General features: G+C 39.6%; 3 protein-coding genes across 3 annotated transcripts in view; 2 read left to right on the top strand and 1 right to left on the bottom strand.

Annotated features, from left to right (window-relative positions):
• Positions 1–4,410, bottom strand: part of GJB7 (gap junction protein beta 7) — a 12,483-nt gene extending 8,073 nt beyond the window's left edge. Inside the window, exon 1 of the mRNA XM_044236427.1 lies at positions 4,333–4,410. The gene's annotated coding sequence lies outside the window, so the exon portion shown is untranslated. The remainder of the gene's footprint in view (positions 1–4,332) is intronic.
• Positions 4,411–31,249: 26,839 nt separating this feature from the next.
• On the top strand, positions 31,250–41,558 carry SMIM8 (small integral membrane protein 8). The gene is made up of 3 exons (XM_044236422.1): positions 31,250–31,315; positions 39,246–39,406; positions 41,113–41,558. Exons 2-3 carry the CDS (start codon positions 39,272–39,274, stop codon positions 41,269–41,271), a joined length of 294 nt encoding a protein of 97 aa, XP_044092357.1. The 5' UTR covers positions 31,250–31,315; positions 39,246–39,271; the 3' UTR covers positions 41,272–41,558.
• A 4,689-nt stretch (positions 41,559–46,247) lies between these two features.
• C1H6orf163 (chromosome 1 C6orf163 homolog) lies at positions 46,248–63,669 on the top strand. Its single transcript, XM_044236412.1, has 5 exons — positions 46,248–46,395; positions 50,391–50,485; positions 51,860–51,967; positions 58,013–58,215; positions 63,164–63,669. Exons 1-5 carry the CDS (start codon positions 46,248–46,250, stop codon positions 63,597–63,599), a joined length of 990 nt encoding a protein of 329 aa, XP_044092347.1. The 3' UTR covers positions 63,600–63,669.
• Positions 63,670–66,162: the final 2,493 nt, after the last annotated feature.

Raw genomic sequence — 66,162 nt, 5'->3', positions numbered from 1 at the left:
ATAAAAATTTCGTGAAGTATGCACACACACAGAAAAGAACAGAACAGAAAGGAAAAGAAAAAAAAAGAAAAAAGGAAACAGCAAAATTGAATGTTGACTCTCAGGTGAATTATTCAATCTCAAATTTCTTTGCTCTTTGCCATAGAATGTATCACTCATATAATCGCCAAGGGCCTTAGTTCTTCACACTGATCACACTAAGAATATTGAGCTAAAAGATGAGAGATTAATTTTCATATCACTTTGCTGTCATCTCTAATATCAATATTAGTAGGAAATATCCATCCATTCCTATTTACTCAAATAATTCAAATGTTAAGCTTATAGCAAGGGTTTTTTCATTATTGGCATTAATGTTGATACAACTATTTCATTATTCTATTAAAATTCCCAGATGAAATGTATCTGGGAAGTGGAGACAGAGGGTATGTGGTTGCACATACGCCCATGCTCTGTGGGGATGAGGAGTGGGAATGCTCTAAGAATAATGATTGACAAATTGTTTGGACCCTTCTTTTCATAGCAGAGAGCTGATCCTCAAAATGGAGATTTTGGATAAGAATTGTGTTAAAATGTAAAATTTTAAATGACTATCCCCTGCGTGTTGCATATCCAGGAGTCACAACCAAATGAATATGAGGAAGAAATAAATTTGTACATGTCAGAGTTTACTCTTAGAAGGAATTTGCGTTAGTATAGCTATGAGTAAATAGGTATAAATGAATAAATTCATCTGAAGCACTCGGGATATCACCTGATGCATAACAAATACCAATTTAAATATCATCATCATTATCAAACCAGTGAAAGTTGAAAGACCTCCAAAAGCTCAATAAAAAATCCTCTACCAGCTATACTGAGGTTCTACTAACTGATTTTGTTTAAAGATTTTATTTATTGATTTGGCAGAGAGAGAGAGAGCACAAGCAGGAGGAATGGTAGGCAGGGGGAGAGGGAGAAGCAAGCTCTGTGGAACTCAAAATTAGTTACAATAACCATAGAGTAGGAGCAAGGATAGTTAACATGTCAGACTTTTCTACATCCTAGATTAAATGTCCATTACAGTTATTTGATTCTCATTCCTCCAATTTACCAAGCAACCACTGAGTCATAACTTTCTTGCTGAAAGATTCCCCAAACTGTGCAAGGATATTCTCCTGCTACTACATAGAAGAGCTCCAGTCTCTGGCGAGCCACCTTATAAATCTGGCTCCTCTGGGTTTGGTTAATGAGTCCCTTAGAGCTGACTCACCTTGGGGTGCATCATACACCTGAGTTTTGTAAGCCTTGGGGACTGAGCATCTGCCCACCTGTCCTTCACTTATTGCTAAGTGAGCCTTTGCTATGCCACCAACTCCCCCCACACCGAAGCCTCACTTCCAGTGTGGTTCAGCTATCTGCAAGCACGTGCCTTCTCTGTGCTCTGAATGGGCACAAAAATACTGCCAGGAGCTAGAGTCCTGCTCTGAAAGTGCTATTTTGAAACTTGGGTTTGAGGGGCACTGGATTTCCAATATCCTTGCAGACTGCCAGGGACAAGCCCTGAAAAAGGTATCAGCTTCCACACTCAGCTCCTTTCATGTCTCAGTAATAACAGTACCTGCCCTTGGGTAGTGCTTGAGCATTTCCAAAGTGTCTCACAGCATCTCATGTATCCCCCACCTCCATCCTGTGAAGCAGCTAAGGTCTGTGTGTGGTGATAAAGAAAGAGAAACTCAGAGAAGAAAGGGGTTTGTGCAAGACTCCCCCAAATCAGTAGAAAACCCAGGAGCAGTGGTGCCTGGGTGACTCAGTGGGTTAAGCCTCTGCCTTCGGTTCGGGTCATGGTCTCAGGGTCGTGATCTCAGGGTCCTGGGATCAGGGCCCACATTGGGCTCTCTGCTCAGTGGGGAGCCTGCTTCCCCAGTCTCTCTCTGCCTGCCTCTCTGCCTGCTTGTGATCTCTCTCTCTGTCAAATAAATAGACAAAATCTTTTTAAAAAATTAAAAAAGAAAGAAAGAAATCCCAGGAGCAGAACACAGATCCTGAATGACTGATCTCCAGCTCCCTGAAGCATGCTGGGTTTTCTGGTTCTTTAATAACTCTGTGCTACCCTGTACACAAATTATTTAACCTCTGAAGAATACTTTGTTCTCAAGGGCCTCTTTCCACCATGTGCCGACACTTGCAAATTCCATAAAACCCCCTGTTTTAATACAAGCCATTTTCATTTTTAGCAATAACCTGTCTGGAAAATCCCTAAAACAAGGTGTTTCTCAGTCCACATCTGTGACCCTGAGGGGTTGTCATTAGATTCTCAAGGGTTTATGGGAAGTTTACGTGTGTATATTTTGTCTTTATGGTCTTAAACAAACAGACCAATGCTGGATGACTAGCTCAAACCTGAGGACTGCCACAGGCTTTCAGTACTCATAATTATCAGCATTTGGCAAACTACACAGCCTTCAGGCCAAATCCAATTGACCACCTGTTTTGTAAATAAAGTTTTATTGGGATGCAGCCATGTCCATTCATTTACTATTGTCTATAGTTGTTTTCATGCTAAAATAGCAGAGTTGACCTGTTGCAACAGAGATAGTAAAGTCCTCAAAGCCTAAACTATTAACTATCTGTCCTTTGCAGAGGCTATTTGCAGATCTTTGAAACTTCTATTGTTCTTGAAATCATATTGGAACCAAGTTGCAGAACTTTAATTATCTGGGCTTCCAAAAAACAACATAAGATGCATTCGGCTCAACAGAAAGCTACCAAAAGGGAACGCCTGAGTGGCTCAGGCTGTTAAGCATCTGCCTTGGACTCAGGTCATGAACCCAGGGTCCTGGGATTGAGCCCCTTGTCCAGCTCCCTGCTCAGCAAGGAGCCTGTGTCTTCCTCTGCCTGGAGCTCCCCTTGCTTATGTTTTCTCTCTCTCTCTCTCTCTCTCTCTCTCTCTGTGACAAATAAAAAAAAAAGGAAAGAAAGCTATATGAAGGCTATTGAGAGTGCAGCGTGAATGAATGAAGCTTGCTGGCAGTTTGAATGGAGACAAGTGGTGGGAGAAAAAGCCATAACCTGACCCACAGTGCAACAGATAGGACCACCTTCAAAGAATCTGGGCTTCTGGGGGCCCCTGGGTGGCTCAGTAGGTTAAAGCCTCTGCCTTCAGCTCAGATCACAATTCCAGGGTCCTGGGATTGAGCCCTGCACAGGGCTCTCTGCTCAGCAGGGAGCCTGCTTTCCCCTCTCTCTCTACCTCTCTGCCTACTTGTGATCTCTCTCTTTGTCAAATAAATAAATAAAATCTTAAAAAAAAAGAATCTGGGATTCTGCTGTCAGTATCTTATTCTCTTAATAAGTAGTATTTAATTTCAGCCAAACCATATCTTTTGTCCACTAAACTTTAATTTTTAATTTTATTGGTTTTGTGATGTTTGATTTTTCTTTTGTAAATACAGATCATAAGAGCTATAAGTCTAAGGATTAACCTGTGATTATAAAATTACTTCACATCTAATTTTAGGTTTCATACATATAAATAATGGTATACTAAAAAAAATAAATTGTCAACATTAAAGGTTCATGAACAATACTGAGTAGAACAGTACTCACATGGGCCAACACACACACAGCTATATATCTGTGTATATATATATATATATATATATATACTGCTTCCCTGGTATTTTAATTTCCTGTCAGAATAAAGGCATTGCCATTTTTATTTTTTATTTTTAAAATAATTTCTAAAGATTTATTTATTTATTAGAGAGTGTGCGTGAGCGAGGGTTGGGGGTAGAAGGAGAAGGAGAGAGATTCCCAAGGGTACTCCCCACTGAGCACAGAGCCCAGATGCAGGGCTTGATCCCAGGACCCTGAGATCATGACCTGAGCAGAAATCAAGATTCGGATGCTTAACTGACTGAGCCACACAGGGGTTCCCAAGGCACTGCCATTTTTTAGAGGTCCCCCTCTTAGGAACAGAGCAAAGTTTGTCCTCAAGCCACACAGAAGGGGCCACGAGAGGTCCTGTGCTGTTCCTCTATGCCCTCAAGTCCCACTCATTCACATGAGTGGATGTGTTCAAGCCAGGTGTTCCGACTTGGCCACAGCCGCCAAAGCCCTCAGATCCATCACACATTCCACATGGGCAATTTTTCTTAGAGGTAGCTTATCCCAAAGGGGCATCTGTGATGCAGCACAAAACTGGATAGCAGGACATCTAGCTTGTAATAATTAGGATTACTTCTCTCAGCAAAACTTTTTGGAAAGAGGTAATGACTTCCTGATTACAAGAAATGCCATCTTTCCATTAAATAAACAAACCCTAATGTAAGAGAAATAAGCTTAACTTACCTCTTGACACAGATGTGGAGATTAAGAAGAGAGCCAGTCGGTTGGTTGCTCATTTGATTAAAAAAATCATGAACTGATTTTATTATTTCCCAGAGAGGAAGCTATTGCTTTAAGCTCAGGCAAATGGAGTCTAGCAGTTTCCAAGGTAGCATAAGCCAAACAGGTGTAACCTGATCATTTGTTTTGGCTCATAACTTAGATGAGAACTCTTGGGTCTCTGCTGTTTACAATATATGTTAAAAGAGAATTGAAACTGGAAAAACTAACACAAGGCCATTCACGTACACACAGTTCATTGAATATCTCTTTTTATAAAACCTTGTAATCATCTACACAAAGAAACTGGAACAATGAGAGTGTTTCATCTCTTTAAACGATTTTCCAAGATTATTTATCAGAACATATCTATCAAAGACAATAGGCAAAAGAACAATTTAAGTCAATATATCTTTGATGAACTTACTTTGACTTCATATCATATATACTATTCTTAGAAATTCAGAAAGTGGGCACCTGGGTGGCTCAGTGGGTTAAAGCCTCTGCCTTCAGCTCAGGTCACAATTCCAGGGTCCTGGAATTGAGCCCCGCACAGGGCTCTCTGCTCAGCAGGGAGCCTGCTTCCTCCTCTCTGACTGCCTCTCTGCCTACTTGTGATCTCTCTCTCTGTCAAATAAATAAATAAAATCTTAAAAAAAAAAAGAAATTCAGAAAGTAAGGAGACATAGTAAAAATCACTCTCACAAAACCAGGAAGCATCAATAATAGACATTTTGTATGTACAGAACAGATGTGAAAGGGAGGGGGAGAGGGAGAAGCAGGAAGGGGGAGAAGAGAGAAAGAGAAAGTACTTTATCTTTTTATTCTTAGGTATGAAATCAGCTAAAATTAAAGATATGTGGAAATAGAAATGAAATCATTTTCCTCTTAGAATAAGAATAGCTTACAAATAGAATTTCACAGTTGGAAATGAATTTGAGGTCATGAAATTTAATGCCTTCATTTTAAAGATGAGAAAACAGAACCACAGAGAGCAGCCTGCCTCAGATCCCAGAGCCAGGATAGAGTTTTTGTACTGAAACTCTTTCTGCCTGGAGCAGTTGGATTGAGGTAGTTGGTTTTGAGGGCAACCTTCATGCAGGCCATACTGAATCCTTGAGCATTAATGATTCAGAGGAACCCAGCCTTCCAATAATAATAGCACTAACCCAAACAAAGGTAAGATTTAACAGTTTACTAGACAAAGGTTCCTGTCCTCAAGGATCTTGCAGCACCTTACACAGAAGCCAGAGGAGGGAGAAATTGCCAGGGGCAGGGTCAATCAGAAAATGCTCCGTAGAAGAGGTAGGCATGGGATGAATCTTTCTTTATGTAATGAGAGACAGGAACATGGGTGTGTTCTGGACAAAATGTCTCTGTTGAGCCCTACACCTTCTCAGTCACACTCAAGGACTCTTGCTATGCTTTTGACAAAGATTGAATTCTTCCAACACCATTTTTCAGAAGAAACAGGCATAATAAAAACTATAAAAAGAGTGCTGTATTATAGTAGAAATAACAGCATCTACAAGTCAGAAAGCTAAGGGTGGGGAGAAATAAGAGAAAGGCAGAACTAGAAAAAGAATGGGATGGATTCTGCAAACCTTGTTATCCTCCCCTTCTTTAAGATTTGGATTTCGATAGCTCTGGCCCCTGTAAAATGTCAGCAAGAGCAGAGTCCAGAGCAAAGGCTGGACATGCCAGAGCCTTCAAATGTCCAGTGTGTCCCCCGGGCTAAGGATGGAGACTCAGGAAGACTTATCTTGGTGATCACTCATTAAGAAAGGCCACAAAGGGGGGGTGGGAGGTTGGGGTACCAAGTGGTGGGTATTATAGAGGGCACAGCTTGCATGGAGCACTGGGTGTGGTGAAAAAATAATGAATACTGTTTTTCTGAAAATAAATAAATTGGGAAAAAAAAAAAAGGCCACAAAGTTGAGTTGAGTGCAGACACCATGTGAGGAGAACATGACCACGGTTCTGAGAGTTACAGTCACAGCTGGCTGCTGCAATGGCAAAATAAACACTACTATGCACACAGATCACTGTGCTCTGAACTTAACCTTTGTTGTGTCTCAGCATGTCTCTTCCAAGGAAGGGTGGGGGTCTTTTCGGCTCAGTTTAGATGCAGTTCGAGCACCGTGTTTTGTTCTAGTCTGAGTAGGACCTTTGACAAACTCAAGTAGGTCTAGAAGTCCGACCGGGGTGGAGAGGGTGTCTCTAAACATGCATAAAAAGGTTTGGAGCAACTGGAGGTGCTTGGCCTGGATAGGCAAGGTCCAAGGGAGTTACTTATCAGAATACGATGCTAATTCTGTCAATTTCAATGTTTATGTATTTTGCAATAATAGAGATCCCATAGACTCTGAGTTCAGACAAACCAGGGTTGGAATCTTAAACCTATTTCCCACTCATTTTGTGGCTCTGCCTAAGATGCTTGAGTTCCCTGAGCCTCCATTTCCTCATCTGCCAAATAGAAAGGCATTCCCTACTTCAACATTCTTACGATAGTTAAATGAAATAATAACTGCTCGATAAACGGTAGCCACAACTGAAAGGAGCACTGACCTTGGATTGTAAAATTTCCCGTTAAAAAAAGTGGGGACACCAGAAATGAGAGACACACGCATGGACTTGATAAACCACAAAAGTTACCTTTTGTGTTGGGGGGAACTTGCCTGCACATTTCAGAGCAATTGCCTTTCAGTACCATTTGTGATCACAAGACACCTACATGAAGAAAGTTATACCAGGAGCTTGTAGGAGATTTGTAGCATTTGGGACAACTCCAGGGACACATTAAATATTCCTTAATAATGATCGATGTTTATGATGTCCAGTGCTTTTGAGGTTTCATGTTCTAGTAAGAATGATTTGGGGGGGTGCGCCTGGGTGGCTCAGTGGGTTAAAGCCTCTGCCTTCAGCTCAGGTCATGATCCCAGGGTTCTGAGATCGAGCCCCACATCGGGCTCTCTGCTCAGCGGGAAGCCTGCTTCCCTTACTCTCTCTCTGTCTGCCTCTCTGCCTACTTGTGATCTCTGTCTGTCAATTAAATAAATAAAACCTTAAAAAAAAAAAAGAGTGATTTGAGGCTCTCTGCCTTCCTTTATGTCTTCTGGTGCCATAAGTGATTCATTGCTCTTCTTTTTTTTTTTTTTTTTAATTTTTATTTATTTATTTGACAGAAATCACAAGTAGATGGAGAGGCAGGCAGAGAGAGAGAGAGAGGGAAGCAGGCTCCCTGCTGAGCAGAGAGCCCGATGCGGGACTCGATCCCAGGACCCTGAGATCATGACCTGAGCCGAAGGCAGCAGCTTAACCCACTGAGCCACCCAGGCGCCCAGGGATTTGTTGCTCTTCTGACTGATATAGGAAAGGATCAAAGGAAAATGTTTCATGGGTACAGAATACCTGAAGGATCCAGGAATGGTCCCATTTTAGCACCATTTCTATATCTAAAATGAGTTTTTAACATTTTTAGAGTGAAAATGTGAGCACTGTCTTCTTGGCTTTAACCTCTCTTAAGTTAGCTCTTTCTGGACCCAGTACATGATGAGCTTGCCCCATATTACGGCTGCCAGCAGAACCACTGTCCTGGGCCCCATCCAGATACCATGTCTCTTTCTGGGTCATTGAAAAGGCTCACATTATAAAAAATAGTACTTAAAGCATGAAATATTTTCTACCCATTTTTCCATGTCCAAGAAATGCTTGCGATATTGTTGTGCCAAGAAAAAGAAACTCACGGGTTATCTATCATGAGTGTAACCACAACTCTTTCAAAATTTGTAGGGCTCAAAGTTGATAAATGCATGTGCCTCTAGCTCTAGTTAATTCTTCTTGCTGTTAAGTCAAGAGATAAAAGGCCAGATTTTACTTATGAGCATTTTGTGCACCTTTACTTAAGAAAACAAGTGCACAGTATTGGAAAATATTTAGATTCAACTAATTTGTTCACAATATACATAACAGTTATTACACCTATGTGACAGATAAGTCTAAATTTTTATCCCTCTTCCCTTATTATTTGAATCTGCTTTGAAAGAAATAGTATCAGTGGTTTTTTGTGTGTATAGATGTTATTGCAGATATTGGAGATTAAACAACATATTTTATCTGTTCTCCACCAACTTTTGCCAAATAAACAGTTCTTAATTTAATCACTTGCATGCCTTCTCCAATAATATTATTTAATACTTAAATTAAATTTTATTTTCTTATTTATTTGACAGTGAGAGAGAGGTGGAGCAGCAGTAGCAAGAGAAGGAGAAGCAGGCTCCTTGCTGAGCAGAGAGCCCAACATGGGGTTCCATTCCAGGACCTGAGCTGAAGGCAGGCTCTTAACTGACTGAGCCACCCAGGGGCCCCTTTAATAGTTAAATTCTAGCTGGAGACATAAATATAGACATCAAAATCCCATTTTGTTTGGAAAATATATATAAATCTGTAAAAGTAGCCTGGAGATTAATAATGTGAAACATACATTCATATATGAGTAAGGATCTCCTATTCCAGAATAGTTGGAATGGACTGGACTCATCACAGCTATAACTTCCTTATGTGCTTGGGAATTGTTGGCTCTGATTATCTAGCAATAATGTGAAATTATTGGGTAACAGTGTCCAACATATAATGGACCTGTAATTAATCTGAAATTCATGTTTAAAAACGGATCACAATATGTTAAAAGTAGTAGCATTATTTCTTCAGGCTATTTGTTAGTCCAATGGGGCAGAAGGGCAAAAGTATTAATACTTGCACACGTAATTAGAGAAAATGAAATAATTAGGTCAAATGCATCCTCCAATGTTTGACTACACTAAAAAAAAAAATAAGGTGCCTGCTTGGCTCACTGGGTTAAAGCCTCTGCCTTCGGCTCAGGTCATGATCCCAGGGTCCTGGGATTGAGCCCCACATTGGGCTTTCCGCTCAGTGGGGAGCCTACTTCCTCCTCTCTCTCTCTCTGCCTCTCTGTCTACTTGTGATCTCTGTCTGTCAGATAAATAAATAAAATCTTAAAAAAATAATAAGAAAGTACCTTAGACATCTCTTTTTGTAATTCAGATGAAAAGCGCACACTTCAAATCCCACTCGGGGTTTAAGGTCTATGGATTGCGTCACTGTGTATATTGCCATATCAGCTCAGCAGACAGTGTTCTCTAAACATGGACTTAACATACCCATCTGTTCTTTTAAGCTTTAATGCCCAAGTATGCTTGTATTTTGCTTCTTATGGTGTAATAAACAAGGCTAACTTTGCACACAGCCTTCGTATGGTTTTATGTAAAACTAAGACAATGGCACCCAGAACCAACACTTTGAAGCCACAACCTGAAATCCAGACACTTCAACAACTTTAGCTTATTGGAAAAGTGGAGAAGTAAACCCAGTGTATATAATAGTCTTCCATTAGATTTGAGATATAGAGGAAGGATTAAAGACTATTCCAGTAGGTTTTGGGGGGTATGGGAAATAGAGGGAGGCAAGGCTTTACTCACTCTAGTCTTCTGTAAGGACAATGTATTTCAGAATACTCTCACCACTCTTTGTCCTCTCAAAACTTTGAGAGTGAGAAAGAAGAGGGGTGGGAGCACTATGTTTGACTAGACATTTAGAGAGAGAGAGAGAAGGAATATAGAGAACAATTATTGTTCTCTTACTTCTTCCCTCAGAAAGTCCTACTGAAATGAGACAGGGGACATTTTTTGATGTGGTGTTGAATCTCCTTAAGACCATTTGTATGAACTTATATAAAGGGAAAGGACTGAGCCTTCTTTTCTTTGTCTATGATTATTTCAGGGTCCACACTGACGTATAAATAGCATACATTGTTATATTAGTTTCAGGTGCACAATGTAATAACTCTATACATTACTCAGTGCTCATCATGGTAAGTGTACTCTTAGTTCCCTTTATCTAGTTCACCCATCCTTCTACTCACCTCCCCTCTGGCAACTGCCTGTTTGTTCTCTGTATTTAAGAGTCTTAGTGTTTTTGTCTCTTTTCTCTTTGTTCGTTTGTTTCTTAAGTTCCACAAATGAGTGAAATCATGTAATATTTGTGTTCTCTGATTAACTTATTTCATTTAGCATTATACCTTCTAGGTTCACCCATGTTGTTGCAAATGGTAAGATTTCATTCTTTTTTATGGTTGAGTAATATTCCATTATATATATAATGGAATTATTAATATATAATAGAATTATTCATATATATATATATATATATATATAATCTCTTCTTTATACACCTATTAGTGGATACTTGGGTTCCTTCCATGTCTTGGCTATTGTAAATAATGTTGCAGTAAACATAGAGGGGCATATCTTTTCAAATTGGGGTTCTCATCTTCTTTGGGTAAATACCCAGTATTGGAATTACTGGATCATATGGTAATTCTGTTTTTAATTTCTTGAAGAACCACCATACTGTTTTCAAAGTGGCTGTATCAGTTTGCATTCCCAGCAACAGTCCCCTAAGTTTCTTTTTTCCCAGAGTCCACATTCTAAATGTGCTACCCTGTGAGGAGTAATTAAATAAACACTATTTAAATACATGGTAGGTTTACACAGAAGTTAATAAAATGCCTCCTCACCAGCATACCCCCCCTCCAAGGCCCTGGAAATGGACCCAGTAGTGTTTTCATAAGCACATGTTTCTATAAAATTTAAGATATTTTAACTGATAAGATATTTAAGATTTAACTAATTTAAGATATTTTAACTGGTAAGATAATCAATTAAGACTTCTGTCTCCCTCTACTACAACATCACCTGCATTTCTTCCTCTATCAGAGTTTGGAATGGCTGTGGTTGTTTTGAGGATCCAGCTAAGGAACGTTGTTTTAGGCTTCGTTTTGGTTTAGTGAAATATATCTGTGTGGTTCACAGGCACTCTTGTTTAGAGGTAAGTTATTTTAAAGTGTTCTGGTGTAGGGATGGCTTTCAAGAATCATCCTATTGCCCATTGTGCCCACTCACCCATTGCTAAAAGCAAAGGTGCAGAAATTGCAATCTCTTTGCAATTTGAATGTGTCTAGTGAAACCCAGTACCAGAAGGATTTGAGTTATGGAGGAGAAATGAAGTTTGAAATATATCAAGGCAGATTTTGGTCTGGAAGATTCTTCTAAATATGAAGAAACTTCATGGAAGCTTTTGTCCAAATTGGCAATAATCTCCAATTTATATGCTATTAGTAGAAAGTAATTTTCTAAATTATCAGTAATAATAAACAAATTTTGAACAACTATGCTAGAGGAATGTTTGGATTGTCTCTGTGTAGTCTCTGGAGAAAATTTAACAGTTATTATCAGAGAGAGGCAACAGAAGAGTATGCAGACAATAAAGCTTCCTTAAGGAACTCAGACTAATGGAAGACAGAGACATTCCCAAGTTTACACACATGATTACAGTGTAATAAGACAGGATAAGCACTGAGTCAATGATGTCCCTTACTCCTAATGTACAGGCAGAGGTAAGGACTTATAAATTTTGTGGGACAGTTCAACTGAATCTTGAATGCAGGGCTATTTTTTTTTTTAAGATTTTATTTTATTATTTATTTGACAGACAGAGATCACAAGTAGGCAGAGAGGCAGACAGAGAGAGAGGAGGAAGCAGGCTCCCTGCTGAGCAGAGATGCAGGGCTATTTCTTCTGTTTATTTATTTTTCTTATAAAGACTCCAGAGAAGAGGTGACCATGGACAAGGGGAGGAGACAAAAGGTATTTGTCCAACTTTGTCACCAAAATTAAAGGTTCTGATCAATTCAAAGCAAGGGAATGCAGGTACTGAGAGTCAAAGACAGAATCAAAAGGAATAGAAGGGGACTCCTTCTTTCAACTATGGCAGATTACTTTGTAGCAAATCACAGATCTGATTGAGAATAGCTAGAAACCTGTACACAATACAAAAACAAAACAGACAAAATTGTTTGAGAGCATCAGAGAGGCACCTGTAACCACGACTTAAGGAGCCCAGAAATAGACAAGGCTTTTAAAAGGCTGAGACTCAACTCTGAATCAAGTCAATTCCTTATTAGATGAAGATACTATCCTATTTTAACTGTCTCAGAAGCTTAAAAAAAACCTTTCTGGAGGAAAATAGCATTATCTAGAACTTCTACAGTACTAAATACACAATTTCAGGTATTTAGTTAAAAATTACCAGGCATACGAAATTCATGTGAGAAAAGCAAGAACACAAAGCAGACCCACAGGTATTCAGGGATTGGTGTTGTTAGATATAGATTTTAAAATAACTATAATTAATATTTTCAAGAAAGTGGACAAGATGAATTTCATCAGAGAACAAAAATATATCAAAAATCAATTAAAATTTTTACTTAATATTCAACATCCAAAATTAAAAATGGATTAGAAGACTTTAACAACAAATTAGCTATTTTGGGAAAAACCTCAGTCTTTTCTCCTGTGTCTCCTTCACTGTCTAACACACATTTCTAACAACAGAGGTGTGGTTTTCTCCACAAAGCAGTTATTTGCGACACCAGCTGCGTGCCCTACAATGCAGTTAAATGCTGACATTTCATACCTGGGGATAGTGTCAGATCCTACAGGTTAAAGATTCAGTCCCATGAGACTGCTCTCATCTGGCCTCAGGTGCCATTCTCAAGTCCAGGTCGTCACCTATGCTTCTGACTAGCTCGGGTCTCACAAACTCCTCCTTGGATTTGATTAATTTGCTAGAGTGGCTCCCAGAACTCGGAATAATTTACTTATGTTTACTAGTTTATTAAAGGATGTGATAAAGGATACAGATGAAGAGATACATAGGGCGAGATCTGAGATCTGAGAGGGTCCCAAGCACTGGAGCTTCTGTTCATGTGGAGGTAGAGTACGTCACTCTCCTCGTATGTGGATGTGTTCACCAACCTGGAAGCTCCCAAACCCTGTACTAGGGATTTTTAGGGAGGCTTCCTCATATGGACATGATTAATTATTAACTTCATGTCTAAGCTTTTCCCCTCTCTGAAGAGCTGAAATTTTCAAGCTACGAATCACAGCTTGATCTCTGTGGAGATCAGCCCCATTCAGGAGCTCACCCAGCATCACCTCTTTAGGAAAAAAACTCTTCCTAGTGTCTTATAACTTAGAAATTTACAAGGGTTTTAGGTGATCTGTGCCAGGAACTTGGGGCAGAGATATATAACACACACACACACACACACACACATATATATATACAGATATATCTGTATATATATGCATATAATATATTATTATTACCTAATGTTAGCTAAAGAGAGTCTTAGCAATCTGAAAACCAAGTCAGTAAAAAACATCCAGACTGAAGACTGAAGCACAGAGACAAAAGAATGAGATATTTGGATGTGGTACATATTATGGATGTGGTGCATATAATGCAGCCATCAAAAAAAAAAAAAAAAGTTTTTAACATATGAGTTTTAGAGTCCCAAAAGGAGAAGAGAGAGAAAATGGGAAGAAGTGATATTTAATTACTGATCAGGAATCTTCTAAACCATATGAAAATTATCAAGACACTAATTCAAGAACTTTTATGAATCCCAAGCAGGATTAAATACAAAGAAAAACATACTTAGTCATATCATAGTAAGAGTACTGAAACCCAAAGGCAAAGAGAAGATCTTAAGAAGAACCAGATAAAAAGATGCATTCCTTTCAAAGAATAAGTAAGACTGACTGCTGATCAATTAACATTAATAATGGACTCCAGAAAACAATGACATACATTAGTGCTGAAGGAAGTGACAATGTAACACTCTAAACCCAGTGGAAATAATCTTATAAGAAACACATCTCCATCTCCTTTTCTCAAAGGAAAAACAAAGATACTGAAATAACTCTGAGATGATTTGTAGTGTGTCCGTTTGCCTAGGTTGAACTACATTTTCCAGAATTCTCTCTCTTGTATGTTCCTGATTAAGGTGTGCTACTAGGGAGATACTTGGGAGATTTGCAAGGAAAAAGGGAAGCAGCAGCTACTGTAGCTGATGCACATTGTCGCTGATATGCTGATTCACCCTACTGTTGTGAAGTAGCAGCTGGACTCGCAATCAGTTCACCTTCTCCAGGATCATCCTGACTTGGGCCAGGTATGTGTTTATCTCTTCAACTGAGGGCTGAAGCTTCTGCAGGATGCCCCTGACACCAAAGTCGGAGGCAACAAGAACAAAGGTTTCAGTGATCCTTGTGGGTTTCCCACTCATGCTTGTGAGTTCCGGGCTGCTTCATGATTTTCCCTTCCTGACTGCCTACACTCTGGACTTCAAACTCCAACATCAGAGAAAGAGATAACAGCCTTACAGAGTCTGCTTAACCAGCTCCCCCAATTCCCTGAAAGTCCAGACAGACTCATACATATACAGCCCTTAACTTTGTACAGTGATAGTACTGCAGCACAATGGAGAAAGAATGGTCTTTCAATAAATAGTTCTGGTCAATTAGAAATCCATTTCGAAAAAAAAAACCCACATCTTATTTATACCTCATACAATATACAAATGTAACTGTAGAGTTGTAGATCTTAAAAAAGAAAGAGAAAATAATAAAGACTCTAGGATTCTAGAAGGTAATAAAGAAAAATATTTTCATGGCCTTGATGTAGGAAAAAATTTCTTAACATGATATAAAAAACACTAATCAGAAGGGTTAGTAAAGTGTGGAGGCCAAGAAAAAGAAGACTGTACCCACCTCGAGTCTAGCCCTGACATAAGTACAGCCGTCTTGACAAAGCAAAAGCTGGCACCTTGCACCCCCTCTCCACCCACTCCCCTCTCCTCGATAATACATGGGAACAAATAGTTAACTTGCAGAAATCACAATCCTGCAAGACAGGAGTCTCCCTCGGTGTACAAATGTCCTAGAGATTTACAACAAAGAAAGGTAAATTTCCTCTAAACCTAAATCTCACTAACAAGGACGATTGATAGGAGGAATGGGACATTCCACCAGGAAACTCCCAACTGTCTTCATGTTAGTGCCTCATTAGAGGGAAAAAACGGCCTTTGCTTGATAATAACCAGGCCTCCAATATCCTGGCAGTCTTCTTTACCCTGATAGCCCTTCTGAATACCCCCTTTGTCCTCACCCACTGCCAAGTCCACCCCTACTCTGCCTTTAAAAACTCTGACTGTAATCTGGTTCGGGGTCCAAGTCTTTACTCTGCTGTGTTGGGTATACTTGGGCCCAAGCTTAAGCTTCCTGAATAAACCCTCATGTGATTGCATCCGTGCTTGGCTCTTTGGTGGTCTCTCAGATGCAAAAACTCGGGCATAACAAAGTGACTTTCAACTTTTCAAGAAACTGATAAATTTAATTTCATTAAAATTAAGAATACCACTAAGAGAAAAAAAAAATCACGTGTTGGGAGAAGATATTTGCAATACATCCAAAAAGAGACTCCTATCCAGTATCTTTATAGAACTTGTGAAAATTAATAAATACAAATTAGAAAGTCCAATAGAAAAACAGGCAAAAGAACAGGTGTTTTTGCAAGAGGATGCCCAAATGAAAAACAAGCATATAAATGGACAGCAATAGGCAACAAGCAAACAAGCAAAGACACCTAAACTTGTAGTTTATCCAAAAATTGTCTTAAAATGGATTGTAGAGATAAATGTGAAACATATTACTATAAAACTTTTAGAAGGGAACACAAGAGAAACTTCACAAACTAGGGATAGGCCAGACTTCTTAGAAATGAGACCAAAAGCTCTGGCAAGAAACAAAACAAAAAGAAAGAAAGAAAAAAGAGGAAAGGGAAGAGAAGAGAAGAGAAGAAGAGGAGAAGAAAAAGAATGAAAAATGGATAAATTGTACTTCATCAAAGTTCAAAACTTCTGCTTTGCAAAAGATCCGTTAAAAAGATAGACAAGCCATTGATTGGGAGCTAATATTTACATATATGGCAAAGGACTTGTATCCAGAACAAATAAAGAATTCTCTAAACTCAACAATAAAAAAGCAATCCAATGAGAAAATGGGAAAAGACATGAACAGATACTTCATCAAAGACAATATTTGAATGGCAAATAAACATATGAGAAAATGTTCAACAATGCTGACCATTAGGTCAATGCAAATTAAAAGCACAATGAAATATCACTACAGAGCTATATATGGATAAAATGTAAAATATAGATAATACCAAAAACTGATGAAGTTGTGAAGATATTGGCTCTCTCATATGTTGATGGTGAGAATGCAAAATGTTACAGCCACTCTGAAAATCAGTCTGACAGTTTTTTATAAAAATTAAACATACACTTCCTGTAAGACTCAGCAATCACACTCCTGGAAATTAATCCTAGAAAAAAAATGAGCTTTTATGTTCACACAATAACCTGCACATGAATGTTTATAGCAGCTTTATTTGTAATAGCCAAAACCTTTAAGCAACAGTATAAGTGGATCTTTAGGACATGATGCTTAGTGGGAAAAAAGCCAATATCAAAAGATTACATACTGTACGACATTATTTATATGACACTCTTGAAATAACAAATTTATAGAGATCTAGAACAGATAAATGGTTGCCAGTCATTAGGGAAGCAGAAGGAGGATGTGACTGTGAAAGTAAAGCACTGTGGAGATCCTTTGTGGTGATGCAACAGTTTTTTTTTTTGTTTGTTTTGTTTTTTTGGCTGTACTAATTTATTTTTTATTTCAGTTTTTTTTCAGTGTTGCAAAATTAATGGTTTATGCACCACACCCAGTGCCACAGTTTTGAATCTTGATTTTGGTGGTGGTTATAGGTACCTATACATATAACAAAATGTCAGATAATTATACACAATGACATACAAAAAGAATGAATGCATTCAAAAACTGGTGAAGTTTGATCAATATCTGTTGTCTAGTTAACTGTATTATGTTGATCTTTTCCTGGACTTGATACAACACTATGGTTGTAGAAGATGTTGTCATTGTTGGGGGAAGCTGGGTGATGGATATGTAGGATCTCTCTGTACTATTCTTGCAATTCCTTGTGAGTCTATCAGTTTTTTTAAGTTTAAAAATTGGCATATGAAAAGAGATTAGTCATCAAGGAAATACAAGTTAAATCATAATGAGCTACCTCTACGTACTCACCATTATAGCTAATACTAAAAAGGCTGACCATATCAACTATTGGTTGTAATGGGTAGCAAGTGAAACTCTCATACATTGCTGGTAAGAGTATAAATTGGTACACTCACTTTGGGAAACTATTAAATCTGTTAAAAGTGAACATACACCCACTGAGGACTCTGCAATTCCAACTCCAACTGTATATTTATGTGCATCAAAATACAGTGTTCGTAACAGGACTGACCATAACAGTCTTAAACTGGAAATGCCCAAATGCCCATCAAGATAAAAATAAGTAAATAAGCTGTGATATATTCATATTGTCAACCTCCTTACATTGACCACCAGAAAAACATGTTGATTTAGCAAAGCTCACGGAGTCTCATTGTAAATGAACTGATGTGAGTTCACTCTTTGGTGAGTCGGAAACTGCATAAAATTAAGTTGTTGCACAAAGGAGACTTTACTTGCAACAAATAAGGAGATCAGAGGGAATAACTTCCAAAGCTGTGACTCCTTGGGCAAAAGTGGATGGATTCCTTTTATTTAGGGCTTAGAGGAATGTTTAGATAGGGAAGACTGGTCTTCTTCTTTTTTTTTAAATTTTTTATTTTTTCAGCGTAACAGTATTCATTATTTTTGCACTACACCCAGTGCTCCATGCAATCCGTGCCCTCTCCAATACCCACCACCTGGATCCCCCAACCTCCCATCCCCTGCCCCTTCAAGGCCCTCAGATTGTTTTTCAGAGTCCATAGTCTCTCATGGTTCACCTCCCCTTCCAGTTTCCCTCAACTCCCTTCTCCTCTCCATCTCCCCTTGTCCTCCATGCTATTTGTTATGCTCCACAAATAAGTGAAACCATATGATAATTGACTCTCTCTGCTTGACTTATTTCACTCAGCATAATCTCTTCCAGTCCTGTCCACGTTGCTACAAAAGTTGGGTATTCATCCTTTCTGATGGAGGCATAATACTCCATAGTGTATATGGACCACATCTCCCTTATCCATTTCTCTGTTGAAGGGCATCTTGGTTCTTTCCACAGTTTAGCGACTGTGGCCATTGCTGCTATAAACATTGGGATACAGATGGCCCTTCTTTTCACTACATCTGTATCTTTAGGGTAAATACCCAGTAGTGCAATGGCAGGGTCATCGGGAAGCTCTATTTTTAATTTCTTGAGGAATCTCCACACTGTTCTCCAAAGAGGCTGCACCAACTTGCATTCCCACCAACAGTGTAAGAAGGTTCCCCTTTCTCCACATCCCCTCCAACACATGCTGTTTTCTGTCTTGCTAATTTTGGCCATTCTAACTGGTGTAAGGTGCTATCTCAATGTGGTTTTAATTTGAATCTCCCTGAGGGCTAGTGATGATGAACATTTTTTCATGTGTCTGATAGCCATTTGTATGTCTTCACTGGAGAAGTGTCTCTTCATATCTTCTGCCCATTTTTTGATATGATTGTCTGTTTTGTGTGTGTTGAGTTTCAGGAGTTCTTTATAGATCCTGGAAATCAACCTTTTCTACTGTCATTTGCAAATATCTTCTCCCATTCCGTGGGTTGCCTCTTTGTTTTTTTGACTGTTTCCTTTGCTGTGCAGAAGCTTTTGATCTTGATGAAGTCCCAAAAGTTCATCTTCGCTTTTGTTTCCTTTGCCTTTGGAGACATATCTTGAAAGAAGTTGCTGTGGCTGATATCAAAGGTCTTCTTAAGTAGAGGGGGACAAAAGGTTGCTTGTGTGCCTTTGGGAAACATGCCTATATACATATTGTATGTTATGTGAATGGAGATGAGGTTCCTCCTAGGGTGAAGATTTTAGTATTACAATGAGGTGAAGGTCGTCATTGGCCATTTTAGTGGTCACTCCATGGTCCATCTGCACAGGTGCGAGTCAGGGGTTTAGCTCAAATGGGCTTGGCTGGTCTGGGCTGGCTGGAGATCTTGTCAGGACAGTCGCTATTGCTATGGGTGGTTTTGCTTTCCATTTGCCTGAGTTAAGATAAGCTGGAAACAAGACCTTAAGGAAAAATGTGGGGAAAAGATGGGTGAGTACAAGCAGGTGGGCACTAAAGATCAAGTCTTAGGGTCTAGCTGGTGACATTAGTACTGTCTCCAAAAGAGCACATCAAGGAAGAGTATTTGTAGGTTTGGGGATTCTGAACTCAGGTTTGTGGCAGGTCTTTCATGGTAGGGGAACTCTTTGGGACTGGGTGAAGTTCATGACACAATATTTCAGAATTGTGGTCATAGCAAATTATGAAGATGAGTTTAACGAAGAAAAACTATTGTCCTGATAAGTGAGTTGTTTACCCAGACAGGAAAACTATTTCCTTAATGAATGGGTTTACAAAGTCATCCTGGTGTAAACACTGAAATATTTGATGGATCTGCTATTGTATCTCCTTTGTCATGAATTCCCTGGGGATTAAAGGCAGTAATTTGACACAGGTGATCTCAGCCATCAGTCTCGTCAGTTAAGCTTAGGTTGGTGCAAGTAATCTCAATTCTTAAGATAGTGAAAAACTCTACAGCAATGGAAATGAGTAACTGACAAATGCATCAATATGAATAAATTTTAAAACCTAAAGTTTAAATGAATATGGTGATAGAAATCAAAATAGCAGTTAAAGGAGGGGAGAGATAGTAACTGAGAGGAGGGAGGGGTAATGGGATTTTGGGGTGCTGGTGATAGTTGAGTTTCTATTTTGCATTGTTGAAGGGGTTCACTCTGAAAATCCATTAATTTGTACACTTAGGACTTATATGCTTTTCTGTTTATGTTATGCTTCAATTAAACAAAATGATTACTTAAAAAATAGAGGTGAGCTAAGAAAAGGCCAAAATTCTGGCAATAGTTTTGATCTTAAATGATTGAAATTAAAAATAAATGCAACATGGGACGCCTGGGTGGCTCAGCTGGTTAAGTCTCTGCCTTCAGCTCAGGTCCTGATTTCAGGGTCCTAGGATTGAGCCCTGCATCGGGCTCTCTGCTCAGCAGGGAGCCTGCTTCCTCCTCTCTCTCTTCCTACTGTTCTGCCTACTTGTGATCTCTCTCTTTCTCTGTCAAATAAAGAAATAAAATCTTTTAAAAAATAATAAATGCAACAACAATATTAAAGAAAATTTGAACAAAAGGAAGTAATTCCTCAAAATCACAAAATCCTGTTATCCTGTTTGCCTTGATTCACCCAGTTTCCATTATTCTGTGACTGTCGTTTTGCCTCACTCCATCAGGCATTTATGGGTTAATGCAGAGCGTTGTTTCCTTGCCTGCTTTTTCAAACTGTATTGATCAAAACTTGCCTCTTGCAAAAACAAGAACAAACATAAAGTATGTTTATGAGGCATGGTTGGAAGACCTTCTTAGCTGCTTGGAGTGAGAGGTAGAGGTTTATTGATCTAAAACAACAAGAGAGTGAGCATCTTGCTCAGAAGAGAAACCCCCAACTCCTGTTAACATAGGAGACACCCGTCTTCTGGAGATTTTAGTCTTTTTATTGTGGGTTTTTAATGACTGCTATCATTAAGGAAGAAAAGCACTTAGCTTGTCAGCAGGTTACCTTAATTCAGCACATCTGCAGCTTTACTGTGAATACAAACACTTAACTGTAATACACAAATAACCCTGCCTTGTGCATCATCTGTTGTAGAACAACTTCCAAGTGACTTGAGGAAAATGCCCAAGTGTTTTAGAAAGAAAGAAGAAACAGGAAAAGAAAAAAGAGAGAGAGAGAATCAAGGAAAACAGAAGACAAGGGAATCTTTATTACTTGTTTGAATTTAAAGAGACCTTTTGTTGTTTATGGCATTGCAAAACATCCTATAAAACTATTACAAAAAAGGACTTTATTATATTTTATGCATCTAGAAGAGGTCTTCAACTACAACCTCCATTTTGACCTCAGTCTGTCTTTTCTAAGTGATTAAGCTCTTTCCAGCTCATCTCTTAGCTCAGGCAAAAGACCCAGTGGGCCTTATTTTCCTGAGGGAAAATAAAACTACCCCCTCACGCAATGACTGCTCAGAGACAGCAAGACCCCGCCCATGACAGTGATCCAGCTGACCTTCACTGCCCACTCACCTTTGTCCCACATTTTTCTCATATAAACCTGGAAGTATTTTCAGCACTTTGGAGACAGTCTTAGAAACACTAGTCTGCTCTTTCTTACTGAAATCCATTCTTTTCTTGTTTCACTACTGTAGGGACCTACTCAGCCGGAGCGACTCCATCTTTGTTAAACAGCCATTTTGTTGTTCATGCAGTAAAACTTAAACTGACCCTGCCGCCCCCACCCCCACCCCAGGGAACTTACTTAAAAGCAAGTCTGGTGGGGGCGCCTGGGTGGCTCAGTGGGTTAGGCCTCTGCCTTCGGCTCAGGTCATGATCTCAGCATCCTGGGATCGAGCCCCGCATCAGGCTCTCTGCTCAGTGGGGAGCCTGCTTCCCTCTCTCTCTGCTTGCCTCTCTGCCTACTTGTGATCGCTCTGTCAAATAAATAAATAAATAAATCTTAAAAAAAAAAAAAAAAAAAAAAAAGAAGCAAGTCTGGGAAACCAGTAAAATATGGTCGACCAGTCCCTGATAACAGAGCCCAAATACAAGGACGGGTCAAGTCAGGTAGAGATAACAGATCCTAGAATGCAAGGACAAGTCAGGTCAGGTGAAGACAAACTCATTGGCCAGGCTCAACCACATGGCCTTTGCCCTATAAAAGCTAGTCCGTGAAGCTGGGGGTTGTCCCTCTCTCTGAAAGAGACGGCCATGGCTTGTCGGTTTGATTCTCGATGCTTGGAGCAAAATAAAGATTTGCTTGACCTTCGCTTTGTATCAGTCTTGCTCCTTTGATCACGGACCCCATCAACTACCACTCATCTCTCTGCCTTTGGATTTTGTGTGGGACCCTGGGAGCCAGGTGCTCTTGTAGCCTGGCTACACATCCAACTAACTCAATTATTTGCTTTATGTTCTAAAAGGATGGGGGTAAAAATAATTAGAAGAGAGTCTTTAAATTTCCTAAAGTCTCTGTATTTTTCAAGTCTTAGGAAGCACCTTCTCATGATAAGTATTATTGTACCCAAATGAAATTGTCCTTTTTCACTGATCATAATCCATACAGACCTATGATAAATACAAACTAGACTTAAATCTCCATCATCTGAAACAGTTATTCTTTATGCTTTTCTGAAGTCTGATCAATTGGGTCAGATATTTAAATCTTCATAGGAATTTCCTTTTTTTTTTTTTTTAGATTTTATTTATTTATTTGACAGACAGAGATCACAAGTAGGCAGAGAAGCAGGCAGAGAGAGGGAGAAGAAGGCTCCCCGCTGAGCAGAAAGCCCAATGTGGGGCTCGATCCCAGGATCCTGAGATCATGACCCAAGCTGAAGGCAGAAGCTTTAACCCACTGAGCCACCCAGGCACCCCTTCAGAGGAATTTCTTAAGTTAGAATATCATGCATCCCTGTCCCCAAAGTAGAAACTAATGCAGGCAGGCTGGGCCAGAGGACACAGGGGCAGAGAGAGGGCATAGGATCAGTCAAGGTAGTCCTTGGCTTCATTCAGGAGAGAAAGCGAATGTGAGCTGGAGAAAGTGGAAGAACAGTTTGTTGGCGTAGGGCGAGTGATGGAGAATAGCAAACAGAGTGTTGGGGAGACTCAGCAAGGAAAAAAGAATAAGGTTCATCATTGCTTGGGGTTAGGGGTTTATAATGGAAAGGGATCTAGGGTATGTGTTCCTTCAGTAACCCAAAGTAGGGTGTGATCAAAGGCAAGTGTCAAGTGAACAATAGGTATTATTCCATACATTACCCAAGGTAAGGGGTATTGATGCTGGCATGAGCTGAGATTTGCTCAAAGCTGATGTCCTGCAACATGCTTGGAATCCAGCTCTTCTTAGGTGTTACTAGGTGTCTGGGGCCTAGTACAGAATTCAGAGAATGATTAACTTTCTGGCTTCCCTCTGGAGGTGACAATGTACATTCTTTGGCTTATTCAGAGGCAAATATTGAACATGAGTATATAGGATCTCACAGAAAAACAGCAGAGATGGAGCCTTTCTAAAATGGAATTCCTTCAGCTTCCCTACCTCAAAACCATCCAATTAAAAACAATTGTGTATTATTTGGCAAGAGAAGAAGGAAAGCGACCCATCATGTACATCAGTAGTTCTCTTGGTGAGGTCCAAGGAGGGGGGCAGCAGCAGCCCCCTCAATTTGGAATTGAGTTTCTCAGGCCCCACCTCAGACCTATTTTATGAGACACTCTGGGGTTGGGATTCTGTAATCTATGTTTCCTAAACCCTCCAGGTGATTCTGATGCATGCATACTCAAGTTCGAGAACCCTTGATGTAGGATAATGCTGACGGTATATGAATGTCACACCAACTGACAAGCCTTCAGAAACACTAAGGAATCCTATAGGTGTATCTATTAGGCACTGGGAAATCTAAGAGGTTGTCAACTTGGGAACACCTGAGTGGCTCAGTCCTTAAGCGGCCGACTGATCAGGTCTCAATCACAGGGTTGAGAGTTCAAGCCCTGTGTTGGGCCCAGTGTGGAGCCTACATTTAAAAAAGAGAAAAGAGTTTGTAAATTTAGTGTGTGGCATTTTACATGCACATTAATATTGTTTTATTTCAAAGGCATGGTGTCACAAACAGCAGTTTCTAATACAACCCAAACGTCCACAAATTTCTCTAGTATTTGGATAAAAATAAGTCACTTGAACATTGACACTGCCCTGTCACTGACTTATTTGCAAGGTTTAGGACCAAGGCCCTCCCTACCCAGGGCGTGGCTTCCCTCTTTTCTGGAAATTGGGTTTGTGCAAGGGAGGAAGAGAGAGAAGGGTAGTTTGAGGGGTTGTGTTTTTATTCAATGATGGGATCATGTTGGCAAAGGAATAAAAGCCTGATGGAGAGGGGCAAAATGACAGTCACAGAATAAAATATAAATATTTTCTTCTAAAGTGCCTTGGGATCCTCTCATGTACCTTTGGCACCAGGCCACCTATGTCTTCCATTCTTTTTTTAAAGATTTTTATGTATTTATTTGAGAGAGAGAGAGAGAGAGCTTGAGAAGCGGGAGGGTCAGAGGGAGAAACAGACTCCCTCCCCACAGAGAGCAGGGAGCCTGATGTGGAACTCGATCCTGGGAGTCCAGGATCATGACCTGAGCTGAAGGCAGCCACTCAACTCTGGCTTCCAGACGGAGCCAGCCAGGCGCCCTATGTCTTCCATTCTGGCTGCCTCATTTCATAAGTTTCATTAGCCATGATAGGAAGAAATTATCTCTTTACCACCATATGAGAATATGGCAGCAGCACCGCTCAGCAAAAAAAGCTCTGTTCTATGGTCCCTGCTGGCTGCTGTTTTCCAGGAGCATGCTCCTTGCCCCAGCTGAGCATAACCTGACCTGGAAAGCTGGTCTACTTGTTGAGTGGACATCTGCTGATTTTGTCCTCCTAGCACCTCTATCCCATTCCAGCCCCAAGGCAACTGCTTCTCCACTGCTGTGATAACATGACTTGACTCAGGCCTGGCCAGCCAGGGCACCCCTTCCTCCTGTCCACAGCAATTTGTCCTGAAAAATGGCACATGATCCAAAAGTCATGAAGTCAGAGCCCTCTTACAAGATTTGATATATGAAGGATTAGAAACTCTCCCTTTCTAATTGAATGTACTTTAACATGGTAGGTGCCTAAAACTGCCAGCAGTTATGTACCCAATATATGGAATAAGTGTATCTAAGAGGTGAGACCAGGAAGCCCTGTTGATGTGTTCGGATGTCCCATAACTCAATGTTCCCAAAACTAGTTCTCTCCTTGTATTTATCATTACATGACATAATACAGATCCTTTTGCACTTGAGCTAATGATTTGCAACTGAAATAACAGCTGTATGCTGAGTGTCCCAAGATATTATATCCAAAAAATGCTCCCTTCTGCTACCTTGTCTCCAGAGGGTCAGATCTTGTTTCTTATTGGCCATGGAACAAGAAACCCTGCTCTTTCCATTTCTTCTCTATGAGCTGATGCACAAATCTTATTTTTCCCACTTAACCAGGAAAGACAGTCTCCTTACTTATCACCTCCTACACATAGACACCAGAGTTTTTAGATGGGGGGGGGAAGGGTTTGCTGACTCCTTGTGCTCAGTCTTTGCAGGGGCTCAAGATTATCCTGCTAGACTTCCAGATTATAAAATAAACAAAATAATGTAGCCTCTTAACCTTATCTGAGAATCTGAAAAGGGGAGTCTTTCTTCTGGATAGGTATGATTTTTCTCCAAGAGTCAGCTTCCAGGAAGGTAATTTGTACACCTCAAGCATGGATCTGAGCTGTGGTTGTCATGTCTCCTCTGATTAACCTTATGGAATAAGGAGAGAGGCAAAGGGCAAGGACAGGAAAAGGCATCCCAGCAGGAAATGTTGAGCAGAAGAGTGACATGATTAGACTTGTATTTTAGAAAGGACAATAGTTTGGAGGGGAGTTTGGCTGATGGCAAAGAAGCCTGTGCGTTAATCTGTTCTCTTCTTAATCATCTCAGCTCCCTTAGCTTCCAAATTATTCCTATCCTCTTCTTCCTCACACCATTCTGACCATCCTTTCTCAAACCCTTTCCTGATCTCTTCTTGGTCTGTTCACTCCCTCACTGTTGTGTTCCCAGGGTCTTGTGGCCCATTGTTCTTTCCCTGCCTCCTCTTCTCACATGCTCACATCCACTCTCATGGTTTTGCCATGATTCTTTTTTTTTTTTAAGATTTTATTTATTTATTTGACAGAGATCACAAGTAAGCAGAGAGGCAGGCAGAGAGAGAGAGGAGGAAGCAGGCTCCCTGCTGAGCAGAGAGCCCGATGCGGGACTCGATCCCAGGACCCTGAGATCATGACCTGAGCCGAAGGCAGCGGCTTAACCCACTGAGCCACCCAGGCGCCCTGCCATGATTCTTAAAACTTTATATCCCCCTGAACTTCAGACGCATATACCCAGACTCTGTATCAGCCAGTCATTGGTCACAGGCAACTGACCCCTGAAGGACTGGATGACACGGTTTCCTGAAGCCATGAGAATGCCCAGCAAAGGGGCAGCTGGGGGCAGTCATCAGCAGATCTTCCACGTTGCCCCAAAGAGGAGACATTCTGGGCAGAGCACCATTGTATTCACATAGGTTTCTTTTCCCCCTCACCTCCTACCCCTTCTACCCCAACCCAAAACTATCACTGGTCTCACCAGTTTTGCTCGCTAGTATCACCAAAATCCATCCCATATTCTCTATATTTCCTATTACTGTCCTAATCCAGGCCTTCATTCCCTCTCTCCTGGAATACTGCACTGGCTTTTTACTGAGTTCTGTGCCCTTTAACCCATCTTGTTCTCAGAGAAATCTATGTGAAATATCATTGGATCACCTAGCTCCAGGTTTAAATGGTTTCAGTAACTTCCCATGACCTTCAGAATACCGTACCAGTCCCTCATCACAGATGTGAGCCCTCCTGGACTGGCCCCTATCTGTTTTTCCAATCTTATTTCTTCCCATTTTCCATTTGATTATTCACTCTCTGGTGAATATGTAACACACCCCATCACACTGCATGGCTTCATGCTTTGAAGACTGTGTTCATTCTCTTTCCCCTGCCCTGACACATCCTTTCTAGCATTCTTGCCTTAGTTAATGCTTCTGATTCTGTCAGCTCAGCCTTCAGCGCTTGCAGGCCAAGTTACATTCCATTTTCTGTGCTTCCAAAGAAACGTGTGCACATTGTTACATTATCACTCATCACATTATGTTAATCTATTGATCTGTTGAGATGATCTGTTTTTATATTTGTCTCCTTCACAAATCTTTAAGATCCTCAAGGGCAGAGAATAGATCTTAATACTTGAATTCCCAATGTCCAGTATAATAGTGGTCACACTGAATGCACAAAGGCACTAAACTGAATGCACAGTTCACTAAACTGAACCTAACTGCACTGGTAATGAACTCCTGCTTCTTTCACTCAATTAAAAAAATGCAATAAAAAGGTTTTAAATTTTTATTTATTTAATGTATTTATTTTTAAAGATTTTTAAATTTATTTTATTTGACAGAGACTGCAGGTAGGCAGAGAGGCAGCAGAGAGAGAGAGAGAGGAAGCAGGCTCCCTGCTGAGCAGAAAGCCTGATGCAGGGCTCGATCCCAGGAACCTGGGATCATGACCTGAGCCAAAGGCAGAGGCTTTAACCCACTGAGCCACCCAGGCGCCCCTTTACTTTTTATTTTTTAAGCTGCTTTGAGATTATGAGACTTTAGAAAAATTAATATAGAATAAATCATTATTTTTTCTAGTGTTTGGAAATGTGACAAAATTAAGTATAAGATGACCTGACATGGAAAGTGCCAAAGACAGTTTTGCTAAAAAAATATTATCTAGAAGGAAAACAATAAATAAATATCAGTTCCTCATTCTCATTTTTAAACTCATTTATGTTTCCTACTATGTGATAGATTTCATTTCCTTCTATAACAGATATTCCTGTGATGGTAGACCACAGTATAGCTTTTACAAATAGCAAACATTTGGACTTCTTGCAGTTTCCACTGAAACTGGATTACTCCTGAAGCTCCCAAGCAAATCGAATGCTCTTTGATTTCAAGGAATTTGCAGTGGATGGCATTGTTTCAATTATCCATTGCCACATTGTATCAGTTACCCATTATAAAGTTACACAACAACCAACACATCTATTTAAGCTCAGCTGATCTCCACAGGCTTGTCTGGTCTTGGTAGGTAGCTTTGCTGATCTTGGCTGGGCTTGCTCACTTGTGTGGGGGCTAGTTGATGAATGGCCGTCCTAGGATGGCCTCAGTAGGAATGATGAGGATGACTTGGTTTAGTTCAATGTGTTTTTCATCTCTGGTGGGTTAGTTGGGGCATATTCACCAGTTCAGGCGCCTTTTCAGCCTCTGCTGGTGTCATATTTGTTAATATCGTATTAACCAAAATAAGATACAAGACCAACCCCAGAATCAGAGTGGGAGTGGACACAGAAGTGAATGGGAGGGTATGGAGGAGCAGAGAATTGGGATTATTCTTGTATTATACCACAAATGCTTAATTTTTTTTTCCAGCATGTCAGCTAATAATTCATTCAATGGAGTCAGATATTCCATGGACCACATTAATTATGTCACCAACTTTGGCTTGGCTTAATGCTAAGGAAAAGAAGCCAGCATTTATTTTATAAAAACAATAGCAACAGTAAAACAAATGCTGCTTTTGATAAAACACCAACAAATTAATGTATGATTTCTTCATTAAATATTTTAAGCCAACTATTATTTCAAGTCTGGAAAGAAAAGAACCAGCACATCAGAGATTCCTTTGACAAGGCTCCCAGACCACCAGTATTGTCCCTGGGACACATTTGATGAACTCCTGATGAAAGTATATATATTTTGAAAATTTGAGTGCAGTTTCACACAGATGAACTTTTGTTTTGTGCAGCTAATCCCATCAAATATAAAATCTCTAATCCTAGCAAATGCCAAATCTCCTGTTAAACATTAAATATTGAAGGATCTATTTAAAATGATTATAAAAGCTGATTTCAGACCGGCCTCATTCTTCAAAGTAATTTCTTAAAAGCATGATAAAATGGAAAGAACTTGTGTTTATTCACAACCCTTGTATCGTTTTCATATCCATGACATTGGCAAGGCCATTAGGCTTTTCTCTACTGTCTTTACCTCTTTTTAGTTTATGCTCTTTTTTACGGTTCATATTTTTTCACCTATCACAATTCGTGACAGTAAAGGTACTTTTGTTTCCATAGCGATACTTGGTATTTTACTGATTAGGGAGGAGAACCCCAAGGGATAAGGAGAAAATACGGGTATGCCGATAATGTAGCACAAGAACATTTTGTGACACTCTGTTGTTCTGTGGCTACTACACAAATAGCTTTTTGTTTTCTTTGCGAGAGTTCTGAACATCATCTGGAAGTTTGGTATTGTGTTTGGTATATAGATCCTTTGCCTGATTTTGTGGGTGACTTCCCCTTTGCCCCAGCTTTACTGAGATATAAATGACATATAACATTGTGCAAGTTTGAGGAGTCCAATGTCTTAGATTTAACACACATATGTATTGCAAATGATAACCACCAGAGCATCAACTAGTTATTATTTTTTGGTGATATTTAAGAATACTCTTTTAGCAACTTTCAGGTATGAAATACAGTATTATTAACTGTAATCACTATGCTGTGCTTTAGATCTTCAGAAATTACTCACCTTCTAACTGGAAGTTTGTAATCTTTGACCAATATCTTCCCTTTTCTCCTATGCCCTCAATTCCTGGTAACTGGCATTCTAGTCACTATTTCTACAAATTTGTCTTTTTAGATTCTGCATGTACTTGATATATAGTATTTGTCTTTCTCTGTCTGACTGACTATGCTTGAGGACTTAGCATAATTTCCTCAAGATCCATCCATGTTGTCACAAACAGCAAGATGTCTTTCTTAGGGCTGAATCATTATCTATTATACATATATACCACATTTTCTTTATCCATTTACCCACTGACAGACACTTAGGCTGTTTCCATATTTTGGCTATTATAAAAATGCTGCAAATGAACATTACAGGGTGCAGATCGCTTTTTGAGATAGGTATTTCATTTAGTTTGGATATATGTCCAGAAGTGGAATTGCTGGATCATATGGTATTTCTATTATTAGATTTTTGAGAAATCTCTATACTGTTTTCCATACTGGCTTCACCAATTTATATTCTCACCAACAGTGCAGAAGCATTCCCTTTTGTTCACATCCTTGTCAACATGTACCTCTAGCCATTCTAACAGGTGTGAGGTGATCTCATTGTGATTTTGATCTGCACTTCCTCAATAATTAGTGACAATTAGCACCTTTTCATGTCACAAACAGCTTTTTAGTTATAACTGAGTTTGTCAGAAAATTGTCTAGTAATACCAGATGCTGATGATCTTCTGGAAATTAAACCTCAAGTCAAATACAAAGTTAATTTGGCTTGAATGAACGAGTTTTAAATTCAAAATTCATTTACCCAAACTTTACACAAATTCATGTCCAAATCTGGGCACCCGCTATTCTATTTGGTTTGTTTTATCATTTTTAAAAATTATTATCATTTTTTAAAGTAGGTTCCAGGCCCAGTGTGGAGCCCAACATGGGGCTTGAACTAGGATCCTGAGATCGATACTTGGGCTGCGATCAAGAATCAGGCCCTCAACCAACTGAACCACCTGGGGACCCCTATTTTGTTTTTTTTAATGCAACTGGCATACCAAGAAACTTTAACATCAAGAAAGTATGTACAAACCAGCAACCCTATCTATTTTTATCACAACCATGGCTACACACACCTTGCATCTTGGAATGTCAAGACACTAAGAGAATGACAGAGTATTAACTGTATATTTGAACCACTGTGCTTCTAAAATCCAGGCTGGAGGATAGCCTTCTTTCCCGCCTCAGAATGCTTTCCCCTTCCATTAAATACATTTTTATTTCTAGATGTTGTCTCCTTGTATTCCTACAAAACACAGACACACGAAAATCGAACCCTGGGAGGCTGAAAACTAAAAGTAAAGGGAGAAACTAAAAAACGCCTCTTGCAAGCTCCCAACAGCTGAACCCGTGGGCGGCGCCACCACCTGGGAGCTAGAGGAGCGGTCAGAGGCCTGAGTCCAGCGACGCACGCGCCCCTGCGTTTGCAGCCTCCACGCTGTAGGGGCCGCTGTGGCAATGAACCTGATGGGCGCTCTGGGCGGCCTGTCCTGCACACGGAGAGGAGGCGGAGCTGAGAGGACGCGCTGGGTGGGTGACCTCGCAGCAGGTGAGGGGTGGCGGGTGATGGGCTGCGGCGGGGGAACAGGGTGCCCTTTCCCGTACCCCCACTGTCTAGTCCCTGGCGTTGGCGAGGGGGCCGTCCTGTGGGCCTCGCTTCCAGGTGCGTCGGGCCTGACGGCTTTCTCTCCAGCACCCCGAACCGTCGCCACTCTGTGGGCGCCCTGAACCGTCTTTGGGATCCCTGACCTCATAGAGCCCATTTCCCGGCCCTCACGTAAGATCCCGGCGCTGGTCCTGGGCAGCCTCACGTCAGGCACCCTCCCACTTCCTGGCCAGTTTCTTGGTGTCCCCGCTCACCAGACTGCTATTTAGAGGGAAGAGGTGTTGTGATTGTTTTCACCTGAAGTCCCTCGTTCCTTCAGTCACGTGTTCCCCCTTGCAGTTCCCCACCGCAGTGTCTGGAACTTCATAGAGTGCAGTTTCTTTTTTTTCTGGAGGCTTCAAATGCATCTGTTTTTGAGTAATAGCCAGCTGTAGTGTAGATACCACCATATGGGGAGGGAAGTAGTGTGCACTACTACCTCCGATTGTGACAGCCATTGGGAAAACCCTTCTCCCTTTCTCAGGTACAGTAAATTCAAGAGATGGAAAGACATTTTTTTAAACTTTTTTTTTTAAACATCAAAACAACAAATACAGAATCCATTAAAAAAATTTAAATGATTATAATTTTATGTTTTGTAATTCTGGTGATAACTTACAGAGTACGTTGTGGGTGAAGTGGAGTAGGGGTGGGCTGGAAATCGAGAGACTTGGGTTATCTCACTCTCATTGGCAAAGACGGTCTCTTTGGGTCTAGGTTTCTGTGTTTAAAAAAGGGAATTGGACTAGGTGGTAAGCATGACAATAGCTGTCATTTATTGAACATCTGTTACATCCTTTAAAGAAGTGTTACTTCACTTAATCTACACAGCTGTTCTATGCAATAGATAACATTACCCTTTCAGGTGGAAACTGAAGCCTGCAGAGGTTGTCACCTCTTCCAAGACCTCCAGCTTACACATAGCAAGATTGGAAGGAATTTGAGGCTATGCCGAATCCCCTGAAAGCACAAAGCCGTCTGATTCTATCCCAAACTTGCTTATTCTAATTTAAATTCTTTTTGAAATGCTCTGACCCTGACTGCAAATAATTTTCTTAAATATTAAGATAGTGTGGTATGTGAAACTAAAATAACAAGTGTATTTTATATCTCCACTAAAATATTTTGTCTATTTTAGAATTCTCTAAATCTTAAAAAAGGGGGGGCTTTGATCATTGCTAAGGTTCGTTCTCACTAACATTCTATAATTCTGATGGTTTTGTTTTGACATCTTCTGTTGAGATGCTGATTTCAAAAATGAACATCTGAAGATGAATTTTTTCCCTAAAGTAACTCACAGTCTTTTTATCTTGGTCTAATTTCCATGTACAACATAATATAGTCATACCAGTGAATTGTTCAATATCAGTTGCCAAATACACTCTGATCATCTGCCTGAGCAAAAAATTTAGTAAGGGAGGGAAAATCATCCAAAAATGGCCAGTTCTGACTGTCTAAGACTATGTTGTACAGGCTCACACGTTGTGCATTAGTTCCAGGAGGGCACCATTCTCACTCACACTTTGCGGCGTAAATGACACTCATGAAGCTGTGTGAGGCGGCATCCTTTCTCTCGGCTGCTTTCTTTTCCAATCACGTATTTCCTTCACAAGAGGATGAGCAGAAGAAAAAGATGAACTTTTTACCAGGGAGGGACATATGAAGTAAATGCAGCTGAATTTAGATCCTTTTTATTTATGGGTAGGTATGAAAAATCTTACTCTGTTTTTTAAAAAACATATAAACGACAGTTTCCTATCATTTGTCAGTAGGGGAACAAGAAATGAGTGATGGAAAAAATGAAGAAATACAAGTAGGGGCTCCTGGATAGATTGCACCCGCCAGGGGTGGCCCTTAGATACCTAATTTATTGAGTATTTTGCAGGTGGGCCCACACACAGGCTAATCACCAAATTGCTTCACCAGCAGCAGTGCAATGCCAGGTTTCGGTCATCCCTGCCAGACTGTGTGTCTTTTTAACACAATAAATGACTTTTTTTTCCCCTAGCTTAAAAGTAAACCTGTCTTGAAAGCAAGTGTAAGTCGAGATTGGTATCATATGCAAACAAGTTTAAGTGCTTGCTACTTAACAGTGGTAAACAAAGAGTGAGGGGAGAAGTTGGACAAAGTAATGGGAGGACCGGAAGTTCTGAGGGAAGTGTGCTAGATGTTAAATAGATGTTTTTGTCTAAGGTACAGTGCATTTGAGTGGTGATGTCAGATTATTGCTCTGCTTTGAATTTATGATTAGTTCTGCAGCTTTTAAAAGTGGAATTTACATTAGCTCTGCACTTGAAAATAGCTTTACTTCTAGATTAAAAGTTTACTTTTGATGTAGATATTTGTTTTCCCCAAAAGTTTTGACAGTGAACACATCTGTGAACAAACAACTAAGTTTTTGCACTCTATGTACTTTACTTAGACAACCAACACAAGTTGAATTTCTGCTCCAGCCATATATCTGTAGCTCTGTGGGCCAGGCATGTGAAGAGATTCAAAAGAACTTTCTACAGGAAAAGATTTTTTGTTGTATTGTTTCTTATAGTTGTATATAACACAATTTTTTTTCTTAATATTTATTTGACAGAGAGACACAGTGAACAGCAAGAGAGGGAACACAAGCAGGGGGGAGTGGGAGAGGGAGAAGCAGGCTTCCCGCTGAGCAAGGAGCCCGATGCGGGCTCAATCTCAGGACCCTGGGATCATGACCTGAGCCGAAGGCAGCCACTTAATGCTTGAGCCACGCAGGTGCCCCTATGTAACAAATTTTCGGCTACGAAAGCCCTTTTTGTACTCAGTAATCTATATTTTTTTATTTAAAGTATAGAATGATGTTAAGATTTCTTTGTTCAATAGATTATATAAACAAATTCATGCAATTTTGGGGAGAACTGCTATAACCTCCCAGTGACCGTGACTGTGACTTATTAACATGCAGCAATAGGGGCACGTGGGTGGCTTAATCAGTTGAACATCCGACTCTTGATTTTAGCTCAGGTCATGATCTCGGGGTTGTGGGACTGAACCCTGAGTCAGGCTCTATGCTCAGTGAGGAGTCTCTTTGTGCCTCTCCTTCTGATCCCCCTCCCGCCCCTTCTCTCTCTCTAAAATAAATAAAATCTTAAAAAAAAAAAAAGAAAGCAATAAAATTGAACTGTCTTATGCCATATCTGGTAAAAGACTGATATATAATGGAAAATGTTACTTATATACTTCACAGAAAGTATACTTTCCATCCACAAATGATGGAAATTGTGGTATATGAGATCTTTTAAAAATATAGTGTGGTAGGTAATCCCTTAATTTGTAAATGTCCCTTTAATAAACATTTCTGTTAGCTTCCAGTTCAGGTGTTCTTTGTCATTTCTGGTAAAAAGTTTATAATAAATAGTGTATAATTAAGGTGAATATGGATGTCTGGAGATAGCAGTATAATAAGTACTGGCTTGGTTATTTACTTCCTTCATTCATTACAAAGAAAACATAGGTTCTGCTAAGGAAAAGAGGAGACCAAGGAATCTTGCAAATAAAATTAAGTCATTACAGGGATGCCTTATATGTCAATTATATGTTCAATTCTTGATCTCAGCTCAGGTCTTGATCTCAGGGTTATGAGTTCAAGCCCCGAGTTGGGCTCCCCACTTTGGGGGTTGGGCTCCTTGCATTGGGCTTCCTCCTGGGTGTGGAGCCTACTTTAAAAAAAATAAAAATAAAAATAAAATATATAAAGTCATTACAATTCATGTTAGAACACTCTTTTTAAAAATATATTTTATTTATTTATGTATTTGACGGAGAGAGAGAGAGAGAGAGAGAGAGATCATAAGTAGGCAGATAGGCAGAGAGAGTGGGGGAAGCAGGCTCCCTGCTGAGCAGAGAGGCCAATTCAGGATTTGATCCCAGGAGCCTGGGATCATGACCTAAGCCGAAGGCAGAGGCTTTAACCCACTGAGCCACCCAGGCGTCCCATGTTAGAGCACTCTTAATCCATACTTTTTGCAGACATTTCATAGAGGTTGAATTTCAACATTGAAGATCTCTTTGATTTGATTTAAAAAAATTTTTTGCAATCCTTTTGATTGTAAAATAGTGAAATGTCTCTTTCTCCCTCTTTTGTTTTTGGATTTGAGGTAAGGATTGCATTAACCATCCTCAATTCTTGGCACCTTTTTATCAGCACAGAATGTAAGTGATTAACAGTGGTCTGAGGACCCTTCTGTGCTTTATAGTATATCCCCTCTGTACCCACCTTCCCCGTTACCTTGTTTTTCTTCCCAGTGAACAATTTTAAACCATAGTCTACTGGATATCTTTGTTTTAATTACATGTAGCAGTTTCTCAATAATTGAAGGAAAATGCCACTTTGTCAGTTTATAGTTAGAATGAATGACCTTTGTGTATTTGATTTTTCAGGCCTTCCTAGTATTTTTATCTAATTCCCCAGTTTCAATTAGCAGTATACTCAGGCTGTGATTTAGTCTTAAAGTGGCTGTTGTGTTAACTATTTCCTGCTTCACATTTGTTTTATTGGGCAGAGCTGATTTATATTCTATAATATTGCTTCCACTTAAATGATTGCTTCTTTTTAAATTTTCTTTCCCAGTGTTACAGTTAATCATGTTATTAACTTAAATCGAAACATTACTGGAACTTGGCTTAGGCATCTGGTGACCAGCATTTGTCACTTAAATTCCAAATGTGTTAGTGGTATATTCCATCTACCCTGCTCTCATGGCTGAGAGAGAAAGATGAAATGCCAGCAGTTTTCATAGAATGAAATGAAAGCAGTAGGAGTAGCAAAGGAATTTACCATCCCTTTCCCATTTTGTTGACATTTGGGAAAGATTAGGCCGTAGATGAAGAGAAAGTTAAAAGTATTGTTCAATAGATTATATAAATCAATATATTAAATAAAAGGTATTCTGGGCCTAAAGTAGAAGCAAATGCTAGGTCCCTATTAAAGCTATTTTTGTGTGATATCAAGAAGTTAGTTCAGGACAGGGCACCCAACTGGCTCAGACAGAAGAGCAGGCAACTCTTGATCTTAGGGTTGTAAGTTTGAGCCCCATGTTGGGTATAGAGATTACTTAAAATTACTTAAAATAAGTAAGCTTAAAATTTTTTTTTAAAGTTAGTGCAGGACACAGGCACATAAGTAGACCTCTGGGTCAGCAGAAAGCATTGTATTTTTTGCCAGCCTTGGGCATGATGAGTTTCAAGCAAGTGTATTCTGGCTGAACAAATTTCAGGCATCTTACAGAATTGTTTCATAAGTTGTCTGTAGTGGGAAAAACAAAACAAAATAAAAAACAGTGTCCCAGAGGAGAAAATGAATAACTTGCATACAGGAGAAGTTTAAAAAAACAATTGCTAGTTAGAGTTTGAATGATGTTTGAAATGCTGATGAATTGTGTTCTTTGAGTTGCTACATCATATATCTCATGGCCAAGGTGGACTTTGCAGAAGAAGTAGACAAAGCTAGATGATTGCTGTATTCTTGCAGAAGAGGTAAACAAAGCTAGATGATTGCTGTATTCTGCTGTAACACATCTTGGACGGAAACGTAAGACTACTTGTCATTGGCAAGTCGGTTTATCCTCAGTGCTTCAGAAATGCTCATTTGCTCCCCTGTGATTACAAAGCCAGCACACGCATCTGAAGGATGAGAGGTTTATTTAATGAATGTCCAGGAAACACTGGCAAAAGAATGGAAGGAGCAAAATGCCATATCCTCCTGCTGGTAGACAGTTGCTCTGCCTACAACACACTCCTATGCTTGGATCAGGCATGTGTTGAGTTTTTCCCGTTGAATTGCATGGAGCCATTCTAAAGCTATTAGATGGGGGTATGATTTTCACAGTGAAAGCACACTGCTGAAAAAACTCTTTCTAAATTTAAGTGGTGAGGAGAATACAGAAAATGTGATTGCTGAGATCTGGTGGTCTGTAGAAGCCATCCAATAGTGAAATTTTGGCAGAAAGCAGGTATGATTGCTGTGGAACCCCTGAGGTCAACCTGGAAGACTGCAAACCAAGCGTGGTACTTGAAATACTCTGGTACTTAATTGCCAGCTCTCTTAGTCTCCCAAACCAGTTTGATTTTAAAGGCTTTGTGGCTAGAGATAGTAGATGAACTCTTTTCCAAGAGTGAGCAAATCCAAAAGTTGCTATAGGAGTGCTAACTAATGTCAGACTGGAGCCAGAAAGTGATGATGATGATGATGTTGATAATGACAGTGACAACCGTAACCTCTGGTGGATGATGGAACAGGGAACAGTGAACATTTCAGAAGCCCTGGCAAGTATAGGGAGCATTGAGAATCCTTTCCCTTCGAATAAGTGTTTCTGACAAGGTGTTTATCCAACTAAGTGGTATAGATGAAGTAATCACTTCAACAAAAAACAGTTTTGGAAAAAAAAAAAAAAACAACAACAACTCCTGGAGTGCCTGGGTGGCTCAGTTGGTTAGGCATCTGCCTTCGGTTCAGGTCATCATCTCAGGGTTCTGGGATCGAGCCCCTTGTCCGGCTTCCTGCTCAATGGAGAGTCTACTTCTCCCTCTGCCTCTCTCCCACTCATGCTCTCGATCTCTCTCTCTCAAATAAATAAAATCTTTTTTTTTTTAGAAAATTGAAAAACACTGAACTCCTAATTTTCTCCATAATTAATAAAGGTACAAAAATATTGCTTTTATAAAATCAATAAAATGGAAGAATTGAAGAATCCTTACACGAACAAAGCCCCAAAGAGTGTTTAAATGTGAATGTTTGACTCTCATTTTGTAACATTTACCGTATGGTAGGGTTACAGCATTTCCCCAGAGAATTTTATTAATATTGTCATAATATCAGCCTTTGGAAGCTCTCTTTGCTACCTTTTCCCTTCCAATTCTCCCTCACCCCTCCCCAGCATTAGATGGCAGGAATGATTGAATAAGCTTTTGCCTAAGGGTATCTAAAAGAGAATATTCACAAAATGTTGACACTCCAGCTGGGAGAACTGGAAGCCAAAAGACACAGAGAGTTAGAGTGATTAAGAGGAGAAAAGGATATTCGGATGAGAAGATGGCAGAGCAGTCCTTCCCAGAGAGTCGCTGACACACAACGAGGAGTGAAAGTAACTACCTGCCCTTACTGCTTGGTACTCATGCTTGGGTAGGCCAGCAGATGCTGAGCACGGGCCAGGGGGAAGCTGTGGGAGAAACAGGAATGCTAGCAGCCCTCCAGCTGTTTCAAGGTGAGCAGTAGTGAAAATGGGAGGAAATAAAGAAGGGTATGAATTACTCCCTGCCCCCTCCTTCCCTTAGTACCCCTTTCATATAACAAGTACAAGGTGGCTCAGACCAAGGCTTCTGTGAAAGTAGTAAAACAACTTTCGCCCGTTTCACCGGTTTGTTCTAAGAGATGAAATATTAAATAACTGTTTTACCAAACAAAATTTAAAGCACCGTTTACAGAGTACATGTTACACAAAGTAATAAAATAATTGGCAATCACTTTGTATATAACTGGACTGGGATTCAAGAAAATGAATGCGTACAGAATGATTTTTTATTTTTTATTTATTTATTTTTTAAAGATTTTATTTATTTATGTGACAGACAGAGATCACAAGCAGGCAGAGAGGCAGGCAGAGAGAGGGGAGGAAGCAGGCTCCCCACTGAGCGGAGAGCCCGATGCGGGGCTCGATCCCAGGACTCTGAAATCATGACCTGAGCCGAAGGCAGCAGCTTAACCCACTGAGCCACCCAGGCACCCCCAGAATGATTTTTTAAAGAACATTATAAAAAAATGGTCATGAAGGGGAAAAAATAAAGGTCTCTTTCTTATTTTTAGGTAATAAATCCTCATTAGTCAAGAAGATGTCTTCAGCACCGGAGTCTCCTGGCTTTAAAGAGGAACCATCCAAAGAGAAAGACTTTAAAAACCCAGGGCTCAGAGGGGTCCGTACAACAACCTTATTTCGAGCTGTGAATCCAGAGCTCTTCATTAAACCTGTAAGAAATATATCCAGGATAAGTCATTATGTTCAGTTTAACTAGGCTATCAGAAATAGGAAGTTTTCATTTTATCATGAAAATTCTGTGTTGACTAGTAAGAGCTCACTGAATAAAAGCAGGTGGAAGGAAAACTTTAAATACTATTTCTCTAAATATACATATAAAACTAATTATTTTAAGGGTATTTGAGAAATTTAACAATATAGTTGCACATTAATAGATCAACTTCTCAAGTTCCTATCTAAAATTTTATTTTAATGGTTGCACTAATTTGAAATATTTTTTGCACTAAAGAAATATTTGTTTGATCAGGTATTATTGAGTAAATAAGATCTTCCATTGAAACAAAACAAAATGAATATCTGATGATTCTTTCTACAATTCCAGCTTTAATTGTATTATTTTTACTTAAGGGATATTGCAAATATCATGAAAAGTTTTAAACATACAATGTAAGGGAGTTAGCTAATCATTTATATTCTTGTTGCAAATTATTGAATATATTTGACCAGTTTTATTTTTACATATGTAAAAATAAATATAAATGGAAAAACTGTAAATGAAATCAAATACTATATAATATACTTAAATATATTGAATTTGGTTAGAATATTAATAACATAGTTGCCAGTGTAAACTGTTTTAAAGTTAAATAGGTCAGTTTAACAATCAGATCATTAAGTCAAGGTAGAATTTTGTAAAACCTTTGAACAAATGTGTTTTAATTGCCAGTGCATTTCAAGAGTTGTAGATTTAAACCCCTTTGAGCTTAGGGCTCTTCTTATGTGTCCATCCAAGTGGAAAAGTTTGACCTTTATTCTTTTGATGATTAAGATTTGAAATAGTAATACAACAGATGTGACAGAAGCAGAGAATACTAATTTAAACTTGTATCACTACTGTGCACTCACGCTGACCCTAAGAAACATTAATTTGTTGAGTGTGAACACAAAAAGGAAGATTTGAGTTATACTCTTGACAGGACAAAACATTTCTGTGGAGTTGTGAACATCTTTTCCTATTTTTCTTTTTTTCCAATTTCAAAGTTACATCGCTTTGTCTCTTAGGGTCTTGGAATTTTCAGCAATTAATCAAGATTATTATAACAGCATAGTATCTGCCCCAATCACTAAATTTCTTGAGGTTATAGAGTAGGTTCCCAGAGAAGAGTGTATACATTGTCATTTTTGCTGTACTTAATATATGATGAGAAAATGAAGGGCTTTTTGTTAGTTATCCATGAACTTAGGCAAGAAGAATAGCATATATACTTCATTCCTCACTTCCTAACAAGATTAAGTAATTGAAGGTTTGCCAGTGGGAAGCTTGGGTTGAGGCATGTTAAACAACTTCTTCATGTCACCCAGATAACAGTGAAAACTCTGAGCACCAGACTCATTTCTGTGCTTCATTTCCCCAGCCTCTCTCCCAGACACCACCATCCTGAAGGTGGAGGCCTGAGATCAGGCTGTACACAGGAGAAAGACTGGAGAGGAGAGCAAGAGTCTTTTCTAATCTCTGAATTATCAGGAGCTGAATTGATTGGATAAGGAACTGGGTAAATTGTTACAAGGGAAAAGACCATAGCAGTGCTAGTGTGGTAATAAAGACTTGGTATGTCAAGAGGAAAGTGCAGCAGATTTAGGTCTCCTTAAATTATTAATCTTAATTAATGAGGATTTATCATTTTTTTTCTTTGGCAGAACAAACCTGTAATGGCTTTCGGATTGATAACCCTTTCACTTTGCGTGGCGTATATTGGTTATCTACATGCAACACAAGAGAATAAAAAGGACCTATATGAAGCTATTGATAGTGAGGGACACAGTTACATGAGGAGGAGAACATCTAAATGGGATTAATAGTGCTGGATACTGCAGATGGAACTTCATAAAAGGCTCTGAAATCTTTGAAGGAAAGACTGTGAGTGCATAGTATCAGCTGCTTCTTCTAGAAGGTGTTGATGAGGAAAGACGGTAACAGTTGCAGCCAGGCCTTGAGGCTGTATTCCTTACCTCATTTTTTTTCCATAGAGGGAGCTTCTCAATATTGTTCTTTTATTAAGTCCTCGTATCAAAGTGCCAGGAGAATGGAAGTCGTTTTGTTAATTACTAAGTTCTGTATAATAAAAGTACCCAGTGCTGTCAGATTTGCAGAGTATTTTTAATATTTTGAGGTAAAATTGTGTATTTGCAACTGCTGTGAGGGTTTTGTTTTGCTATTTGCAAAGGCAATGATCATTTTCTTCCTGGCACAGAACTTGACTGTATTTATGAAAAAGGAAGAAAAAAAGAAAGATTGTAAGTTATTGAAAAACCTGTAGTCCACATTCAAGACAGGTAATTTTTACAGAGTCAGAGATGACTCAAATATTTTGGCATTCTATTTCAGCTATTTTTGGTACAGAATTTTATTTCTTTTGAAAAGGTAGTCCCATTACTACTAACATGAGTAAATGGTAGAATAATCCAATGAAATTGGAGTTTTTCTTTGAAAATGAAAGTATAGTATACTGAGATATGTTTTTATTTGATTACAACCAAATGTTACCTATTTTAGTTTTTATAAATTAATGTTACAATGATACTATAAACATAAAACCAAATTTTCTTTCTTTTTTTTTTTTTAAAGATTTTATTTATTTATTTGACAGAGAGAAATCACAAGTAGATGGAGAGGAAGGCAGAGAGAGAGAGAGGGAAGCAGGCTCCCTGCTGAGCAGAGAGCCCGATGTGGGACTCGATCCCAGGACCCTGAGATCATGACCTGAGCCGAAGGCAGCGGCTTAACCCACTGAGCCACTCAGGCGCCCAAAACCAAATTTTCTTATGGTTATTTTAAAACTAGAACTATTCAACAGATAAGAAGAGAAAGTCTTACTCTCCTGGGTTTACCTTATATAATTTAAATTTTTCTGACAAGGGTTTTGGACATGTTTCATTTATAGAGTTTTACCCTCTTTTCCAAATCCCTATAATTGGGGGGTCAGTAATAAATCTCATTTTAAGAAATTTTTTTTCACTTATTATTACCAAGTAACAATAACTGCATTGACAGAGTATAGTATAAGTTACTATGATGACAAATAACTACTTTATTGTAGTTTTGTAAGATATGTGAAAGTGCAATTATGTCTTATTTATAGATATTAAAGAGCTTAACTAGTTATCTATAGCCAACTAAATCAAGTCTTTATTCCTGAGCCCTAAGTATTTCTTTGCTAGGTCTCTCTATATAGTACACTTCATCAGTTTAAAATGCACTTAAGTGGACCACATCTTCCTTATCCATTCATCCGTTGAAGGGCATCTTGGTTCTTTCCATAGTTTGGCGACTGTGGCCATTGCTGCTATAAACATTGGGGTACAGATGGCCCTTCTTTTCACGACATCTGTATCTTTGGGGTAAATACCCAGGAGTGCAATTGCAGGGTCGTAGGGAAGCTCTATTTTTAATTTCTTGAGGAATCTCCACACTGTTCTCCAAAGAGGCCGCACCAACTTGCATTCCCACCAACAGTGTAAGAGGGTTCCCCTTTCTCCACATCCTCTCCAACACATGTTGTTTCCCGTTTTGTTAATTTTGGCCATTCTAACTGGTATAAGGTGATATCTCAATGTGGTCCATATACACTATGGAGTATTATGCCTCCATCAGAAAGGACGAATATCCAACTTTTGTAGCAACATGGACGGGACTGGAAGAGATTATGCTGAGTGAAATCAGTCAAGCGGAGAGAGTCAATTATCATATGGTTTCACTCATTTGTGGAGCATAACCAATAGCATGGAGGACAAGGGGCGTTAGAGAGGAGTAGGGAATTTGGGTAAATTGGACGGGGAGGTGAACCATGAGAGACTATGGACTCTGAAAAACAGTCTGAGGGGTTTGAAGTGGCGGGGGGGTGGGAGGTTGGGGTACCAGGTGGTGGGTATTATAGAGGGCACAGCTTGCATGGAGCACTGGGTGTGGTGAAAAAATAATGAATACTGTTTTTCTGAAAATAAATAAATTGGGAAAAAAAAAGATAAAAGATGTGCATTTGGAAACTGATTAAAAAAATGCACTTAAGTGGTATAAAATGCCTTTTAATTTAAAGTATTATCTTTTGCTTTTGGTTTCCCTCTGTACTTAGGCTGTTAAGCTAGAATTTTTCTATTTTCAGCTTATGCATGTAATGTCATACCATCATCTTTTAGAATTCCTCTATTATTCAACAAAATAAGTTGATATTTGGTGGGGAGATAGTAGTTAGGTGAACTCTCAAGAGACCAACGCAGCAGCGAAGTGCAGTGGAAAATACACAGAGCAACCTTAAGCCATGTGACATCTATGTATGTGAATACATACATATTCTCATGTGTCATTTCTGCTATATAGACTTTTATCAGCTCTTCTTATCAAAGTTGCTTGTCTTTCAGGGGTGAGGGTTTGGCATGAGAAGAACATGTGTTAAAATCTAGCTTCTGCACTGACCAGTTGTGTGCCTTAGACTGTACACTTTGCCTCTGTGTCCGTTTCCTTATAAGGATGTTAGGGATTCTATATTAAATAGGATTGCGTCATTGTTTTTGGTTATTGGGAAATAAACATGAAAATTTGATTTTATGTTTATAATGTCATTGTAACATTGATTTACAAAAGCTAGAATTGATAACATTTTGTTGTAATCAAATAAAAACATCATACCTCAGTATAATATACTTTTTTTTCCCCAAGGAAAATCTCCAATTGCATTGGATTATTCTCTCATAGATAATCCCTATCTTGCAAGTTGGTTATGAGGCTAAAATGAAATATTTGTTGACATTTATGCAGTGGATTCAGTAAGGTGCACAGCTATGAAAAATAACGGGAGGGAACAATCACACTGAATTTTAGGAACAAATAACCTAACTAGGATACTATTTTACAGTGTGGTTACAAGTTACACATAGCACAGGCCATGTATATGCACAGTGTCAAAGGCTGCCTGGCTGGGTATTGATATTCTCATTCATTCCCTAAGGGAAAATGCCACTTTGACACAGTCAGTTGTGTCTAAGAAGGGGATGGTCTGGGCATGAGATGCACAGCATTTTGGAGTCAGGGTTCACTTAAAAGGAAGGTCTTTCAGTGTGGGAATCTGGTTGAGATTGGCAAACTCAGTAACATAATAGGTTAGGTCTTGAAGTGAGTCTTGGTAAGTAAACTATTAATAAGTGGTAAGTAACTTTTTTGCCCAGGGAAGTAGTCTGTTCTGATAGAAGAGCTATTTGCCCAGAGGAGCAAGCTGTTCAGTTGATAAATTGGTTTTCAAGCCATTTTCTGAATAAACAGTTGTTGTTACTTATTGGTTTGTAGCCTTATCCTCCACAGGGTGACCAGTCTTTTCCTAGGTTTTCAGGCATCGAGGTGGTTCTTGGGATGCAGGACTCTCCATTTTAAAACAAGGACAAGAAATTACTTAACTATGGGATTTTAAAAACCAGGCTTATTAATTTTGAGTGCTGACTAAAGGAAAGTAATTTTTCCTTTAAGTTACAGTGATGTTTCCCCGTCTTACCTTCATGACACCAAAACGTCACATTTATAGATAACCTGAAAAAAAATTAAGTTCTCTCCTTTGCTGGCCTAAAAGAAATCAATTCTTTAAATAAACCATTTTTTTTAAACTTACAAAGTTGCATTTTCTTTCTTTCTTTCTTTTTTTTTTTAAAGATCTTATTTATTTATTTGACAGACAGAGATCACAAGTAGGCAGAGAGGTAGGCAGAGAGAGAGGAGGAAGCAGGCTCCCCGCTGAGCAGAGGCCCGACTCGGGTCGATCCCAGGACCCCGGGATCATGACCTGAGCCAAAGGCAGAGGCTTTAACCCACTGAGCCACCCAGGTGCCCCTAAATAAACCATTTAAAAGAAAGTATAGAAAGGAAGGAAGAAGAGAGGGAAGGAAAGGGAGAAAAGAACAAAGAAAGTGTGGTTGGCTGAATAATGATTCCCCTGTCCCACCCCACCCCCAAAGATGGTCAGATCCTAATTCCTAGAACCTGTGAATATGCTACCTTATGTGGCAGAAGGAACTTGGCAGATATGATCAAGTTAGGGATTTTGAGATGAGGAAATTACCATTTATTATCGATATGGGCCTGATAGAGTCCCAGAGATCCTTGTAAGTAGGAGGCTGAAGATCAGAGAAAGAAGCAATGTCATCATGCACACGGGTAGAAAAGGCTACGTGATGTGAGATAATGAGCGAAGGAATTTGGTTGCCTCAGAAGGTAAAAAAGGCAAGGAAAGACTCTCCCCTAAATCCTCCAGAAGGAAACAACCCTAATACCTTAATTTTAGTCTCGTAAGATTCATTTTGGATTTCTGACCTCCAGAACCGCAAGAGGATAAATCTGTGTTGTTTTAAATCACTAAATGTATGGTAATTTGTTACAGCAGCAAAAGGAAACTCATACAGAATATCTGGGAAATGAATGGCTATACCATGCTCCTTTGGTCATTATTTCTAGTTGCTTTTATGAGCAAAGCTTGTCTTACCTAGCAACAGTTGCTAAGTAAGTTAACAATTTAATGCTCGAGTCTGGAAGAGAGCCACTGTTTAAATATTCTTCCCAAATCCAGTGCCCATACCTTATGTGGCAAAGACTTTCAGAACCATTCTTTGCCATTAGGCACATAACCACTACCTAATCATGGCAAATCATTTTATTCTTACCAGCCTCTAACATTGTCCTAAAACCCTGAACCTCTAACAGCTTTCTTAAACTTCTAGCTTTTCTTAAAACTTTTTTTTTCCATATCACAAGAGTACTTTAACTGCACATAGTAAAAGACATCTAAAATTTAATTATGATCAGAAATCCGAATTACACAAGCTTTGTTTGCTGTGCTGTTTGTAATAAAATAATTCCACCAGCCCCTTTTGGGGAAACCTTCAAACGGATCCATGAATACAAGCCATTTAAGACCCGCTTTTACACTCACAAAGATATACTGGGTAAGTGAATGCTCTTTTACTTTGTTCTAATATTTGATAGCATTATGTATCATTCTTTCTGCTGTATAGACTTTTACCAGGTCTTCTGAAAGTTGCTTGTCTTACAGGGGTGTCTGTTTGACACGAGAGGAGTGTGGGTTGAAAACTAGCTTCTCCACTGACCAGTTGTATGCCTTAGACAGTACACTTAGCCTCTCAGTCTGTGTAATAGGGATGTTAGGGACCCTATATTAAATAGGGATGTTGATACCTATTTGTAGATTGGTTATGAGGCTTTGATGAAATATTTGTTGACACATAATAGTACATGGAAGTTCTTTTTGCCCTTGTCTGTACTTGGGCACCTTCCTTACACATAGGGGAGGAAATACCTTTAAGTAACACCTTAATAGGTAGTGACACTATAACCTTTACTAGTAGCTGGTGACATAAATGTAGATAACGTGGAAATAACCTGAGACTATTTACTGTCTAAGCAAATCAGATTGTCATCACAGGTTTGCTTCTCTCCTTCTTCCCATTAGAGTTTGCAGTCTGACTTTAAGCCTTAAAATGTTTTCCTAAGGGCTCTCAAAATACTTCTCTGATCCTCTCTTCCTGTAACCTGGTAAACTAGTGATTTTATTTCACTCCTGATCTTTGAAAATATGAGAAGCTAAAGAATGGAGAATCTTTTGAAAACACTATGGTGTAGGGGAGATCAGATTGGAATCATCCTCTACAAATGTCAACACCAAAACTGATTTTAACTTTTAGTACATTAATTATAACGTCTAAAATGATTTAACTTTTTATGCTCAGGATATCCATTCTTAGATGTGTGTTTATAGATCGATTCCTTATGCCTTCTGAGATATCTGAATCCAAACATTAAGTAGATAAATTAAATCTAACTAATTAGAAATTAATATTTTATATTCAGTGACCTCTATTTGTGATTGACTATTATAAGTCAAAAGAGTCAAAATTCTCTGTTCTTTTTAAATAAATTCAGGAGCATGTAGAAATGTCTCTATAAATGTTAAATAAATATTGCATAGGTCAGTAGTTCTCAACCATAGCAGTGCACACAGCTTTTACTTGTGTGTGTGTGTGTGTGTGTCTTAAAAATTTTATTTGTTTATTTGACAGAGAGAGAGATTGCAAGTAGCCAGAGAGGCAGGCAGGGGCGGGGGGAAGCAGGCTTCCTGTTGAGCAGAGAACCTGATATGGGGCTCGATCCCAGGACCCTGAGATCATGACCTGAGCCAAAGGCAGAGGCTTAACCCACTGAGTCACCCAGATGCCCCGTGTATGTGTGTATGTGTTTAAGTAGGCTCTGTACCCAACACGGAGCCCGACATAGGGTTTGAACTCACAACCTTGAGATCAAGACTTGAGCTGAGATCAAGAGTCAGATGCTTAACTAACTGAGCACCAGGGTAGCCCCAGTTCACAAGCTTTTAAAACATTTGTTTTTACTACAGATATCTTAATACAGAGTCACAGGACTTAATGTTAATTTAATACAGACCCACTAAATTAGAACCTTCAGAATCAGACTTCAACATGTGTTGGTTATTTATTTATTCATTTATTTATTTAAATGATTTTTTTAAAATAAAGATTTTATTTATTTATTTGACAGAGATCACAAGTAGGCAGAGAGGCAGTCAGGGTGTGTGTGGGGGGAGATGCAGGCTCCCCACTGAGCAGAGAGCCTGATGCAGGGCTCTATCCCAGGACCCTGAGATCATGACCGGAGCTGAAGTCAGAGGCTTAAACCACTGAGCCACCCAGGAGCCCCTTTTTATTTTTTTATATTTGTTTTATATTTTAATAGCTTTTCATTTGGAAATTGAGACTCACAAGTTTTAAAAACAGAACAAAGTTCCCTTGTACTCCTCCAGTTTTTCTCATTGGTATCTTACATAATGCTAGTATATTGTCAAAACCAGGAAACTGGTATTGGAACAATACTGTTAACTCAGGTGCAGACCTTACGTTCATTTTTTTCTTGGTATAGTTTATGAAATTCATCACGTGTAGGCTTATGTAACCATCACCACAATCAGGACAGAGAACTGCTCTGTCACCAAAAATAACTTCCTGTGTTACCCCTTAACACACCCTACCCTGAGCCACTGGCAACCACTAATCTGTTCTCCATCACTATAATCTTATCCCTTTGAGAATGTTATATAAATAGAATCATATAGTATGTAAATCTTTGAAATTGACTTTTTTCACTCAGCGTTATGCCCTTGAGATCCATCCAAGTTGTTCTTTGTATTAGTAGTCTTCCTTTCCAGGTATTTTTTTTTTAAAGCTATGCAGGAATCCTGTTGTACAATTAGGGTTGAGAACAATTAATATAAAATAATGAAATTTAAGCATTAAAAAGTAATAGCCCACAGTTGTATTACATTTTTATGAAGTTTTAGTACATTGATGGTCCATGCTTAGTCACCTTTCTCCCTAGATCTTTCATTATCATACCTACACAGTGTTGAGCCTATGTAGTATATGCCCATCTCTACCATAGTAGTCACTGCCCTATGTGCTTAAATTCACTAATCTAATAGCAAGACTCTTAATGCCATCAAACATGGATTTTCAGTTGCAGGTGACAGAAACACAACTCAGACTATGCATAAAAGAGAATTCCTTGACCCTTTAACAGAGAAAGGCAAAAAAGATCCAGTACCAGGACTTTCAGTCTATCCATGCTTGCTCTCAATGAGTGGGCCTAATTATTTACTACCAACCAGACTTATTCCAGCAGCTGGGAAAAGAGTAGAAGTGTCCCAAACTGCTCTAAGTGCCTATTACCTCCAGCTTAGAAATCTTAGAGGAAAAAGCTATGTTCTCCTCACATCCTTACATAAAATCCTAAAGAGGAGCCTGGTTGTCCACGCTGGAGCATGTGCCCAACCCTGGGCCAACTGTGTGGCCTGGAAGATGGTGACAATATAATGGGCTAAGTAGATTGGCTGCTGTGATTTGCAGTCCCTCCAGAACAACCTGACGTGAGAGAGGAACATTCTTGAGAGACATGGGTCCTGTTACCAGAGGGAGAGCAGAGATGTTGGGCAAACACATATGTTCACAGTGCCTTCTCTGTACTTATTACCAAGCCAGGCATTGGGAGAGACACGGTAATGTAAGATACGTTTTGTAATTTTCAGAAGTTGATCGTCAAAACTTAAACACATGAAAATTTAATAATTCAGTAAATCTAAGATGTGAGAGTTAAGTGGAATGATAAAGAGTTTAGGCTGAGGAAAAGATGACGCTGTGTGTGATTTGAGCACTGAGAAGGCTGGTCGCCTGCACGCAGGTCCTGAGCCACATGACGGTCCGCTCTGGCAGGCGAAGAGGGAGCTCAGCTGCAGGTCTAGCTCTGTCCCTAGCTACCTGGCACCATGTCGTCCTCTAACCCCTTTGGCTTTTATTTTCTTGTCTAAGTAGAGAGGCTATTATTATGGGAATATTATCATGTGGACTTTAAATGAGATAATTGACCGAGAAGGACTAAACAGGTACCCGCTTACTCACTCCACAACGGAAGCAGCTAAACCATGAAGACCTACACATGAAGAAAGGCCTGCAACAGAGCGAAGAGAGCATTGTGCTACCATCTGTCTGAGAGGTAACACCAGCACCCAGATCAGGGCAGAGAGAGGGGAGCAGGATAAGGTGCTAGTGTCACTCTAATACTCTCTCACTGCTCTGCTCTGGGACCACAGAATGTGCTGTTTTCTGCCGCTTTACTTCCCCAGTTGCTTATTGTGTGGCCTGAGTGTGAGGAAGGGAACAGACTGTCTCCAGATCCAACGATGCTGTGAGTTCCCTCCTCATGAATTAGGGAAAAACCTACCCTTTTCACCGGTATCTTTAAAGAAAAGATTGACATCTAAAAGATAAATCTTTTAGAGAATACTAATAACTAGGTGATAGTGAAAAGGAAAAAACAGCCTGTGGATTCTTGTGATTGTTTTTCCTCAAATACACAGATATCGGGGCAGATATTCTGAGTAAAGAAGAGCAATTTCAAGAGGCAGCACTCAAAGAACTTATTGCAAAAGCAGAAGCTGACGTATGGGTTCAGGTAAAAGAAGCTGGATATCAACTAAATGCGTGTTTATGGTTCTTTCACTCTCTGGATTTGTCTAAAACCATTGGCAGAACTGACTGAATCCTGGTTATCTGTGGGACCTTGGGCGAGTTCTTCAACTCTGCAGTCTCAGCTTCTTCACATGTAAAAGAGGAACAGTAAGATTTTATAGGATTGTTAACAGAGTTCAATGAAATAATGTTCTGGAACACAGGAGGTGTTCGGTGAGAAGCAGACACCATTAGGAGCTTCCTTCCTTCTGAATTGCCCCTCTGTGTGGATGACTCATGCTTACTTTAATCTCAGTGGATTAAAACATAAAAAAAAATCCTTGTTGATAATTGCTTATTATTGCTTCCTATTTGTACAGTGTATAACACCCCTGACCAAGTGCCTAGTTTTGCCAAATTCTGCGTTATGGTCTTCTCTCTTTGCTCCGTTCTCTCCAAAGTCCTTGATACCTTGTCCCTGTGACTGCTGAGGGTTGTAGGGGCAATTTGAGTGTGTTGGGACTCACAGTCAGATCCCAGATACTTAACTAAAGCAAAATCTCAATCCTTCAGTCCCTACTTCTTCCAGTCATAGACAGAATAACAAACAACTTCCCAAAGAGACTCTCTGTGAGACCAGGACAAGCCACAGTGCTTGGAACCTTAATTCTCAGTTTCTTTATAACATAGACATCATAACAAAGAGTGTTAGAATTGTCCAGCATCTGTGCCAGCACAAGCTTTGTATTAGAGTACTTTGGAAGTGCAAAATGTTCCAAGTGCGAAGGGTAATATGAATAAAAGCCTTAGTAGTCATCTCTCTTTATCAATAAGAGTAAAATTCAAATCAATTGCAACCTGTTACTTATACACCCTAATACAAAGCAGTGCTTTTATGAGTAATCTCCAGTTTGCATGTCAGCATATCTAATGATCTAGGCATTCTCTTCAGATAAAATAATAAAACCTCTTTCTGAACGTCTGATGGAGGTCAGGGATGGTGCTCAGCCGCCTTTCTCTGCAAGTTCTAGCTTTGTGCATCTTTACATTTCTCTGTATTTTCCAGATTTTCTGGAATGAGCACACATTCCTTTGATAGTCAAGCAAGAAATACAGTGCCAAAGAAAAGACAGCTCAGCAGCTTACAGTAAACTCTGTTTAGCAATTCACAGAATAGTGATGTTAGCCATCAGTGGGGGGATGTGTTAAGGCATCTCTGGTTAAGGCAGCCAGTTTGCTGTGGAGATTTGAGATGGGAACAGAACAAGTAATTAGGGGCCCCATCGTGGTTGCTAATTTTCAGTGAACGTTAAAAATTTGTGTTAATGTAAGTTTATACATTATAAATATTAATACATATGGGCTGTTTCTTTCAAAGGCTGATGAACGTCAAAAACAAGCAGTCGAGAAAGCACTTGAGGAAGCAAATAACCAACACAAGATTGATATTCAGATTCTGAAAGAAGCACACCAAAAAGATTTACAGGTTTTTATGATGACTTGTTTGTTGTCTTTTGTAAGGGTACATAGGTTAGTAAAAAGCTCTGGCAAACGAATGAGAGAAAAAACAAAATATGTAAAACTTCAATCGATGTTTCCTGGAGGTTGGGTGGGAGACCCAGGATTTTTAGAGAAGAGATGCTGAACTCACAGATGAGAGCAGTGGTGATGGATGGGTGTGGGAGAATCCCAGGGTCTCTGATGTGATGAATCCAAACTTTTATGGGGTTTCAAGGCCCAAAGGAGCTACCCCGTCTACTTTACCCAACACATCTCTTGCCCCAGCCCTTCTCTCTCACTGCCCTTTTTTTGGGTCCTCAAACCTGAATGCACCACCTCAGGATCTTTGCAGAATGTTCTTCCCCCACTTCATGGGATTTAGCTCAAACATGGGATTTAGCTCAAACTTGAGGGATGTTTTAGCTGATCAGCTCTTCCCTGCCACTGTGCACTGTCTTGACACCTTGTCCCCTTTTATATCTGTCCTCACCCATCAACACTGCAGTTAAATAGCCTGTGTGATTACTTCTGCCCCACACATAACAGTAGCCTCCAGTAGGCATGTCTTTCATTCCCACTCTAGCCCAGTGCCTAGCACAGAGCCTTGACCTAGCAAGTGTTCAAGCTGGGGCCAAACAAAGGAAGTAGGCTATTTTCTTCCTTCTTCCAAACTTTCTGATTGCCTCCTCTTCCCTCAATTTGCATTTACTGCAGTGCCTAGAGGGACCCTAAGCTGTTACTGACGTATTTCTTGCAGCACCAGAGGGCATAAAATGAGGGGTCCTCTTTCTAACCTGGATCTTGTTCAAGCACACAATTGTAGGTAACTGGTCCACTTTCCAGGCAGAGGTCCAGGAATTCATTATTTTTGTGATTGTTTTTCATTCATTTTTTTTTTTTTTGTGATTGTGAGTTAAATGCCTCAGTTACAAAATCTGATCAAAGAAAAAGGATATAGAAATGTTTTCATATGGCAGCCACGGGAGGGACAGGACAGGACGTGGTGTAGATGCAATGATTTATGGGCAGAGGCTGGAGGGAAGGTGGCAGAAGTCTGGCCCCAGATTTAGCATAACTTAATAAGAACAGAACTAACAAACAATTCAGGGACTACCAGCCCATATATTCATTATTTTGGTAATGAGCACCTACTATATATCAGATGGGTATTAGATGAGATTAAATAGACTGTCCTTGTCCTCGAGAAATTTGTTAGCAGGAAAAGGAGCTCTGCCCCAGGATCCTCCCTGCTTGGCTCTAGTGGCCGTGGTCCCTGAGAAGTGGGCTGCAGGGGTTCCCCGCCCATTCCCTCTTCTAGCTCAAAACATGAAGAGCATTTAAGCACATCTACATGGACTGCTGCACCACTGACATCTGCCGGTATGGCTCTAAGTATTTAAATACTTCTCTATCAGTTGATAAATAACGACCCCCCCCCACCCAGTCTCCCTGGCTATTCCCTCAGACTCCAAGACCTCCCCCAATCCAGCAATGAAGGGGGAAACCCTTTAAAACAGTGGGGGAACTTCAGGCCCCTGCACCAGTGCTGCTGTCAGAGAATATATATTTTGAATATCACTCCTGGCATTAGGCTGTGAAAATACAAGGATGACCAAGCTGTGATGCCAGTTTTAAGGAACTCACGTTGATTGTACCCCATATAGCCTTTGCCTGGAGTTGATACATTTGGTGCTGAAGTAGAATTCCTAAGATGTGAAGGGGAAAAGTTAGAAGGAGGTTGACCTTTCTAAAATATTCGTCTAGGGTTTGGGAATTCACATTTATACTGCCATCTCAGGGACATATTCTCTTTCTTTCTTTTTTAAAAAGATTTTATTTATTTATTTGAAAGAGAGAGAGAGAGAGATCACAAGTAGGCAGAGAGGCAGGGGGAAGCAGGCTCCCGCTGAGTAGAGAGCCCGACATGGGGCTCGATCCCAGGACCCTGAGATCATGACCTGAGCTGAAGGCAGTGGCTCAACCCACTGAGCCACCCAGGTGCCCCAAGGACGTATTTTCTTAAAGATTTTATTCATTTATTTGAGAGAGAGAGTGTGCACACACACAGAAGTGGAGGTGGGGGAAAGGGAGAGGGAGAAACAGACTCCCTCCTGAGCAGGAAGCCTGACACAGCACTTGATCCTAGGACCTTGGGATCATGACCTGAGCTGAAGGCAGTTGCTTTACCAACTGAGCCATCTGGGCACCCACGGATATTTTTAGTGTAACGAAGGAGTGATTTGTCTTTAGAGGGATGCATAGGATTGTTTCAACTTAGGGTACCCAGACATACACATCATTATTGCTTCTCAAGTGGTGTCTATGAACAACCTACTTTAGAGTCTACTCACCTAGGAGCTTAACATGCCGATTTCCAGGCCCCACCTGACCTACACAGTCAGGGGCTAGGTTTTTAACCAGCAGCCCATCTGATTTTCACATGTATTACAGTTTGAGAGCAGAAATGTATGAAGAGCAGAAAACCAAGCTATTCTAAAACCAAATACCATTAAATTCAGATACGTAGATCTCACCAGGTATTACTCTTTTATGATATTAAGAATTCAGAACACCTGGGTGGCTCAGTTGGTTAAGTGGCTGCCTTTGGCTCAGGTCATGATCCCAGGGTTTTGGGCTGGAGTCCCACATCAGGCTCCTTGCTCAGCAGGGAGCCTGCTTCTCCCTCTGCCTCTGCCTGCCATTCTGTCTGCCTGTGCTCACTCTCTCTGACAAATAAATAAATAAAATCTTAAAAAAAAAGAATTTGGTGTAAGTCTCAGTGCTTGCTGTTAAACAAAATTTCAAGATCTTATCCAATGGACAACGGGTAGGTAGTACTTTGCAAAGACGTTTATATTAACTTTTTCCAAATAGACAGTGATATTGAAAAGGGAATGATAACATGGAAGCTAAGGGAAAATTAGAGTAGAAAATATAATGAATTCAGGAGTGAATTAAAAACTTAAAAGTGTATATATGCATCATTTCCTGTGCAATTATCACTATTTGGGCCTTGAGCTTTCTGGAAGTCAGTGCAAAGAGGAAAGTGCCATGAATCACCATGTCCATTAGGCAAAACCAAATCAGATACTCAGAGAGGCCCAGATATTCCTACACGTGATAGCTGAGAGAAACTTCTTCTAAGGGAGACATCTTGTCATAAATGTCTGTCAGACATCAGCGTAGCAAATATGATGGATTTCATGAGGCTGTTTCTTACAATATCTCAATATATGAGCTGATTTACTCAAAATGCATTTCAGTAAAAGTAATTTAACTGGGAGACTTTCCATTGAATATGAACACTGCCAAACAGTCAGTCATTGAATTATTTTTGTAACCTTAAATATGTATTCCACATACTTTGTGAGGCAGTAAAATGATTTTGCTTTAATACATCATTACATAAAAGAAGGATTCGTTTAATTCTTTGAATCCCAGTTCAGAACCCAGCCAAAATTAAGGGCTGGAGTGTTATTTTAAAATTCTGTGATTCAAATAGAAATAGTTTATGATACTCCATCTATCTAAAACTCAACCATTCAGCAATCTCAATTACTGAGAATATACTTGAAAACCCAGAAATAATTTAAAATATCCCTGAGGAATTTAAATAAAGCCTCCGACTACAAGACAGAAACTCAGGCTTATTACTTGTAGCAGAACCTCTCCATTCCCCACTCAAATGTTATTTACACTTACTTGACAGCCTGAACCCAGCAGATGTGGCTGCTCAGTGTCACAAATCCAAAATAGATTAAAACTAGAAATGACAAAAAGGAGCTCACAGACAGCAGTGAAAAGAGGGTCCTCAGCACAATAGCATGTGAAGAATAAGAAAAAATTACAAAAATCAGATATCAGATCTCAAAAAGCAAAGCAGTCTGGGATCATTTCTAACAGAGACAAGTAGCCCAATAACTTGAACAATTACTAAGTGTAGTACAAAGTATTTAGCTCAATACAATTGTTCTCTTCTATCTGCCAGCCTGGGTCATCAAGAAGGGTTAAAATATTTTCACTACACTCTTTTTTATGAAGTAAGATAAATGTTAAAGACATTTAGAAGTATTTCCACGTAAAATGTTTTATCATCAAAAAGTTCTGGTCTTTTCAGAGACAAAGCCTTCTGCATATGGAAAACCTAGCTGGCATTTCTAAACAGCCAATGTTTTCCTTAACATTTCTTTGTAAATACATGAACTGAGGCCACTCTGGAGAGTTTCTTAAAATTGTTTTGTTGTTTTATTCCTTTTTAAAAATTGTCACCCTTGGCATAGCCAAAGTGGGAGGTTGAAAACGCCCCTTGTCTTGAAAAAACCGAAGTCTTGGGGCGCCTGGGTGGCTCAGTTGGTTAAGTGACTACCTCCGGCTCAGGTCATGATCCCAGGGTCCTGGGAGCAGTAGAGCTCTGCACTGGGCTCTTGGCTCAATGGGAAACCTGTTTCTCCCTCTCCCACTCCCCCTGCTTATGTTCCCTCTCTTGCTGTGTCTCTGTCAAATAAATAAATGAAATCTTAAAAAAAAATCTAACAAATATTTTAATTGTTGAAACACTTTTTTTCTCAAAAGCTAAAGTAGTTTCAGTTTCCACTGAGACACAGAGTTCAAAAGAAAGAAAGAGAGAAAGCAAGCAGAGATCCTCACTGTGATTAGAAGATTGTACAGGGTTTCTGGAATGAAAATAAATTGATGAATCTCTTGGAAGACCCTAGCATCACAGCCAGCAATAAAGCAAGAAATTGTCATTGAGAATCCTATTTCTGGTCCTAGTTCTGTGAAATAACTTTTTTATGACCTCTCGTTATCCTTAAAATAGAGATAAAAATTTACTTTTAAGTGAAAGTTTGAAAACTCTAGATGGAATTCATTGCTCCTCCTTTCTTGTATTTTAACTAAAACACTCTGCATGATTAAGTTGCTGGTTTCCTCTAGATCTGCATTAAACACGGAGTCTTCAAGGAGAAGGATCCCAGTCTTCTTGTGTTTGTACTGTATGGGCCTAGCACAGTGCCTAGCACACAGTGCAGTTAGTAGCCATTTCCAAAATGGTTACAGGGTTTTCCTTGAAAATCTGTTTTTCTTGAGCCCTGGTTTGACTAGTGCTTCCTCTCTTTACTTGGCCAAAGGCATTCACAGGGCCTTTTACTCTTGAGCAATGAAGCTCTTGTTCCTGTCCCCTTGGTGAAAGAGAAAGGGCCCCTCAATGCTAATGAGCTAGAATGCTCAGATGGCAAGAGGACCAGCAGACAAGCTTCTGTGACTATAGTAATGGGCAACTGTTAGCTGCTTGAGCTTCACATTCTCTCGTACCCGGGAGACACTTGGGAGACATAGTAATTATTTCTGTCATTTTCTAGGATTGACTTCCTAAAGGAGAATCATATTATATATCTCTAACACGATATTATAGAATATTTGGACAATCAAAGAAAAAAGATCTATTTTCCTTTTTGCATATTAGGGAATATTCCAATATTACCTATATAAATATTTATGTTTTATGGTTTGCAACATTTCTGGTATTAACATTGTGTAAATGAAAGTTTCCATATTATACACAGTCTTTATTTATTTATTTGAGAATAAGAGAAAGCATGAGGGAGAAAGAGAGAGTCTTAAGCAGGCTCTGTGCCCAATGTGGAGCCCAAGGCAGGGCTCAATCTCATGACACAGCGATCATGACCTGAGCTGAAATCAAGAGTTGGACACTTAGCCGACTGAACCACCCAGGTGCCCCGCAGTCTTTTAAATCATCAGTGTTCACAGGAGCACATTCCATCAAGTTGATGAACTATGATTTGAATAACCTTTTAGTGTGCATTTTTAAACATCAAAGCTTTAGGGACACCTGGGTGGCTCAGTCAGTTAAGCATCTGACCCTTGATCTCAGGGTTATAAGTTCAAGCCCCACATTGGGCTCTTGCGGAGCCCACTTAAAACAAAACCAAAAATATATATTTAAAAAATTAAGTAAAAATAAAAATAAATCAAAGCTGTAACATCTCAACCTATTTAACTGTTGCTTAAGGAAATGGCAGCCAAAACCAAGATAGAGGTGCACCAAAACATGGAAGACACACTACAAAGAGAACACTTGGCTGCGGAACAACGCATGGTGCATAGAATCCAGAGGATTATGATGGAGTGCCACAGGGAGAAGGTCCAGGCTGTGGAGAAGGCTAGGGCTGAAGAGAGACAGATGGCCCAAGAAGCAATGCAGGCCCAGAAAAGGTATTCCAGAGAACACATTTGCAAATCATTATCTTACTCCGGCCAAAACAGCTTGGAGCAAGGGCTATAAGGTTGAGGCACATAGGTGGATATTTCCCAGGTTCTGTGTTTTTACATTTTTATTATGGAGTATTTCAAACATAGAGAACAATATGTAATATATTGTAGAATGTGTATGCGTGTGTGTGTGTGTGTGTGCGTAGTTTAAAGAAAAATAGCATGAATATTCAAGGATATACCACTCCTCTGAAGAGACTGATAATTGCAAACACTTCTGGTGCTCCCATGTGTTCTTCCTCAATCACATTTCCTTCCTCTCCCCCCACTCAAGAGATAACTACCATCCTAAATAATGTGCTTTGCATTCTGTATTTCCAGTTTTAAGAGGCTGAGGAGAAGAATCAAGAAATATTTCCCCATAAACACATAAAAGTCAATCTTTACATTTGTTAGTTGAAATCATATGCCAGTATGTATTGTGTTACTTTTGGTCTTTTCCTTACTACACAAGTAATACGTGCTGTAAATGGAATTGAGACTTGGAAATATACAGGGCAAAACGTGCTAAGTCCTGACTCACTGCTTTACTACCCTCCCCTGTCACCTCAGGTTAGGGATATCACTAGTCCTCCTGCAAGACCAGGGTGCAGTAGGTTCCCAGGTGGAAAGTTAGAATATATTTTCCTTAAAACATGTGGTTATAACTGATTAAAATAGTGCTAACAGTGCTATAGTTCAAGTGAAAAAATGGGTTAATGGTTTGTTGTGGGTTCATCAGGAAAATGTTCAGTATCACTCTAAATACTTGATGTACAAATGAATTTTGAGAACAAATCCCTTTATAATTTAGGAATTGAATGAATGGAGAAATGAAGTATTGGCCCTTATTGTCTTAAGAACCAAGACTTTTACTGATGGACATAGAGAGGAGATTGAAAAGTGTGCTTTTAGCAACATACAGGGAAAATGAAAACTTCACTTAATAGGTAGAAGGGAAGGAACAGCCTGATATTATTCTTTAAACCTGTGAGCAATATATCTTGTACCATTTCAATAACCTCCCAAACACACAGAGAGAAAGCTAAGAGAGTCCCTAAATAGAGCAAAGCACAAGTCAGCTGCTAGTATGGTTTTTCCCATGCTTTATTTTTTCCTCAAGAGTCTAATGGGGTTGGAATATCATATATTAGATTCTACTTTTATTTAGTAATCTAGTTTTCTTATCTGAGAACCCATTTTATAAAATATCAGACCAAATCCTATAGATATATATGAACACACATGAAAATTATTCAAAAATTATTCAATTTCTAGCCAGCACTGCATGTAAATACTGTGTGTCATTTTGAAATCCCAAGATTAGAGCCTCATAAAGTGAGAGAAGGCAGATAGATCTCACCACTTAGAGAAAGAAGGATAAAAGTTCATGTCCTGTCAGGAGGGTCCTTGGAGTTGAACCTGCCATTCCTCCTGCTGGATGCCTACCAGGCACTGGTGAGCCTCCTGATTCCTTTTGTTCCAGGCATTTTACAGTGGGTTGAAGTGGTTGATTAAAATGCTGCATACCTTACTTGTCATGTGCTTCCTAATGTGGATCCAGAATGTGCTGTGTCTCATTCTCACATTCACACTTGGCTTCTAATTCTGCCTCTCCCTGATGCATAGTGATCCTCTAGATATTTCAGAAGAGAGAAAGACTGTCCAAGCATTCGTTTGGAGGAGAAAAGAAAGAAAAACAAAAAGTACTAAGCCAGTTCCTTTACTACTTCCCCATACATTATGATTTCTAGGCCCTCTTTTGAGAAAAAAAAAATTGTTGTGGGTAAATTGTATAAGTCAAAAAATATTTTAGATAAACCAAAAGAATTGACTTTTTATGATGAATATTTTACTTATGCTAAGAAACCTTTTTAAGCATGAATTATTTCAAGCTTCAAATAATGCTCTAATTTAGCTGTTTTTAAATTAATTGTTTGGCATAAAATATGTTTTGGGGAGAACTACATCTATACTACCCATTCTTTCACTCATTTATTGGTTACCTGTTGTATACACACCAGACACCATGCCAGACAGGGGAGATAGAAAGCTGAATGGGTGCTCCAGACCATCTCTCCATGCCCTACACCCACTTTCCTCCTGGCTTCAATTCCATGATTTCAGGGAAATTATCAGAATTAAGATCAGAGATACTCTGACCTTAAACCAAAAGGAGTGAATCCCACAGGCTCAGAAATTCAAGCTCCGACATAAGCTGAGAGAAGTTGGAAAGGACATTTCAAAAAATACCAGATCGTTTTAGTGAGAAGAGATCTCTAGAGCAAGGTGTTTTAGGCCAGGGTGGCGGTGGTGGGTTGGGGTAGGGTGAGGTGGGTACTATGGAGGGTGGGAGCTGGAGTCATCTAAGATGCACTTTATTTGAGCAGTTTTACCTAGGACCAGGTCTGGTGGCGCCTTCTAGTTGGCCCCATAGATGAACACATCCTCTGTGTGGGCCGGGAGAAAACCAGGCAAAGCCAGCAGGAAGCTCACACCTGCATGGGACAGAGCTGTGGTTCCCGAGAAGGAGTACCACTTCCTCTGTGGAGATTTGAGCCTGGCTCAAGGAAGTGTCCTACCAGTTCCTCCTAACCAAAGCCCCTGGGTCCCTAGTCGCCACCTTTAGAGCGTCTCCAATATCCTGAAGATTCTATGAAACATCAGACTAAATCATCAGGATGTGTGTAGAGGCTCCCTCCTGGCTCTGGCTACAGTGTGACTTCTGATGGCACCTCCATTTTCCTGTGACCCAGGCTGAGAATCGGGAAGTTTGTCTGGATTTTTCTTCTTTCTGCCTCCCCTGTATCCTTGCCAACACAAACTCTGGCACTTACGGATTTGTAATATTTCTTTAACTTATCCTTTTCTCTCCCTCTTCCTGCCCCTTTCTTTTTTATCATTAATTCAGACCCTAATCATTGCATACCCAGAATGTTGCAAAATATAGTACCAGTTCATCTCTCTACTTCACCCCATTACTTTTCAGCTTAAACACTATTACCAGAATAATAATTCTAAAATGTTACTTTCCTTGTGTTGTCCTCCTGATAAAAAATTTATAATTCTCTCTCACACTGTTGCAGCAGGTCATGGTTAAGGGCGGGAGCTCCCCTACTTGCTCAGTTGTGTCACTGAACAATAAGTAAATCTCCCTAAGCCTCAATTTCCTCCCCTCTTACATGGGAATAATTAGAGGTAATAAATAAAAGTTGTACAATCTTCAATTATTATGAAAATTAAGAGATGTAATGGATGTCAAATGCTTAACACAGTCCCTTGGACACAGTAAATATTCAGTAAATGTTAACCCTTGTTATTAATCATAGATGTAGCCTAACTGGTGAGAAAAAGGAGGAGAGAAATACTGCATAGCAGCCACAAAGGCTGAGGACAACTGATATTTACCTCACGATTGGGGAAGTCTGTCACGTTTGAAAGTCAAGTTGAAAGAATCAGAGACAATGAGAGAATTGCATCTTGGAGGTTAGAAGTTAGGAGGTAGGGAAGGTGCTAAGTCTTGGGAAGATTGTATTAGACTCAGAGGCAGAGGGTGAGGATTTTCAGGAACAATCATACATATTTGAATCAACATTTGTAAGTAATTTTATTCTCAAATCTTGGGAGGTTCTTCTGAAACTACATTAAGTAGAGATGTCCACCAAAAGTGCATGCAATGGCTAAAAGCTTTTGACCTGGACTTAGACTGCCTGGGTTGCTCATTTTGCCACTTGTACTGATTAAGTGAAATAGGACAAGTCACTTAACCTTCGTGAGCCTCAGTCTCCTCATCAGTAAAATAGGCGGAATCATAGACCCACCTCATGGACTCGTTTTGAGGAAAAGAGCTAATTATGCATGGGTTACTCATCCACTTACTTGCCTGGGACACGGTAAGAATTCAACACAGTTGGCTGCTATGAATTACATATAGTTACATACATTATAACCAGAGGCCTGGGAACTCATTAGTGGTGGTTCTCCAAGAGTGGTCCAAAGAATGCCCAGTGTCCCTGAGACCCTATCAGGGGGTCCCTGAGGTCAAAGCTATTTTCTTAATAATACAAAGATATTATTTGCCTTTTCACTCTCATTAGCTCATAAGTTCAGAGTGGCATTTTCCAGGATTTTATGATGTGTGATGTAACAATAGATTGAAACAATAAGAAAAATCCATCTTTTTTTCTATTAAGCCAGACAAGCAGAGTTTTGCAAAAAATATGAAATTATGCCACTTTTCTCACCAAATTTTTTTAATTTGGAAAGTGTATTTTTCATAAAAAGGTAAATTAATTACATTTAACAATTAATAGATTTAATAATATCTTACATAAATGTATAAATATTTTTTAATGTCTCACTTTTAATTCTAATGCTGTCAGTTTCACTAGATATCACCCATACAAACAAAAGTTGTTTGGGTTCCTTGGTCATTTTAAGAGTGGAAAGGTTTTGAGACCAAAAGGCCTGAGGTGGCTATCATAGAGAATTGTTCAAATAAAACTGTGAGTATAGTTTCTTCCCCTTTGGCTAAAGGGAAGTAGCTGGATTGATAGAAATACTTTCTCTAATGACTTAGAACTCTGACCCAATTTCTTCATTTTTAATCACATTGCATTCATGTTTTTCTGGCTACAGAGGACTCAGGTCCCTAAAATTACCATCAGACACTAGGCTACTAGGCCTCACCCTAGTCCGTGGCAGGGAAGACAGTCGGCGATCTCCCTTCGTAAAAAATGTTTTTGGATTGCTAACAGCTAGTGTAATCCAAAAGCTCATCTCTACCCACCTGTCTTAGACTGATGGCTCATCTAAACACTGCCACAATTTCTCATACATCTGAAGCAAAAGACAACATCATTTTGTTTTTAGTGGCTAACCCATCTAACTTCTAAATCCCTATCTTTTGTAGAAAAGCCATGGAGGAAATTCTGAATACTGGTATAACAGCTATAAAGGATCAGAGCAAGAGTTTGAACCAAATGATAAAAGAAAAAGAACATGAGATGAACGTGTACTATTGCATGGCTCAGAGACAGAAGCAAGAAGAGGTCCAGGAAGTGCTTCAAGAAGCAGAGAAGACACATAAGACCACGCTTGGAAATGTTATGGATAAACTCGTTGACACTCAGGGGGAGCTGCTATCCGTAGCGAAACAACTGGGCATTATGACAAACTGGAAAGATTTCCTGGAGGAGGAATTACAGGAAACAAGGGAAGCATTTCAAAAATACATCAATTATACATTTCCTAAGCTTTCGCCAGGACATGCAGATTTTATTCTACCAGAAAGAAAGAAAACACCTTCCAGTCTTCTTATTCAGGAGAATGAAACAACTCTCGATTAGAAGTCTTTGACTGAAATTTCACTACAAAAGTCAATGTTCCAAAGACTAAATAAATCAACTAAAAACCCACTTATTGACCCCCAGTTATATGCAAGGCACCATTGGGCTGCTGGCATTTTGATGGAAAACCAAAATACTCAAAAAGCACATGCCAGGCTACATTGAGTTCTAAGTCTTTTTGAGGAGAGAAAACAGTGAGAGGGATCAAAACTAATTAGAAGGGGAAAAGTTTCTTGGAAGAAGTCCAAACAAATTTCTATAACTGGCTTTATTCTTTCCTACATCAGACATGTAGCTATTTTAGTGTTTGTTGCAGTTAAAAACAAGTAAAGGGATATGTTTTTAGATTATTCCTGTTGTGGAGAGGTATGCTAATTTCCAGTAAAGACTGATATTTGGTGAAGTGCAATTGCATTGTAGGAAGAAAAGCAATTTCCTTCAAATTCAATGGGATAAAATTTAAATTCTGGGACCCCTATGCAAGCTAATTCAGAGAGGGCTGGCACGCTGAACACGATACACAAGAGGACTTAACTCATTTTCACAGCAGTGTGTGAAAGGTACAAACCAGTAACGCAGTCACAGATAGGTTAAGTCACTTTCTCAAAGTCATACAGCTTGTAATGATCACAACCAGAAAGCATGGGTCTTGAGTCCACACTTTTAGTCATGATTTTGTTCAGCCTGAACATCAAGGCCTTCATGCCTGGTTGGTACTCTGCAAGTGTGTGTCTGGGTGGATTTTATGATGAGGACAAGAAGAACATGGTCTGTTCTCTCTGTCTGGCATCATTTTTGTGTCCTGGAAGTCGAAGGATGTTATACCTGATTGTGGTATCTGAGTTATTGGAGTCACCCACCAGATCCAAATCTGAGTGCATACCAAAAGGGAACAGAAGGAAACTGTCTTCTGAAGGGATTCACTTTTCGGCCACAGTTCAGCATGACAACTTTGACATCAGTGACATAGTGAGTAACATGAAAAGAAAGCAGACAATGTATTTTTGGTGTGAAAAAAGGAGCCTACCGTCTCAGTCTTCAACCAGATTGGAAGACTTTAAATTAGCTGTGTTTTTAGTATTTTCCTTGTCAATATTGCTGTCCCTTCTCCTACTCCAATCCCAAACAACAGCTTCCTTAGAGTTTTTAAAGCAATTTGGACCCACCAGAGAACTTACCTCTCCACTCCCCAAAGTACTAATCATCCTCCTGTCGTAGGAGTAATCACAGGGGATCCTATCAGGACAGACTGCCTGATCCCAGGCCCCCATTTGCCACTTACTTTAGAGTCTGGAGTCAGCACCAACCATGGCAGGAGGATCTTCTTTCACTTCCCTTGTTCTCACTCAGCTTTACCTCTCCCAGAGTCACACTGGGGGAACATCATCTTTGCTCTTCCTTAAATCTTTCACCTGATTTGGTCAGCTCAACCCATAGTTCTTCCAGGTTTGAATGTTTCCCAGATAATATAGCCCTGAGAATTAGAGTTCAAGTGGTTGCATAATTTCCTTTAAAAAGAAGGAAAGGCTGATGGCAGACTAAAAATGAGATGTAACACATATTTCCAGTGCCACATTCAGTGGGACCCCTCAGTAATCTCTTGTTTCTATGACACTGATAAGAATGATCCTGATGGATTAAAAAATGACACAATGGAAAATACAGCAATAGCCATTTCTGAGCATGCACTATGCACCAGACAGTGCACTAGGCTCCTTACTAAACATTGTCTTACTGAAATCTCACAGCAACTCTGTTAGATACCTATGAGGACCCCAATTTTGAAAATGAGGAACCTGTGACTCAGAGAAGCAAAGTCACTTGCTGAAGGTCACAGAATTGTTTGACGGCAAGCCCATATGTTTTTCACAATTATAGCACATCAGCCTAATTTAGTGCCTGTGGAAACACTAAGTAGCCACCAGTCATGCGTTGCTTTCAAAATACATTGAATTGTAGAAGGGAAATTCTGAATTATTGTGCGGAACCCTGACTGTTCCAGTGGCCATGCTTGGGAGCCAAGAGTGAAGGGTAGCAGAACTGGACAACTTTCCCCAACCGTGCTCTATGAGCTTTCCTAGACAACTAAGGGTGAATTTATGGAGGGGCATACTCCCTCCCACCATTCCAAAGTCAAGAAGGACAGATTCCCCTTAGGGTTCTGGACAGAGATCAATTGTCTGTAGCTCAAAGGTAAGACTCTACAAGTCAAGTGAAAATTAGAAGTGAGATATGTTTTTGAAATCTCAGTGGGAGCCTTACTCCAAGGTTTTCTAGGGAAACTTGATTGAGACTAAATTGGGTTATTTAAAAAAAAAAAAAGATTCTTTGAGTGAACCATTTTTTTTTTTAGCATAACTTAACTTGAGAACACTTAACTCTCCTGGTATCATTTACTTCAAGTACAGTCCCTAAAGAGACCATTATAGACCTCAGATACTAAGCCCCATGTAAGTTATTGAAATTGTAAAAGTGTTGGAGAATTCTTTGAAAGAGAAATTAAAGAGTCCATTTTCCTTAGTTGTCTTAGATGTTACCTGTACAATAGAAGTGCATGCAGTTC

This window comes from Neovison vison, chromosome 1 (assembly GCF_020171115.1).
Source record: "Neovison vison isolate M4711 chromosome 1, ASM_NN_V1, whole genome shotgun sequence".
Classification (NCBI taxonomy): Eukaryota; Metazoa; Chordata; class Mammalia; order Carnivora; family Mustelidae; genus Neogale; species Neogale vison.
This window is presented reverse-complemented; position numbering and strand designations above follow the sequence as displayed.

What these genes read in the sequence shown, in the direction of transcription:
- SMIM8 (XM_044236422.1), top strand. Translation starts at nt 39,272, where the DNA reads ATGTCTTCAGCACCGGAGTCTCCTGGCTTTAAAGAGGAACCATCCAAA. An exon ending in CAGAGCTCTTCATTAAACCT is followed by an intron (nt 39,407 to 41,112) that starts GTAAGAAATATA and finishes TTTCTTTGGCAG; the next exon opens with AACAAACCTGTAATGGCTTT.
- C1H6orf163 (XM_044236412.1), top strand. Translation starts at nt 46,248, where the DNA reads ATGATCAGAAATCCGAATTACACAAGCTTTGTTTGCTGTGCTGTTTGT. An exon ending in CACTCACAAAGATATACTGG is followed by an intron (nt 46,396 to 50,390) that starts GTAAGTGAATGC and finishes TCAAATACACAG; the next exon opens with ATATCGGGGCAGATATTCTG. An exon ending in CACACCAAAAAGATTTACAG is followed by an intron (nt 51,968 to 58,012) that starts GTTTTTATGATG and finishes CTGTTGCTTAAG; the next exon opens with GAAATGGCAGCCAAAACCAA.